The 59,924-nt window shown below is 41.7% G+C and overlaps 2 protein-coding genes across 3 annotated transcripts; one reads left to right on the top strand and one right to left on the bottom strand.

Moving 5' to 3' along the window:
- Nucleotides 1–11,939: 11,939 nt before the first annotated feature.
- MAP3K8 (mitogen-activated protein kinase kinase kinase 8) lies at nucleotides 11,940–32,216 on the bottom strand. Of its 2 annotated transcripts, none has more exons than XM_015619789.2 (9): nucleotides 32,158–32,216; nucleotides 28,948–29,074; nucleotides 27,708–28,068; nucleotides 24,379–24,543; nucleotides 22,665–22,926; nucleotides 19,908–20,014; nucleotides 15,735–15,887; nucleotides 14,860–15,106; nucleotides 11,940–13,355 (listed from the first exon to the last, which is right to left on the bottom strand). In XM_015619789.2, the coding sequence occupies exons 2-9, from the start codon at nucleotides 28,980–28,982 to the stop codon at nucleotides 13,222–13,224; spliced, it is 1,464 nt and encodes a 487-aa protein (XP_015475275.1). In that variant the 5' UTR covers nucleotides 28,983–29,074; nucleotides 32,158–32,216; the 3' UTR covers nucleotides 11,940–13,221. The 2 variants fall into 2 exon arrangements, with proteins under 2 accessions (XP_015475275.1, XP_015475276.1); XM_015619790.3 differs by lacking the exon at nucleotides 32,158–32,216 and adding an exon at nucleotides 29,503–30,122.
- A 6,153-nt stretch (nucleotides 32,217–38,369) lies between these two features.
- On the top strand, nucleotides 38,370–50,282 carry MTPAP (mitochondrial poly(A) polymerase). The gene is made up of 8 exons (XM_033511326.1): nucleotides 38,370–38,539; nucleotides 39,110–39,343; nucleotides 39,666–39,890; nucleotides 42,834–43,045; nucleotides 45,190–45,416; nucleotides 46,592–46,684; nucleotides 46,783–46,856; nucleotides 48,558–50,282. The coding sequence occupies exons 3-8, from the start codon at nucleotides 39,678–39,680 to the stop codon at nucleotides 48,894–48,896; spliced, it is 1,158 nt and encodes a 385-aa protein (XP_033367217.1). The 5' UTR covers nucleotides 38,370–38,539; nucleotides 39,110–39,343; nucleotides 39,666–39,677; the 3' UTR covers nucleotides 48,897–50,282.
- Nucleotides 50,283–59,924: the final 9,642 nt, after the last annotated feature.

Genomic DNA, 59,924 nt, shown 5'->3' with positions numbered 1-59,924 from the left:
AGGAAAGGAAAGGAAAGGAAAGGAAAGGAAAGGAAAGGAAAGGAAAGGAAAGGAAAGGAAAGGAAAGGAAAGGAAAGGAAAGGAAAGGAAAGGTCATGATTGCATAAATGCAGTCAGGTAATAAAACAGAGGAGTATATCAATCTTCCAGTGAAAGGCATGAAATCAGCTCGTACAGAGATAACAGCAGCAGAAATCGGACTTTGAAGTTGTAGGGTCAATATTGAGCAGGGAAGAGAATAGTAGAGGGGAAGGGATGGAAAGATTTCCTCACTTTGGGAATTGGAAAGCAAGTTATTTTGATGGGTATAAAAATCAATTTGTTGCACTGGTCATGAAAAAGTTCTAGCAGGGCAGTGTAAGGAATCTGTAGTAAATTTCTTAAGGTTAAAATTTGCTTTGTGATGGTACTCTCCCAAGAAGGGGCAACAATGACTATTTTGGAGACCAGCAGGTTTTTTTCCCTTGTGTACTGGATGTGCCAAGGTGCAGGGCCAGCGTGTGACATCCATCCCTGCTGTAGAAGCAGACATGGCCCACACATTTCACCCCTTCTTTAGGGGGAAGCTGTTGTATGCCCAAGAGGTGTCTTTTTGGTTTCATGACAGATGCTCACAGATCATGAAGAGAAAAAAACACAGAGGCCTGGGTAGTCAGAGCAGCAGAAAACCAGCTGTGGGCTGTCAGGGCAATTCCCTTTCCAGGTGTAAGTGATGACAAGCTTACAGGCTATATGTAATATATATATACTGTCCAACCTCCAGCAAGCAGAACGTGACAGGCTATATGTAATATATATATACTGTCCAACCTCCAGCAAGCAGAACGTGCAGATGCTGTTCAGAGAAGCCCTTCTTGAGAGAAATAAGAAGGTGTGGAAAGATTCCAACCCTAATGGGATGAGTTGGTAGCTGAGTGAGAGTTTCAGGTGTAAGGGGGAACATACAGGGGCAAGGAAAATGCTCAGAGCAGATGAGTTCATGCCTTGGGCACCTCAAAGAGCAAAAGGAAAGTGAGAGTGGTCATGAGGCATGTAAGATCAAAGGATATTAAAACAAACAGCAAAGTATGGGTTAAATGAAGTGAAGAAAGAACCCCCGAGTGGGAACTCTTCCTCTTTTGTGCAAAGGCTGCTGTGTGATGCAGCAGGGCTGGGGGTGTTGCACAAAACCAGCACTACTGCAGAGACATTTTCCCTGACAGTATTTTTACTACATCCTCTTAGTTTCTCTGTAGTTCTAGATTTCCTCCAGTTTCTAGGGAAGTCTGGGCATAAAGAAAAAATAGACAGCCTTTAGACATGATCAAGGGCTGGCATCAGCTGGTCAGGTGCTGGACATTGGTTCCTATGTCCTTTTTAGGATCTGGCTGCCTTCCTCCTTTGAGCTCTCAGGAAATCCCCAGACCATAAGGGTTGAAAATAAAACTAGCCTAGATTTTCCAGAGTACAGAAAGGCACTTGAAAAATAAAACAGGGAAAAAAACCTTTTCTCTGCATTCAGCTAAGTCTGAAAGGTTTTTTAAAGCAAACTTTCCTCACTGCCACCTCATTTCTGCGTTCATTTCATCTGTAAGAAAACAACCTGAAAGAGAGTTTCCAAGAAAATTGTCAAGAAGGTGCAAAATGTAAGCAGCCCCTTGCTGAGGAGTCACCTCCTTTCTTCCTTCATGTTGGCTCACATTGTCCAAGAAACATTGGTGGTCAGGGTGGGCAAGTCACAAGGAAGGTGGGCAGGGAGCACTAACATTTTGGAGACCATGTGTGCTCATTCCAGCTGCTGCAAGTTCACCAAAACCACTGGGACATCAAGTCTGGGAGAGAAGGCAAAGCCTGGGTCTCATTGCTCCTTACAGGAGAAGGATGAGAGCAGATGGGATCTGGGACTCCAAAAAACCTGGATACATGAGACAGATGAAGCCATAGACAGGGATGTGGCTCCTAGAGTGGCCAGCACCATGCTGGGAGCATGGAGCGGACCTGGAACAGGCCACTCCTGAGTCCTTCCAGCATAACACTCCCCACTGCCCATCAGCAGAGGCAGGAGAGGACCCTGTGCTGCTCCTGCCCCAGCCCAGGGGTGCTCACAGTGCCCACAGTGCCCAGCCCTGCTCAGTGCAGGTCCTCCTGCATTCCTGTGTCTCAGCAGAAATCCACGTAACTCATGTCCATGAGGACAGCTTTTACAGCTGGAGTCCCTCAGCCATGGCATTTGGGTCTTCTTGTATTTCTGAAGTACTTCATCCACTGCTCGCCATCCCTCCTGCTCTGGGGGCAGGGCAGGGTAGATGAGCCGAAGGAGTTTCTGCAAGGAGTCCTTTAGCTTGTCTTATGCAACTGTTAGACAAAATTATAATTATTTCTTTCATCTTTTAGGGTTCTGAACTATTTCTTGTCTCTATCTCACACATGTACTCTCTTCATTTTGCTCCACATTAGACCTTTCTCTTTGTCCAAGCTGCAGCAAGGCCTAATCCCCAACACATCTCCACCAACCCTCAGGGACTCCCCAAAACTTCACTGTGGAAAGCACCTCAGAGGCCAGAGAACCACACTGGGGAGAGGCACAAGACAGGGAATTGCTGAAATACCCAGCCCAGACTGGAGTCCTGAGGGCCAGAACTTTCCTCTCAGTGAGGGATACCTTTTCCCAAGCAGGACAAATGCAGAAAGATCTCCTGCTCCTGGCAGCAGGCCTGTGCAGTCAGCGGTGTGACACAGGGAGTCAGCGATGCACCAGGAGTGAACTCCTGGGAGCTGTGGAGCTTGTGAATAATCCTGCAGGCAGCAGCCGGGGATGAGAAACTGTGTGAAGCTCATCAGTGGCAGCAGCATACCTCCTTCAGTGCATGTGGCTGCCTGTTGACCCAGCAGACATGAAACAGGTGGGCTGTGTTGGGGTTTCTGAGCGCACGCCCGGCACTGTGCTGCTGGCCCCTGGGAGGAGGTCACTGTAGGGATACTGCCACAAAGGAGTGACAGGACACAGCTCAGCTGCCATGGCTGGGCTGGGGCAGGAGCAGGCTCACTGAAAGCAGGCAGCTTGCCTGTTTTGCTACCTAGATAGCTCCATGCAGACTGGTGGGATGTGGGCAGGTGCAAGGCAAGAACATGGAAGAGTCACCCTAGCAAAGGTATGTGTGTTAGGGTATGGAGGGCAGGGTAGCACAAACTGCAGTGTTCCTCTTCTTAGAGAAGATGAGGAATTTCAAGTGAGGAAACACCAGTCTGCTCAGCATGGCACAGAGAGACACCTGCTAGCTAGTGTCCTGAAAAGTGGGAAGTGCTAATTAAAGGCCTGAAAAGGTCTTACTTCAAATAAAAAGAAACTTACGTGGATATTAGGAATAAATGCACCAGGCAAATAGACAGACTACATCCTGTTTCTCTGGTCAGCTTCTTCACCCCCATTTCCTCTTGGTGGATGCATCACCCGATGGCTTTGACTCACATGTTGGCACTGGAACAGCTTTGGATGTACTGTCTCGTGTCCTGAGAGGAAATGAGGTGGAGACACTGACATTGCTTGGAAAGTGGAAATAATCTTTAGTCATTCAACTCTGCATTACAGCCATGTGCTGGTGCCCCTCCAGGAGACATGCTGGGAGCCACACTCAGCACCAGCTGGTGGGTAGCACAGGACCTGATCCTAAAACCATTGGCTTCCCAAAGTATCTGACATCCAAGCCAGCCCAGAGCTGTCAGGGCAGCTGTCTTAGGGCACAGGCCACTTCTCTTCAGAATATTTTGGTACACAGTGCATCTATGCCAAGTATTGTACCTCCACCAAAGGCGTGTATCCTTCCAGGCTTTCTGCCTGCCTCCTCTCCCAGGAAAACCCTGCAGGGGCTGGCAGGAGAGAGGGGACTGGCCTTCATACCACAGAGCTGTGATGTGGGCTTTACTACTCAGAAAGGCACTGAGGTCCTGGCTGTCCCTCTCCCAGTGACTTTAGGGGAGAGGGGACAGAAGGTGACAGTCAAGCAGAGAAAAGCATGGGGGGACAATGCCCCACAGCATGTCAAAAGTTTCCTAAAAGGGGAACACGTCTCCTTCTGTAGCTCCATCCAGGCACAAGGAAAAACCTGGGAGAATTGCAGGGACAGAAAAAACTAGGGAAGGTAAAAATTATAAAATCCTTTCCTGAGATATTGCAAGATTGGATAGGAAGCTGAGGAAATCAAGCACGGAAGAGGATGGATGCCAATGCTCTGAACATCAGACAGCGGCAAGGTTGCAGGAAAATACTGAAGTGAGACAAGGTTTGCCTTTTTTTTTGCCTGCTTTTTTTGTGTGTCAGCCTCTACCCTTGTCTCCAAAACATGGGTCAGTGGGTAACAGGGTGCAGGGTGGACCACCTCTTTTCTGCTTCCCTTCAGGGTTCAGGTCCACGTGGATCAGGAAGTATCTTCAGTCCATCTCTGCTCCACATGGAGAAGACTGCAAGATCACCATGGGGAATAAAGCAGAGAGTACAATGGAACTGATGATCAAGGAGCCTGATATCTTAGGCCTGATGGAGCAGAAACCGTGGGAGAGAGACACAGATAACTGCTGCCTGGGCAATAAGTGTTCAGGAAACATGTTGTGAAACTTTGTGATAAGATAATGCTCACTACCAGGTGAAGTGATGTCATGAAGGATGTGTAACCAATGGAAATTGTTACCAAAAATAGAACCCTATGTAAGTGCCAAATAAGTAAAACCCTAAATAAACACCTTGTATACTCAATAAAATTGGCTTCTGGTCTCAACTCAGATGTCCCCCTCTCTCAGTTGCTGATAGGTCACACTCAGTTATTTGGGCTATTCCATTCAAGCTTTGAAAATATATCCCCATGCCTGTAAAAATAAAGATTTCCAAACTTGAAGTGACCTTATAAATTTGGCTTGAATTTGTGTCTGCAATCTTATGCACCAGGTTGTTTGTTTGTATTTTCAAAACTCTGGTCTGAAACTGTTATGTCACTGTCAGTGAATGACTTTGGCTGAATAATCCCTCAAGGGACTTGGGAGAGGAGCACCCGCCAGGGAATGTGCAAGAGATGAGTCATGCTCAGCAGGCCCACATTCAACATCTTGACATGTTTCCCTGGTGTCTAACCTCTGCCTCATTTCTCAATCTTTCGGGGGCAGAGGTGTTCCTGCTGGGACATTTACATGAGTATCATTTTAGAAAAGATGATCTGTCTTCATGGCTTCTGGTACTAATTACTCCTATGAGAAGCTTGTCTCTGACCTGATGACTTTTCTTATAGCAGCCCTATCCAGTTCAGTAAAAACCTCCTGAATATGAATAAGAGCCTTTCTGATCAAAAAGGCACAATGAAGTCCTGTAACCAGTACTATTGCAAAAGCTAAAATAGTATCTATCTACTGACCTGCAAAGGCTGGGCATGCAAAACTAATGTTTTGTCTAAGGGAAGGTAAAATTCCAGCAAACAACAGCTGGAGTTAGCTGAAGTTTGCAAGGAGCTAAAGTTTGGAAGGAACATTGTATTTCCTTTCATAAATAGAGATTTTTCCTCCTTTCCCCAGGCAGCTAAATGATGAAAGGTCTCTATTACTGCCTATGCCCAGCAGCATTCCTAACATGATGGTGTGGTTACCCTTGTGTCCTAACAAGAGGTCTGGAGAAAAAAACATAGAAGTGGCTCTTGCCACACCTGCCGATGGATGGTTTTACTGGGTGGTCCCTCCTGTCCTCTGGTATGCCAGAACCAGGGGTGTGCAGGCACAGGCACGTGTACTAGTTCTGACTTCAGGGGTCTGAATGTGCAACACTGCCCCAGCAAACACCTGACAAATCAGCTTTGGAAATCATTCCACCTTCACCAGGGAAGAGGGAATGCTTTTAGCCCCATTTACAAGTTTCCTGGGTTCAGAAAGAAATACCACACCTCTTTTTGAGAGATGTGTGCTCAGAGACACACCTTTAGGCCTCCTCCTTTCAGGTAATTTCTGACTTTTTATCAAATCTGCACTTACCCACACGTAATACAGACAAGGCCAAGAGAAGATGCCACAGCTAATACTAAAGTCTTGCTGCAAGGCTGGAAAGTACAACCTAACTGGAGTACTGCTTGCATAAAACAGTGCAGACAGATCTTCCCGAATATTTTTGACGTTATTTGGCTTATTGCCCTTCCTGGAAATGTTGTTCTTTTGGCAAAATGAGTTACTGATATGTTGTAGCCAAAGATGTTTTTATATTTCCAAGGAAGAACCAACTTAACCTCAAAGGATACTTATTGCTTGCTTTAAAATATCCGTTCTTATGCAGAATATGGTCTGATTTTCCCTGAAGACAGCCCAGTGCATGCTTGGAAATGCATGGTGTTTGGCCAGCTCTGCCTGAGATAGTGATATCTGGTCTTCTGTTCTTTCAAAACCACCTACACTCAAACCCACAAGGATGCAGCATACATGTCCCTCCTCAGAGGGTCTGCAGGGTGGGCAGGGAGCCAGTTAGACCAGTCATCCCATGGGGTCTTCAGACTATTCTTCAAACACATCCCCTAGTGGAAGCCTTTGCTGGCTTCCTGCCATCTCTGTATGCCAGCAAATACAGCCATGGTCCTCACAGTACCCAGCTCCAGTGTCCCAGGGCTCCAGATTGTCCTTGGGCCACCAGAATCTAGGGGATGGCAGCACAGTGTCACTGGGGCCGTATCATCCTTGGGGCATGGCCCTGCTTCTGGCTCTGCTCAGGACAGCAGCTGGAACCTCCAGGCAGGAGCTCAGTGGGAGAAGGAGCCAGGGGTCCCTAAACACTTCCACCTGTGCCACTTCTGGGTGGAGGGGAGGTGACCCAGGGGCTGGTGACCCAGTGCAGAGGCAGATCCATGTGCCAGCCTCCCACATGTCCCTCTGCATCTGTGCCAGGCTGGCTGGCACTGCAGGATGTGCAGAGCAGACAGCAACTTGTGGGGACCAGACAGAGCTGCAGAGGGACAGCAAGCACTGTGAGATGGGAGGGAAGCTGCATGGGTGATGGAACACCAGGCCAGGCTTGGAAACTATCATTATGCACAAAACTGAGGAGAAACTGTTAATTTGTTGGAGGGGATCTTAGTCCCCCTGGTGAATAAAGGCTCCTGAAGGAGCATCTGCAGGGATGGTGGGATACAGACACAGGCTCAGCTCCGGGTCAGCACTGCCATGAGCTCACCTGCACCAGGCCCACATGCAGCAGCTCCTTTTCACTTGCAATTTGAACAGGCAAGAGAGGAGTTGACAAAGGGAAAAGACCTATGGAAAACTCAAATGGGTTTTGTAGACTTCCTCTTTGGACAAACTGTGTTTGCTTTTCTCCTTTTTTTCTTTTTTTCTTTTTTTTTTTTTTTGAAGGGGGGTGGTATTCTTGTTTCAGGTGGAATAGAATTATTTTTCTTCTTAAAAGCTGGTACTATTGGGTTCTTCTTAGTGCCACATTTTGGATTTAAAATGAAACTTGTGTTGATAACACACTGATGTTTTGGTTGTTGCTAAGTAGTGCTTACACAAAGTCAAGGACTTTCCAGTGTCTCATGCTCTGCCAGTGAGGAGGAGCACAAAAAGCTGGGAGGGAGCACAGCCAGGAGAGCTGACCCAAACCCCATCCAAATAGGATATTCCACACCACAGAAAATCATGCTTAGTATATAAACAGGGCCAAGGTGGTCAGAAGGTGTCAATTGCTGCTCAGGGATGGGCTGGGCATTGGTCAGTGTGTAGTGAGCAATTGAATTGTGTGTCATTCGTTTTTCTTCATTTTTTAATTTATTTTTTTAAAATTACGATTTTTATTATTATCACACTTTACTTTGTTTCAATTATTAATCTGTTCTTGTCTCAACCCACAAGTTTTGTTCACTTTTCCTTTTTTTTTTTTTCTGAGTCCCTTGTGTTCTTTCTCTCCAGGGATGGGGAGGGGTTGAGCAAGCAGCTGCACAATACTTGGGTGCCAGCTATGGTTAAACACTTAGGCAAGGGGGAGAAAAGTTGGCCTTGGCTTACTGTGAGAGAGAAGAAGGCAACCCTTTGCACTGCCAGCAGCCTTGATAATCCCCCAGGCTGAGCACTGACTGTGGCACTTCAGCCCTGGAGGTTTGATGGACACCTTCCTGCCATCCTGCCAGTGCAAGAAGAATATTCACTCAATAATCCATTTGTTCAATATATCCATTAATATGTAACTACTGTCTATTCACAGCAGTTGCTTTAGTTTTAACTGAATAAAGGGACAAGGGTTTGAAGATTGCATGTAGAAACCAGATGTTGCATAGAACATGAGCCAAGAAAGAAAACACATTCTTGGTCTTGTACATTTGTGGAGTGTAGATAGTTGTTACATTCTTTTAATTTTAATTTAGTTCAAAATTCAAAGATTCAAAGAGGATCCTAGTGTTGCCTTTTGTCACTTTATTATCTGAATTTTTTAGGGATTTTAATCACACACCTCGTGGAGTCCCTCCCTGCCTTCTCTCATTTCCATCTCCCACTCTCCTTTGGCTGCATGCCACATTAGCACGTGACTTGCTATGAGCACCAGGAAGGATTTAAATTCTCCAAACATCACTAATTATTGGCTTTTTCATATTGACAAAGCTATGCTTAATGCCACAGCCTGCAAGTGGGGCATGGTCTCTGCATGGACAGCACGGTAGCATCCCTCCTCTGACAATGGCTCCTGCAGGAACAGGGTTCACACTCCAGACCAGATTTGTGGGTGAGTGTGAGGCTGCCATAGCAAGTAGCTTTGATGAGGATCAGATCTGTATCATTTTCTCTTGCACACCTCACTCTGGGAGCATCCTCCCTCTCACAGCCTCTCTCCGGACCAGCCCACCTGCCCCTGGACACACTCAGGTTGCCCCTGTGGCCATGCTAGCTCCCTGCTCGGGTGCCACGTGCTGCTGCCTTGCCAGGAGGTGTGGGTGCAGGTGAGCAAAGCTGTCACAGCAGCTCACCTCCTTCCTGGTGAGTCACCACGCCCCAGTATCTGTCAGTACGGCTGTGTCTGTGACCAGCCTGAAGCAGCGCGTGTGCATCCATGGGACTGTAATGAGCCACTCCCAAAGTCTGGCTGGATGGGTTTTTTTGGGTGTTGCTGAGTTTGGTTGGCACACAATTTATAAAGACTTGCCCGAATTGTTAGCTTTGGATGGTAACAGTTTTAGAAATGGATCTTTCTGGCCCTTTCCTGTAAGAAAAGAAAAGGCTGCTTGGGCTCCAAACAGTGATTTGGTGCTTTTGTGTTGGGAATTTGTGAAGTCCCTGGCATGGGATGCAAAGCAAAGCATAGGAAGCAAAGAAAGCCTTCATGGTATCTGAGCCTTGGAAGCAGCGAGCACAGCCCCAAGGGAAGCTGTTCCCAGCCATGCAAATGTTCCCAGATATGGCCATGCACAGCACGAGGCATCTCCCTACATCCCAGTCCTTCCCAGACAACCAACCTGGCCTTCCCAGCTGTGGCAGGGTCACACCTCCAGTGACTCTTCCCCAGCTGCTTCTTCGCTCTGCCAATTAGCCAATGTTTTCCCCAAGGTCTCAACAAAGGGACTAATGCTTGGCCAGAGGCCTTCTCCCCCATTCCCATCAGCTCTGCACACAGGGAGAGCTGGCAGACTACTCTGTACTTCTACTGCAGCTCCTCTCAGACTTCCAAAGATCAGGAGGCCTTGCTGAGGAGCGTCATGGTGATCTCAGTCCCAGGGTCACAGGCTGAGATAAGAAACCTGCTAAGCCCAGGAGAATTCAAGGAACATTTGGCTCCCGAATTTCATCAGTGTTGTGATTTACCCTCAGCAGGTAACCAAACCCTGCACAGCCACTCACTCACTCCCTTCTGGTGGGATGAGGGAGAGGATTGGAATGGTACAAGTGAGAAAACTCATGGATTGAGATAAACACAATCTAAGAGAAAAACAAATGCTGTGCACACAAGCAAAGCAAAACAAGGAATTAATTTATCACTTTCCAAAGGTGTTCAGCTATCTCCAGGACAGCAGAGCTCCATTATGTATGTAACAGTGACTTGGGAAGACAAATGCCATCACTCAGATTCTTTCCCCTTCTTCCCCCAGCTTTATACATTGAGCTTGACATTGTATGGCCTGGACTATCCCTTGGGCAGGAGGGGTCAGCTGTCCCAGCTCCTGGAGCACCCTCAGCCTCCTCCCCAGTGAGAGGCTGTGAGAAGCAGAAAAGGCCTTGACACTGCAAGCCCCACTCAGCAATAACAGAAACATTCCTTGTTATCAACACTGTTCTCAGCACAAAGCTGAAACAACAGCCCTGGACTGGTTACTGTGAGGAAATTATCTCTACCCCAAAACCAGCCAAATCAGTTATTGTGAGCAGTGGGTTTCCCTGTGCACTTGTTTTCCTTTGCAGTTTAGCACGAGTCTCAGTATTCCCTCAAGAGAAAATGAAACTACACACCAGAAATCAACACAGAGGCAAACCATTTGCAAAATCCCATGGTTCAGCACTGACCAGCCAAATCCTGGGGTTTGTGCTACTAGCACAGGGTTTTCCCACCATCCATTTTCATTCCCTCCCCCTCACCTCCAGCCTCAGTTGCTTTGAGTACACAGCTGCTCAGGCAACCAGATTAGAGGAGTAATCTTCCCCCTCCCAGGATATTTCTAACCCAGTTCCTTTCCATGACCTCATTCCACAGGTGCTGGCATAAACAAGTGAACCTACACCATACAGGGATCACTACTGTGGGATATGCTTGAGGGATGTGGGATGTTTGGGATGTGTTGTTCTAGAGAGAAATTCCTGCTATGCTGCAGCCTAAGGCTCGTCTGAGTTCTCAGCTATTAGAAAGCTGACAGAGCTAGAAGAAATGCTTGGTGTTCAGCACACCTGAACAGCTGCTTGTTGATTGTGTACCAATCCTCTGAAGTGATATTTATCCTGAAGCACTCATACTGTTGAGACATGTGGATGTGTCTATGAAGAGCTACTGGTTCACTCAGCCAAACCTTTTTACCTATACATAGGCAATACATACACTGCAATTATTTTGGATAACCTGGTCACTTACTACTTTCCTAGTAAGTAGATATATAAAAGCCATAACTAAACCCAAATATGAAATAGTGAACCTATATTGAATAGTGTCTCCATATGCAGATTTCCATGCTAAAACATTTAACTGGGTGGGGGAAAAGAGAATGGCATTACAGAGAAAAATAGAAGGAAAGTCAGTGTAACATTTTTAAAGCAAAGACTAGCAGTCTGCAAGTTTGACATGGATCTCATTGTTGACGTATACAGGCACTCAATAAGCATTCACATAACCTCTAGCCATTGTCTGGTGAGAATAAACACCTTAATTTTATAAAAGGGAAACAAGGTGAGAGATTATAAACCCACCTCCAGTTACCTGAAAAGTTGCTTCCTACCAATTCTATGAATCTCCTTAAAGATCAAAAGCTGTCAGCAAAAGATCATAAAATTGGACACAGGTCTCTGAAACCAAAGGTGACCATCCAGACCATTAGGTCATGTTTTCTTTAAGTCAGCCACACTGAAAATCTGATCCCCGAATATCCTGATCACTAAAGTCAGTATAAATACTAAGAGGGGTCCCTCACACAGCTCTCCTCCAAGCAACTAGTTACCTAGAGATTTTGCACAAAGCACTAGAGCAAGTGGGTTATTCACAACAGCATTTTTTGCAGCAATTAACATCAGGACTGAAGTGTTCTGTGTTGTACACAACTGCTGTGCAACATCCAGGCAGTCCAAAAGGAATGCTGGGGTGTGAGATTTTTCCAGAAATACTTAGCATCTATTACCAGATTCCAATCAACAATCACCTTCACCCTACTTCCCAATAAGCAGAATGATGCCTGTAGGGTACCTGGACCATGGTAGGGGGTGTTGGCCCAAATGCAGCTGCAGCCCCACACTGTTTTTGAAGATGAAGGAAGAATGACCACATCTCAAGGCACTGAGCTGGATTTATTCATTTGACCACATCAGTATCAAACTAGAAATCATCTGTTTAAGATCATGTGTTAGAGAGGAGCAGCATTAAATAACAGACATGAAAAAGAGACTATGCTTTAGAAAAGATTCAATGTACAACATACACAGTATGCCATTTAACACAAATGCTTATAAAGAGTCATCCTAAGCATCAGAAAGAGTTTTATAAAAGTTTACGTTCTCATCCCATGGGATGTACAGAACTATGCAGTTTACATAGTTTTACTATCATCCAAAACATCATGTTTCAAATGTATGAGGCACAGCAAGAACAATATAATTCCATTTCCATAGGAACATAAACACTGCTTGTCACTAATGACACGCTTTCCAAACCGTAGCACTCACAGCAATTATACATGTGTACAATTTTTAAGTATTAAAAAGCAAGAGTTTGGAGCCTGCCCACTATTACCAATAGGGAATAACATTTGATCTACACTTGAAAATGATCATGGATACCCTTGCAGTAGTTGTAACATAGGGAAGAGTTGGAGTCACTGTCATACTTTGTCAGGGCCAACTTGCTGTGCAAATCCCAAAGCTAACTGATACTGCTGGAAAAAGAGTCCCTCAACCCACAGAGAAGGGGACAGCTTCCTGCTCAGCTCCCACTGCCCAGGGAAGATGCAAAGTGAAAACACATCTGTAAACAAGTGATAATCTAACTCCATAGACAGCTGATGGAAATTAGCTCAGCTTATGGGGGCCCTGATTTTCATTAAGAATGACTAGAGACTGTTCAAGTCTTGAAGAAAGAACAAGACTGAACCAGTCTTTGACTGTTTAAATAAAGGATTTCTATTTTTTTATTATTTTTTTTTTGAGAGGGGTAGCAGGAAGGTTTTCTCTAAGGACAGCTCAGAGAGACTGAATCTTACAGCCCACATACTCAGTTATATTTTTTCCTGACATTATGTGCAAGCATATATTATAAGTTTTACAAAAGTGCAAGGCCCAGCACAGGAAGATATCCTGGATTAAGACATTCCCAGCAGTGCTCCTTTTGCCATCTTCTTGTTGGTCAACCAGCAGACACACAAACATCACTGCTTGGGATCAGCTTATCAGAGCCCCTGAGGGTTTAGCTTAATCATCTGTGCAATTAAACACTATTCACATTTGACAGCCTATAATGGCAATAATTTTATGTACAAATTGGAAAATCAAGTCTTAAAATCAAGTTTTAAGAGGTAGAGGTCCATTTCTGACCCATCAACACAAAATGTTACTGAGTCAGTCATATTCTAAGGCTGGTGGTCCCCTAACAATATTGAAGTAACCAGCTAGAGCTCCAAGGTCTATGTAGAGTGATCTTTGTCTCTTTAGCAGGTCTGACTCCTCCATGCTCCCGTTACACAATGAGGAATCTGAAAAGAAAACAGGGAAACCATGTCATTACTGCACAAATAGCTTTCATTTCATTTCATTCCAGTTCATTTTCATGTTTGTAGGTATTAGTGGAATATTTGGCCTATTTTTTAATCTTATTAATTTGTGGCTTAGAAAATTATAAAATACAAGATAAATCAAACCTCAAATAAAATCTAACAAACCAACCCACAACTCTAGGACAAAGAAAGCAAAATACTTTGCAACTGAAAACAGCAAGTGTGCTCAACTACTTTAAAAAAGTCTTCATCAGCAGGGATAGCTAGGCAGAGCTTTCTCATCCTCTGAGCTATAGTGCTGGAGGAGAATTTGGTGCAAGAAAAAAATCTGCTAACTTTCTGCCATCTGAAAATTCTGCTTCCTCATAGGGAAATTTTCATCTAAACACGTGACATCATCTTTGTCTGGGTGTGACAATAGAGAACAAATACAGGACCATCAGTTTCAGATTTTTCATTCCTTTTAAATCAAGGTCTGAAAAGACAGATTGGGTTTGCAGTGGCAGAATTCCCTTGAATACTTGTATAATGAGTGCCTTGGAATCTCAACCACCTATAATAAAGTCCAAGTTTAATGGTCAAATATTCTTTCCATTTTCAAAAGAATTGATTCAGATGGTCTGAGCTGGTCAAAGGATTGTACACCCCAAAGGCAAAATCCAGAAGATACAAGGCCATTCTAAATTTTAAAACTGTGTCTGATATTACCAGTGAATTTGTTGCAACAGTTATGCATTACAGCACCCAAAACTTTGCACAAATATATTTTGAAATATTTATCCCAATTAAATAAACCGCTTGACTGGGAAGAGTCTTTCAATGCCTTTTGTCAGAACCTTCCAAGTGTATTTGGTAAGTAAAAGAAAAGCATTTTGAAGCCTGTTGGCAGGTTGTTGGCACTAAATCTCGCTTAGGCTTGAAAGGGCTGTTTCCTACCTAACTGGTGTATTATCCTTCATTAAGTGCTTACTAATGCACAAGGGCAACAGCATTCTATCCCACACTCATTCTTGGTTTTGAAACAAGGGGCTTGTACTGCTGACACTCAGCAACGTTATAGTTTTGTGTGTGTTTTTCCCTAAAAAGGCAAAGAGTGTTTGATTTGCTGGTGGTTGTTGGACTTTGTCGTTGTTTACAAATCAAGAGTGTCTATAAACATCTCTAGTACAGTGGCAAATTGAGTCCATTTGGGAGAACAATCTATATTTCATGAAGTGCCCACAATGATTGCCACGGCTTTTCCAAGAGCCAGACCTTCCAGAGCCCCGTAGAATTCAGGCTAAATTCCTCCTCATTGAAGTCAAAGGGCGTTTAACAGATCACTTAATGACCTCGGGGTGTGAGCTCATCTGACTGGGATTTTCACCGGTCACTTCTCAGATGTGTTTTGAGTTTCGTTGGCTCCTTACCACTCATTCAAATCAAGATTTGACACAAAGTAAAGCCTACAAAGCCACAAGGCAAGTGAGCCTGATCCCATTACCTGTAATATTTTCTGGCAGCTGCAGATCCTTCCTCGCGAGCAGTCTTTTCCTTTCAAACAACGCCGAGTCCAGGCTCTGGCACCGCGGCTGCTCTTCTGGGGGTGGGTGTAAGGCTTCGTGTTTCAGTAAGTCTGCTGCAGACAGCCTGTGATTAGGATTCCTGTCCAGAGCTGCTTCTAGCAATTCTCTCATGGAAGTGCTGCAGTCCTCAGCAATATCCTCTAAGGGGGGAGCTTGCTTGTGTATCTGTTGGAATGAAAAAGACCATGGAAACCGTTATTCCAAGAACAGTGGAAGAGGAAGTCATGGATAATCACATGAATTGTCTAGGAATTCCCCAATTAGGACTCATCACCTCCCTAAGTAGGGTGGATCAACTAGAACAGAACATGCAACTACACAAAATCGACTTTTTAAAATTCAGATTTTATAATAAATTTAAAAACTCAAAGAAACTTTGAGTAAGCCTAAAACCCAGTGCAATGCAAATTCACCAGATTTCTGTACCACACTGGATGAATCAGAGAATCATATCTGCCAAGGCTCCAGTTTTTATCTGCAACTTCTAAGGAAAACAGACAAGTACAAGACAGATTGTTTCAATCAAGTCTCACACTGATCTAACCCTGTCCTTCTAGTAAACCCAAGGCCTGTAAATTGAAACACAAATCACAGAGACAACTCCAGCTCAGTCTCTGTCTTCCCCTAAATGATCAAAACCCACTTCTTCCCTCCCTCCCTCCCCTGAAGCAAAAAGGATGATATCATCTCTCCGACAAATATTTTGATAGTTTTTGTATGACTGGAGCTTTCCCAACAAGAGCACAGGAAACCCTTCAACTGATAGTGAGCTGTCTCTGCTAAGGACACTTACAATATAGAGGTAGGATGGATATGCAGAACGAGGGTATCTGTTCACCCAGGGTGGGATGCCTGTTTGCATATGAATTATAGTGGCTCCCATGCTGTAGATGTCTGCTTTTGTTGTGTGACCTCTGCAAAGGATAACTTCAGGGCTCATGTAAATCTGTGAAAAATAGTTAAAAAAAGAAAAAGATTACTCAACAGGGGAAAACAAACCAAAGACACTTAATTACCATTTTGTGATCCTGGAAACAACCCCTCAGAAGGGATGCATCCCACTAGTACCTGCAAGCACCATTTGGGAAATAAGATTGTTCTGTTCTGCATGAGTACAGCCAAAGAGACAGTACCTGGACAAACTCATATTCCAGGCTTGCCCTCCTCAGACAGGCCTCAGCTCAGTTGCTGTTGGTCTTAGCTGAGCTGTGAGAGGCTGAGGTTCAAGCCATGGCTCTGCCTTGTTCAGAGTAGCAGAAGCCCCATCCCTCCACAGCAAAAGCAGGTGCCTGAATTGCCAGTTTGTTTAGTGGGGCACTGCTGGGACTACTCCATTCTGCCTGAACAATGGCTGGGCATGAGCTAGAGAGGATGAACTGGACTGACAGCCACCCTGATGGGGGTAGCAGCCCACTCCTCAGACTCTTGTTACACAGAATACTACACAACCCTTCTGAGCAGAAATAACATATATATTCCTTCCTGTCTTCTTTACTCTTCTTGCCTCCTCCTTCTTATTCAGTAACCTCCATGTTGGAGCATTATCCTGAGAAATGTGATGATAAGGAATAAGCCAGGTCTAGGCAATGCATAAGTTAAAAATTAGGTGCCCTTTGCACCAGATTATCCTCAGAGCAGCTATGAAGACAAGAAGCCCTCTTCTAACCTTTTTCCAAACCAAAAATTCTGATCTTTCCTGATGGAAAACGAAAGTTTCCTTCCAAACATTTCATTTGCCAAGAAACATTTGAATTTGCCAAGAGTCTGAAGAAGGATCTTGGAAGCTCCTGCCAGCAACAGGCAGCTCGGAGTACAGCTGGAGGAGATTCAGCCAGGCAGGATGCAGGAGGCACACCCTGCACAGCTCTGCCATCACCACTGGCCCTGGGAGCAGGTTTCAACACCACATGGGCACAGCCCACAGCACAGCAGGCTAGCAAGCTACCATATTTGCTTCAGGTTTCTACTTTTCCCTCACCAATTTCCCTCTAAAGGATTCAAACAAACTTTAATTAGTTCAAGTCATCCTGACACAAAGAATCACATTAAAAGCCATTAACTGACACAAGGGCAGGAAGTTAAGTCATCACCACATGGTTTGATTGCTTATTGCCACAGATTGAGAACGGCTGTAGGGCTCACGCAAATTCCAAGGAATAGTTTCTAGTAAATTACATTCCATATCTGCAAATAGAACTTGTGATTGAAAGTGTGTGCAAAGCCTCAGCAGGTGTCTGCAGCTGCTACTGACTTTATCCATTGCTTTCCTCGGGGCTAAGAGAGAATCAGTGCATCTGCACCCTCCACCTTTAAGTCTCATAAGGAGAAAAGTTCTAATTTTGTAAAAAGAAGTGTTTGGCAAATAAAGTGCAAATTGAGTGAAACCTACATAAGCAAAAAGCAGCTGCTTCAAGAAAGAATGTTGGCACAAGCTCCTGTCTCCAGTTAAGGTGAGAAAATGGTTAAGATGCACCTTGACTGCACAGGGACAAAAATCAAAAATGAGCTCTGAAGCTCTGATTTCAGACTGTTGTCACCAAAGCAGGCAGCTCCAAGCTATGCATAACTCCCATTCTTATTCCTTCTGACTTGTGGGATGGCACTTGCCTGCCAGTCAGACCAGTGTCACAGCCCAGCTGAGAACCAGTCCCCTCTTCATGCTGCACTAGGTTTAGTTTAGCATTCCTGAAAATGAATCATACCTTCCACACTCAATAAACTTTAGCAGACAACTTTTTACCCTCAAATGGTTGTAACTGAAGCTTACATAGTTTAACAAAGTGACAGAAGCATAACAGAAAGAGTAGCAACTGCCTAGAAAAAGTATTTCCTGCAGAGCAGTTTCATAACAACCACAGTTTAATGTTCTGCATGACTTGTACACAAAAGAAGCAGCACCAGTTTTTTTCACACTACACCATCTAAACAAAATTTATCTTTCAATCCTGTCGCCCAGAATCATAACTATTTGTTTTTATAAACACAAAGAAGATTCACTACATCCAGACTTTCTGTGCTAGAGAAGTGAATAAAAATCCTAACTCCCAGAAAACATACACAGGACAAAGGTTACTCCACCTGCTACTTCCCTCAAGGACACAAGTCCCTGCCAACACCAGATGTACGAAAAACCAGGCAGTTCACAGGCACAGTGCGGTCTGGCAGTGACAGAGCCCCAGCCAGGGGTTGCACCATTACATGCAGGAACAACACAACAGCTGCACCACTTCTTAAGGCACCATAATGCAGGGTGAAAAACTCAAAGGGACTTTGGAGAGCTAAGATCTTACTTTGGAAAAAAAAAAAAAAAAAAATCAAGAAAGCCAGACTACAAAGGGCATTTGTGGGTGAAAATTAGGCACTGTGGGGAGGAAGAGGCCTAGAATGAAGACTGTGAGCTGAAAAACCTATAGGAAGCATCAGGAACATTAGCCTGCAAGTCTTTCACTGGTATCTGAAAATTTCCCTTCCCAGTGCCGTCTCTCCAACCTCACTTCTGGCTGTGATGCTGCAGCAGGATTGCTGCTTCCCTGAGACAGCAAACACCAAACATGTCTGTATTTCAGGGTTGGGGGGACTATCAGCTTCCTGAGGACAGAACTGCAGGTGTTAAAGTGTGTGGAAACATTTTCCTCCTATTAAATGAAGAACTAAGTGTTTTTCACTCAGCAAAGTGAAAATACTGAAGTGAAGTGTTTTCACTTTTCACTTGTTCTTACTAACACAACCTTGGCCTGTCCTCCAAGACCCAGAAGTGGATCCTCACCAGTCTACTCCACAATTATGGAAATTTCCTGTTTACACACATCTCCATCATTGGGAAATACCCTACCAACTCATACCTACCACTGTTCTTATTCGCATTAACAGCATGCAAAACCTCCTTGAACAAACAAAAAACCCCAAACCAAAGTAAAAACCCCACAAAGCTCACATATCAAGCATGGCAGAAAGCATGCTGCTTCCAGATCAGCAAGAATTTTAAGCTTTTAACTCCCCTGACTAGAATGACATTGAAAACAAATATTCAAGTGTTTTCTCAATTATCTTGAAAAAATAAACAAATAAATCCGACCTTCTGCAGAATCTTGGTTTATACTACCCTTCTAAAAATGAAATGTTTTTTGACAGTTACACAAAGATCTCCTCTTTATACACGTGGAAGACTATTAAAAGGATATGTGCCAACATTTCAGCTTAAAGTATTTCCTGTAAACAATCTCCTCTAGACACAGGAAACACAAATACCACATCTGCAGCAGCTATCCAAGCTCATTGTTGCTGCTTGGTTGTTTGCTAAAACTCCAGCCCTGGAAACCCCTTGGCAGGAACGCAGCCCTAGTGGTGTGCAGAATCTCAAAGTTACTGAGAACATTTAAAATGACCCCACCTCTATCACTGTAATGTCTGAGCAATTTTACCAGATAACTGTGAACTGTGCCATGACAGTGAAGAACCTGTGAAGAACCAAAGGGTTACATTTAGATGGGGAACAGAGCTTAGAAGGGCTAAGGGATAAAACCCAGACATCTCTAATTTCTGTGGTTATGATGGAGGCATCAAAGTATGGTGTTGAGCATACTATATACATACAGATAAATATATATACAGTCTATAGTGAGTATCTCAGAGGAAATCTTTGCTACAGCAAAGAACAAATTCCTGTTTGAAGTGTCTCTGACCAGCAGCTGAAACACTGCAAACAACCCTCCTCAGAGTACTGTTTGACTTCCTAATTGCTAACAAATGGCACTGCAGAGAAAGTGACACAGATTTCAAAGCATTCCATTCAGCAACTTGAAAATAAAAACATAATTGAGACTCCATTAATGTCTGCAACTTTTTTATAGGTTTTATAGCAACTATTTTACCATGCTTCTAAATCCTCAGCTTCAAATTTGAGCCTAAACACCATAGCCATAGGATTTAATGCAATATAAAGCCCTTTGTCCCTTCAGCTTCTTACCTCTGTTCCTCTAAGGTCTTTGGGATAGTAAATGTCTTCAGTCATTTGAACACTTAGGCCAAAATCGACCAAAACAGCCTTAGTTGACATAAAGACAATGTTGCTTGCTAAAAGAAAAACGAAAATCACATCATTTAAGTGTATGGCACGTTTGGTATTTATTTTACAACACTCCTGTTTCATTCAGATGCTAGCCTGCAAAGGGAGAGAGATTAGCACAACCACTCTCTACAGCCAATATCCTTCTAGACAAAATAGGTCTGGTAATGATTTGGTTCCATTTTAAATAATATATTAAAAATCAAACTGGATCAGTTTACGTAAAAGAATCAATGTTTGGTCATTTTTTTAGCTTAAAATTAAAAGAAAAGATGAGAGAGGAAAAGGCTGAGGGTAGAGGAGGTAGGTAGAAGACTGATAGGCACCACAGCACAGTGCTCTGAAGATGTTTAATGGTCTCCAAGGTGGAGATTGTGCAATGCAGCTCTGTCTATAAACAGCACAATTGCTTATAACACCAGTAAGTTTTTCTTCTAAGTGAAGACAGAAACAAAGGGTAACGAGGGTGCAGCCACACCAGTCACCTGCACCAGTCAGTGAGGGCAGCTCAGCAGGACAATACAGGACAGACAATAGCTGTAAAAATAACAGAAGACTGAGCATTTCAAACTCCCTCTGAACTGCAGTAGCATCTAGGAGCTTAATTTACTTTCCTTCATAGAAATCTGCCTAAGGCACAACTTTGTACTCAGAGGCATTGTTTGCAGCTGTATTTCTGATCAAATATTTAAGAATGTAGTGCCCAGTGTGAGCCTTGAGAAATTGTTTGCTGTTTCAGAAGATGTAGTAAAATGAAGTCTCCAAGTTACACAACAGAAACATATTTCTCTTACAGGAAACTGTGGGCCATTTTCCACCTTGACAATGCCTACCATGACCACCCAGTGGGAGGACTGACTTGATTTCAGCAGTTCTGATTCCTGCAGCAATGCTTCACACAATTGCCTCCTTACCAACAATAAAGACTACATAAATCTGTAATTTTAGGGATAACTTTGAAGATACGGATTTTAAACCCCCCATAACAGATGGTGCAAAGGACCACACTGCCACAGTGCAGCAGGATCTGCTGCCTGCCTGGGATCATACCAGTTCCAGCTGCAGCTGATTTTGGACTGCAGCTCCCCCCACCAAACAGCCTGATGATTTAACTGCTCTCCAACCAAGGGCTAAAATGAGTGGCAACACTGAACACCTCCCAAGAAGCAGAATGTCTTCCTCCTCGCCTTTGCTAAGGGCATTTTCTCCCTCTCAATAAAATCCTCATCTTCTGTATCAGCAGAACAGACTTAACTGCAGCTCAAAAGCAGCAGATAGAGTGAAGAAATAATCAGAGGTTTTGGGAAACATTCTTTTCTATTGATTCTACCTGGGAAGGGAAAACACACACTGCTCCCTGCCTGGAGGTTGCCTTGCCAGGCAGTGGGCATGACTCCCCCTCAGGCCTGGAGTACTCAGCTCATCCCTGGCACCAAACAGGCAGGAGCGTGGTCAGGGCTCACCCCCTGCACCTCTGGACTACCACATCTGCCCCAGGCAACCTCTGCCTCATCATCTGCCCTGCATCCACCAACACAGGAAAAGGCTGGGAAAAGCAGAACACACTCATATCCACCACATTCACAATGGGCTGGTTCTACTATTCACTACCTGGACGTAGTAGGCTTTGGGCTGGCTTGGTTTTTAGATAGTTTAAATAATGTCTTTGTTAGAGCCATTTAAAATAAACCCATAGGAAAGACTCTTACTACAAATAAGAAAGAAAAATTAAGGGAAAAAATAAGCATTTGTGTAGCTGTCAGAATCACAAAGGCTTACATCTAAACTACGGACCCATACCAAATTAAAAAAAAACCCAAAAACTGAAAACGCAAGACTGAAATAAAAATTTAGCAATTTCTAACCATCATCTTCTGTGAACTATTGTAATGCTTCAGTCTGAATATTTCTACGTTCAACCCTCAAGTTCAGCTAAATAAACTCACAGAGATTATCTGTGGGCCGAGGTGGTACTGGGAGAAACAACATTTAATACTAATTTAAATGCAACATGTGAAAACTGAATTTTAAAGCAATTTAATATTAGTATATTTAATTTAGACTTAACATCAATGTTTTATTATTTACACATGTAAATATCCAGTTTTTAAAAAGAAAATTTTAATTAAAATGTATTAAATATGCAAATATATTTTATATATTAAATATATACAATATATAAAAAATACTTTATATATATATATATATAAATTTGCTGTACTTGTTGAAAGAAAAGAACAGCACAAATTATGTATTTACTTCCAAAGTGTCTCAAACTGAGGAACAGAGGTATAAAAATGTAAAACCTAAAAGAAGGTGTGAGTTGAAGGTGAGCATGGAAACATTCAGGATGAATTTATTTTGAAAGCAGGAAACTTTAGCTGAACACAGACTGATAAGTTCAATCTTTAGCTTTTTATTTAAATTGAGTTGCTCATGAATGGCATAGGATCTACGACTTTCTAATTACCCTCTCTGCTGGAGTGAATTAATAAATAGTGTAAGTAGCTATTATCTCCAGAACCTGACCTTGCCATTTGTTAGGCATTATCCATCCCTCCCACTTAGAGATGTAAGGCTACGTGCCCCAGCTCAGTCTCACCAGGGCCCCAGCCCAGCCAGGACCAGAAAGCACCCCAAGGAATCACACAGACGTACGTTTGATATCATGGTGGATAATCCTCTTTGAGTGGAGAAAGTCAAGTCCTTTCAGAATATGCTTTGTCACCCAAATTATTTCAAACTCTCTCATAGGACCACAGCTCTCCAGCTTTTCCATGACAGATCCTCCCTCTCCAGCTTCCATGAAGAGATGGATCGTCTCATCCCACAAAATAGCGCCGTATAATTCAGCAATGTTTTCATGACGGAAACATGCCTGTATTTCAACATCTGATGGTTTGAACTGTTCCACTGGGACCTAGGACATTGAAACAAAGCCACAGTTGTCCATAATAGAAACAAGTTATCCATGTTGACACTAATTATTCTATACATTAACAGAAAATAAGGACGTGTAGCACTTGTATCCAATTCTTAAAATAATGAGATTTACTTTACTCCTGTGACTTGTCTTCCTTTGCAGCTGAGAGACATCCTGTTAAAAGTTGAGAGATATTTTGGAATTGTGCCCAAATAAAAAGTGCAATCTTCCAGAAAAAGCAATGTAGCAAGAGTTATTCCCGTCAAAATCCAGCGATTACGCAAAAGCTTTATGCAAACTTCCTGGTGAAGGAGATAAAATTCCCACTGCTTTTTCCATTAGCTTTGTGCACTCATCTGCACTACCAGAACTACACACCCACCTGACAGGTGGATCGGTGCTTGCAGTGCTCAGGCCCATTAATGACCTCAATTGAGTCCTTATCAGCACTGGTTTATGGCTTACAAGAAATGAAACCTGCTTTGAAAGGAGCACCAGCAGCACGATATTTCTTTAAAAAGTACTGATGGCAGATTGTTGAGACAATAAAAGCAGTCTGCTTACACAAAGAAAAGCTACTACTGCTCTGTTTAGTTTTCTTCCCTTGGACCCATGTCTGTGAACTAGAGAAGAGGCTCATTTATTTCAGTGAGAAATACTATTTGCATTTTCAGAAACATTAGTATACTTAATTCTGCAGTGGGTTATGCAGGAGCAGTTAACAATCTGTCCCCTTGTGGACGCCCTGGCTGCAGGGGAAGGACATACCTTCCCAACTCTTTCACACACAGAGTTAATACAGGTACTTATTCATGATCTGGGGGATATAGAGCAACTGTTGTCATCCCAACTGAGCTTTTACTGGCCCTGAATACTTATTGCTCAATTCAAAATAGTATGTTAAATGGAATAGCTGGAAGAAAACGCTGGCTTGCATAAAAGTAGGGCAGTGCTCAGCTGTTCTTTTGAGGCATCTCACAACCTTAACTCCATCAGTGCATAAAACACAGTTAGAGTTGCACATACTGAATTCTCAGTTCTTAATATCACTGGAGTAAAGAAAACTGAAGTCTAAGCATCTCAGTTAAAGGACAAGAGCCTAAAACTTCTGCAGCAGCAGGGTTTTGCTAGACATTCAGCAGGGACAGGATCTCATACCAATATTTTACCATAGCAGGACAAGTAGAAAATCTACTCTGCACCACACCCCAACATGCCAGTTACACACACTTCTAGGTACTTTCAAAATGATGAAACATTTGCAGCTTTAGAGCCAAAAAATTAAAACAAGCTAACAGTGGTGTGCATTTTCCCCACCTTGTCTAGGCCAGCAAAACCAAGATGATCATCAGCCAACAGTGGAATTTGATGCAGACATATTTGAAAATATACTGTAAGTAGTATGTTATACATTATTTGCTCAGAGATAAAACTACTGAACTAACATACCAGTTTGCATGCCATTCGTTTCTTGGTTTCTCTGTCTTGGGCTAAGTACACTTTCCCAAAAGCTCCCCGAGGAATAAAATCAGAACCAATATTCCTGTAAGTCAACTTCCATGGAAACAGGAGAACATCTGAGTCAATTTGATAGCGCCCATTCTTGGGTGTGATCTGTAGAGTTAAATAAATAATAAAAAACCACAGTGAAGTTAAAACTACTTCAAATCTAACTAATTTTATACATATAGTGGAAAAAAAAATATCACTTATGTGTATGATGCACACGATCTGCTTAGCAGTCTTTATTTAGGAATGCCAAATGAGAACAGCATGTGAGGTGTGGCATTCATTCATAGCCCAGGCATCCACGCTTCTCTTCAGTGACTAACTTATGAAGTGTAAGTTGCAATTAATTGTTTTGAAACAACAACAACAGCAGCTGGGTTAATGAAATTACCTACCTCTTGTTATTAGATTTACCTGCACATGTTTGTCCTTCCTGTAATCTTGTTATGCCACATACCTGTTACTCACAGGTTATCTTATACAATGTGAGCAAGAGTTTCAGCATTTCCTAATATCACATGTACTGCTAGGAGTTTAATTTTCCATTGTGTATTGGAGTTTCTGCTGCTCAGTAGAAGGTCAAAGAAGCCTGCCTTGATTTTACCAGCTACTTTCCTCTAGTTTTATACCACAGTTTAAAAAGAAGAGTGGGAGTAACATTGGCTCTCTAGATGGATAATGTTGGGAGCTTTGGTTCTTCTCTATGACCAGCTAGGCAAGGAGGGGATTCAGGGCACCTAAGTCATATCTTGCTCTAAATCTTTCTCCCAAACAGCTCCCTCCCTCTGCACGTGACAGAGAGAAACCAAACGCCTAACAACAGTCATGTGAGTACTGCTTGATCTCTGATGTTGCTTCTTCAGTCTCCCAGCTACAAAATTTATAATATTTCCTATTAATATGCTTCTAATTATTTCAGCCAGTATCTGGAATATCATTAATCTCCTTACTGCTACTTTTTCAAGATTCTTGAAGAGATGTAAAATCACATCAAGGTTATTTAACATTTCATACCTGTCACAGGGCCTCAAATACTCAGCTCTTCAGATACCCTTTCTAAGATAAAAGTGGACCAGGAAGATTATTTGGCTTACATTTCTATTTAAGATAAAACTATAATCTTTGATTCTCAATCTACCTTTATGCTTTTCAATTAGGAAAGTACCTTCTTGACTGCTAAAACTGTCATTTGTGATTTGTACCTAATGAAATAAATTAATTCTTCTAAGTTCCTAAATCTGAGGAGTATAAATTCTTAACCTTTGGCCAAGGGGATATGGGGGACTGTCCTTTAATAAAAAGTATTCTGCTTAAGATAGAGAAAACAAGTCTCCCTTCTATTTATTGGAGTCAGAGTAAAGCAATCTGTACATATCTAACAATCTGAACATCTTGCTTGCCTACTTCTGCATTTCAAAGTGTTGAGACTAATCCATATGGGTTACACCTTATCCTGGAAAGGAAGAGATGCCAAGCAGAGCTGATTTACAGAGCAAGACAGCGGCGACCACCACGCCATGTTTTCAGGAGGATTTTAGGACTAGCTCCTAGCCTGAGCCTGTGAACATTTGTCTGTGGATGCCATGCATCTTTCAGTTCAGTTTTAACTAAAAGAAATCCAGCTTGTGCACTTCAAGACCCTTTGTGATGCAAGCCACAGTGCAGTCAGGGGAGTCACCAGGCAATCAGAAACACTCCTGACCCTAACCAAAATGCTGTAGATATTTACAGAGAAATATCTGTAATACCTATTGAAATGCATCCAAAAGTAATGCCCTGCCTCCAACCCTCAGTTGCATAATGGGATCACATGCACCTAATAGTACTTGGTTCATACCAATTGTATGCATCTGTAGAACCAATATGCAAGCAAAACAACCATGAGCATGTAGAACAGTGTTGACCCTAAGTATAGAAATATTTAATATCACTAAGTGTCATTTCAATGTTACAGAGTTGGAAAGTGATTGTTTTGCAATACTGCAATGCTCCCTCCAAACCAGAATAAAGCAACACCCCAAGTAACAAGTAAGCCTCAAGCACTCAGTGTTCACATATAAAATACATTTAATATGAAATATATATCATATGCAAGATATTCAAATATATATTGTATATATAATATATAAAAATATATTTCATATTCAAGATATTTAAGATTATAGATATTGAACATCTTAAAAAATACTGCAGCAATACCAACATACATAAACAGAATTCCATTGCAACATTCATTGTTCCCACAGCAAATGATCTTAAACAAAAGTTTAATGACACTAATATCCAGAGATGCTTGTTGAAAACTAACAATTTTAAGGAAAAAATTAACATCTCAAAACAACACATGTATATACTTGAATTCAGCAGTGTGAGATATTACATAATATTTTAACTCTTAAAATCACACTTGATAGTACGTGTTTTTTCTCCTTACATTACTACTGTTGACATTTTGTGCAGATAGAGCAAATTTAGGAACTATATCATTAGATCCTAGATATTTATATTTGGAAGTTTGCATAATGAATGTTCATAATGAATGAATGTATGAACACAAGGTACTAGAATACTCTTACTGTTTCCCAGACCTGTAAATCACCATAATTCATAGAATCATAGATAGGCTTTGGTTGGAAGGAACCTTAAAAGATCGGCTAGTTGCAATTCCCCTACTGTGGGAAGGGATGTCACCCCCTTGACCCCTGAGGTCAGGTTGCTCAGGGCCCCATCCAACCTGGCCTTGAACACTTCTAGGGATGGGACATCCACAGTTTCTCTAGACAGTCTGTTTCAGAGCCTTACCACCCTCAGAGTAAATAAATCTCTGTACTTTCAGTTTAAAATCATTCCTCCTTCCTATCACTACATGACTTTATAAAAAGTCATTCCCCCTCTTTTTTATACAAGTTGTGGATTTTATAAGCCACTTTTAAGTACTGAAAGGACAAAATGAGTTGTAGATTTTACTTTTTGACTGCTAGTCTGAAGTTTGTATTCAATACTGGGAAATGTTTTCTAAGCTCCAGGGATACTAGGAGATAACAGAGTGGATTCTTCTGAACAACAGACCTTTCTCCATAGCTATCTGAGACTGCAGGGGCTAGACTTGATAGGTTTAGAGACCCCTTCCAGCCCCAGGGTTGCACAGAAAACCACAGCCTGTTACTCCTGGAAGCAATCTTTACTTAGAATCATTAAAAACTTCTAATTCCTAAGGTCTATGAAATGACATTCAGTATGAAATGACAAAGTAATTAAAACAGACATACCATATTCAAGAGGATTCCAGATTCCTGTTGTCTGCATCCTTTAAATTGTTTTGCAGTGTTAGACACCTGATTTGCAAAAGCAAGCAGGTCTTCCACAGTCCCATATTTGACAGAGGACATCAAAGAGACTTCCCTTTCACAAAACAGTAACGATTCTGCACGTTCATCATTTTGATTTGCCTCTTCACACATTGTAATTAAGTTGTCTTCGTAGACTGCAATGTCTTCACCTGGATAATGGTTTTCCATGATGGCTATCACCTCAGACATATTTAGATCAGCTAGCAACAAGTCAATCTCCTCTTTGCAATCACTACCTGTGCTCATATACTCCATTACTGTCCACTTTGCAAAATCACTTCTGGAAAAAAAAAAGAAACAAACTTGAAAACACTTTTCACTGAAATTTGTTTTAGCAAAGTAAGAATGAAAAGGAGTTATCAGAGTCATCAGCAGCTCACCATTATACAGTTAGATTTAAAATTAGTAACTTGTATTATGAAGAAAATCAAAATTAGGATCCTGGGTGAAGACAAAATGGAGAAATATTTGCTAGTGAAATTTATTTAGAAGTTACTAATTAACCTCTCCTGTCATTCACTCTTGGAATTTACTATGATAAAGCTTTCCCTATGAGGAACAGGTACAGTAAGAATACACCACTGTGATAGATATGCAAAAATGAAGGTGCACCCTCAATACAAACAAAGGAATTCATTGTTTGGAAAAGAGCAACAAAGAGAGATATGAACATTCTCAGTTTATGTCTAAGTTTGTATTGACAATTTATGTGATGTATTAAGAAAGAAGGAAAGGTCCCAAGCAAGGTCATTCCACGAGTAATAGGCATCTGTTAATATCATTGTACACAGCACAACTGTTGCCACCTGAGATACAAAAGCCATATTTTTTTGCAAATAACTGGTCAGAACTAGACTTGAACTGAAATTTTCACCCTGACTTTCAGAAGAAAGTTAGAAACTGAGCTATCATAAAAGCAATGAGCTTTTGAAGTGGTTTCCAGCAGTTTGTTCTGTTCCGACTAATCCTACCAGTAACTTTTAAGGTTACTATTGCAACTATTTTGCTGGAATGGATTTACACCAAGCTGGGTTCACCTTCCTAAAAAGTCCCTTTCTATTCCAGAGAGTTACATATTCAATTTAAAAACACATGCATGGCCAGTCATTAAAATACTGACACAAATAGCTTCCAACACATAAATGTCTTGAGCACTTACCTTGTATTTAACCTGATTACATCACTCAAGACCATTTAAAAACGTCTCAATAGAATCCCTGAAGTCATCATGTTTTTCTGAACCCGTATTTACCACTGATGATAATTTCACAGTGTTCTGTGGCAGTCTATTAAAAAAAGCAAAACAAATAAAGCCATTGCATACCAGCTCAAGCAGAAGGACAGGTTTGTACTCATATATATCATTTGCTTCATGGAAAGAAGAGCTAGTAATCATAAGGCTGAGATAACAGGGGATTTTTCTGCAGAAAGAGATGACAACTCAAGAAAGAATCAAACCACTGTATCATCCAGATTTCCAAGTAGTAATGAAAAATAGTTTTTCCATGGCTAGGTCCCGAGTTTTATTCTCTCTATCTCATGCTTGCTTAAGCAAAGAATAGGACCTCCATTTCCTTTAGCAGAACTGACTACTGCATGCCCTCTTTAGAGAGCTCTCATTTCCCATTTTTGTAACCCACTGCACCATCTATTTTGGGCAAAAGATAACAACTAGGCAAAAAGACACTTTAAAAAAGAAAGCAGCAAACAAAACCTTATCTCAAGGACAAGCAGCAGACTCGGTCCCCAGAGGCCATGGAGCAGGTACAGTTTCTGGTTATGATCACTATCTTTCTTACCCTCACCACAAGGACGTAAAAGCTTTGTGGCACATATTTCTCATGGGTTAGAGTATTTACGTCAGCTCTAATGTGAAGAAAACCAAGTAAAATGACGTGTCTGAGCTGGCAAAGAAGTCAGACCACATGCTGAAAATTCAAAAGGCAAGACAGGACAGCAGATGCAGCATCAAAAAAGGCAGTGCCTGTTCCTTTTCAAATTCAGACCCAAACCCCATGAGTGATGATGGCAGAGCAGTACTGTGCCCCCACTGTTCCCCAAAGACAGGCACAGCAACTTTCACCAGCACTCTACACCAGTTCATCCAGCCCTAATCAACCCACACCCCCAGCATTAGGGCAGCCAGGTTGGAAACTTTGTGGTCAATAGCACTACTTGATTGGGGAAAGAGATTGTGGGTGTTTTCTAGCCCCTATCACCTCAACTTGCTCCATGACCAAGCTATAGCCTGTTAACAAAGCCTAAAGGTGGTTAGTTTTTAACAGAAATGAGATTTCTATTCTTCCCCAGAGCAGGACTTCTATTCATGGTTTGGGGTTTGCTTTTTTTTTGGGGGGGGGGGGGGGGGGGGGTTTTTTTTTTGTTTTGTTTTTTGAGGGATTTGTTTGTTTGTTTTTGCTTTTTTTTTTCGTGCTGAATTAGTCAGGTTCAAAAGAAAAGAAACAGTGCTGTCATAAAAGGAACCAAGAGACCTCATGTGTAAAATCAGGTACAGTTACAAACTAGTCCTGAGGGACTTTCTGACGAAAAACACAAGACTCTAGATGCTCTGGTCTTTTGTGGATAAAGACAAATACGTACCACAGTTAAACTAATTTACTCTCTGACAGCATTTTCACACACAAAGCATCTGTACAGATTAGACCAAATGTAGCTTTCTGGAAGTGCCAGCTCTGCTCTGTTCCTCAAAATGTTCCCAGACTAGAACACAATACTTACAATACTCTTGGCAGTTTCACTACTGTCCAAAAAGCTCTGAATAACATGAAGAAGTAACTATAACCTGCATATTCTCAGTTCTGTGCTTTTAGTGCCTGAGAAAAGCTGCAAATCCTTCACCTTTACAACTACCTGAAAGGAAGAGGTAGTGAGGTGGGAGCTGGGCTCTTATCTCAAATAATAAGTGATGGGACAAAGGGAAATGGCCTCAAGTTGTGCCAGGTGAGGTTGGATATAAGGGAAAAATTTCTTCTCTGAAAGACTTGTCAAATACAGGATGCCCAGGGAAGTGGTGGAATCACCATCCCAGCTGGGATTTAAATACACGTAGATGTCACACTGTTTAGTGGTGGGCTTGATAGTGCTGGGTTGGACTTTATAATTTTACAATTATAGGTCTTTTCCAACCTAAATGATTTTCTTTTTCTCTACATCTAGCAAAGTCTAAGCACCAAATATTTACACAATAAAAGCAGTTCCTAGACTATAAAAGCTGATTTTTAAAATTATCAGCAATTTAGTATTATATTTCCCCTACAGGCAAAAAAAAAAAAAAAAAGGGCAATTTTCCAATGGAGAACTCACTCTTTCTATTTATCCCTGAAATTCTGTACTAGTATCTGTGGTGGGCACTCTTGTAGTATTCTAAATCATCCTATATAATCTAGGTGCATGAAGAAATGACATCACTAATTATGCTTTAACTAGATTCTCAGCTAAAAAACTGGTTTACCTGCAGTGGAAAAATAAAACTGCATGCAAGCACTTAAGTCAGTTGCTGAAACACAAGACTCTTTCTCCAGTTTTGCCAATATTTCAACATCATCACATGAGTAATTTGTAAGCCAAAGGTTTATTTCTCTATTCTCTGCGTAGCTTTTCAACCACTTTTGCCTAAGAAGTGTGCTGCCAGAGACCAACCTTATATCCATCATATTAAGTAAAAGTAACTGGGTAACAGACTTCTGAGCCCCTGTGGGATTTTTTGTGTGTCAAGGATCAACAATGGAAAAAATTGAACAAAATCTACAGTAAAAATAAAATTTGAAAACCAAAACCACACTAACAAAAACCCTCAACACTCCTCCTTCCCAAAAGAAAGCTAGCCACAAACTGTATAGACTAGCTCAACAAATCATATGCCCATAATAAAGACCTTTTGTGCTACTTTTATAGAATAATTTTCTGGTCTAGGTGACAAGTGACTTCACACTATAAATTTCAAAAAGTCCTTATTTACTTTTAAGAAAACTTATCGACAGGCCTTGAAAAACACAATCCCTCTGGTAAAAAAAACAACTCTACTGTTAAGGAAGAAGTATTAACAATTTCAATTTCGACAACATTTCACATATTCACTTGGAATAAGAAACCCGTGAGCCCAGCCCCAGCCCCTTCCTGCCCTGCAGCCCCCGGGGACAGCGCAGGTGCCGCAGCCCCGGCGGCTCTCCCGGCACACGACGCGGCTCGGGAGGCCGAGGGCAGCCGGGGACCTGCCCGGACAGCGCTGCGGCCGCAGCCGGGCACCCGGGCCGCCTCCTGCCAGCAGCGCAGCCCCGTCCCGCCGCGCTCCATCCCGCCGGAGCTCTGCCGGCGCTCCCCCTGCCCTGCCGGCCCCGGCCCCGCTCACCCTCCGGGAGAGCCCGCGCCGCCCGTCCGCCCGCAGCCCGCGCCGCTCCGCCGGGTCCCGCGGGGAACTCCCGGGGGCGGGGAAGGCCGCAGGTAGCACCGCCCGCCCCTGGCCGAGGGCGGGGGACCGGGACGGCCCCGGTGCCGGTTTCTATTTCGGTTTCCCGGCAACAGCAAGCGCCGCGCTGCCCTAACCCGGCCTCAAGCCCGGCCAGCGATCGCCTCCTGCATCAGCGGTGGCATCGCCCGGCGTCAATGGCTTGTCCCGGCTGTGGCACCGGTAAGCCCTTTTCCTACCACCTCACGTTTCCGTGCACACCTAGAGGGCGTCCACCAGCGTCCGAGTTTAAACATTATCTGAATCAAAGTTCAGCTGACACGCGGGTGGAATTTAGGACAACGATGTGAAGAATTTGTTGGCGGCGGTAGAATTAGAATACTCCGGGACACAGTAGTGTGAGTTGGGTTATTGCTAAATTTGGGCAAGACTACCTTTTATTTCTTTTTTCCATAAAGAAGTAATTCTTGCAAAACTGCCCAATAGCTCCTCTTCAGTCAGTTAGTTTGTAAGGAGGCAATTAGTACCTTTAAGAAAATCAGCTGCCAGAGCACTAGGAGCTGAAAACTTTAATCTCTTCCAAGGTGTCAAGAAACACAAGACGGATTTTTTGGTTCATTATCTGCAGTGTAATGACTATTTGCTTACTGAAGTCAATGGCAAAACCATCATTATAAAGTTTCAAGACAAACATTCACCTTAGGCTTCACTGTTTATTAGTAGTTCATACAAGTCCTTTTCTGTTTATATTCTCAAGATATCCTGACTCCCTTGTTTAAAAGCTTTATGTTTGCTGCCTCTCCTAGGGCATTCAAAATTATTCAAAGTATGTCACAAATGACATTCTGAAATGTGCAAGGGTTTAGACTCACTATAGCATTCTCATTTCCTTAGGATTGTAACTATGTATATGGAACTCTGCTAGCAGGGTTAACCTTTATACACAGTTTCTTTTCCAAACTATACAGATGTTAAACACATTGGCAAACTTCTATAAGGATATAGGTGTCTTTTTTGTTGAGTTTGACCTTGTTCAATTGCACCACCCAGTGCATTTGCTAAAACAACAACAACACAACCAAAAAAACTGTGAAAAAAGGCAAGAAAGCTGAAGATGATTATAGAAAGAAAAAAGAGAGGAAGGAATGAAGAATAAATTAGGCTATAGGAGAGCCCAGACCAAGGAGAGGGCGGAATTGGCAGCACCTTGAAGGTGGGAGGTTAAGGAGGCTGAGTAACACATCCTTAACGTGCAGCAGCTCTCACGCTAGGATACTTTGGGTATCCTCTTTCAGGAACTTGCTTGTGCTATTAGTTTTTCCAAACCCACAATTAATTTTAATGAAACCCTTTTCTATTTTTAGACCAGCTTCAAAGAGGGAAAGAGGAGGAGTTCCTCTCTCCACATCAATGAATTTAGGCAGGATAAGTCTTAGGATTCCAGAGGAAACTCACCATGAAGAGCCGAAGGAAACACAAGTTTGTACTCCATGGCATGTATAAGTAGGATATAAATTGAAATGCTCTATTTTAAAAGCAGTCTAATTCTCTGTCTTAATGATCATCCTAGAATACAAAACCCAAATAATTAGGTCATAGCAATTACTAACAGACCCTGACTTACTGACAGGCTGACAAAAGTACATAAAGCACTGCACTGAAGACCTACTAACACACAAAGTGGCATAACATACACTACAGATGTGCCCACAAGTTTTACATAAATGACTGTTTTTCAAAACCAAAGAAAATTACATTTTCTTCAGTACATGCCTAGGGAACCATGCTGCAGACCAATAACTGCTTGCTGGGTGCCCTGCAGCTCTCTGCCCCAACCATCTTATTTCTGATGCCACATGCTGCCTTCACTACAGTAACTTTGCCCTCACAGCCCTGGCCCAGGATCAGACAAACAGAATCACAAAGAAATCAGTTAGGTTGGAAAAGACCTCTGAGATCATCAAGTCCAACCTATAACAAAACACTACCATGTCGACTAGACCATAGCACTGAGAGCCATGTCCAGTGTTTCATCAAGTACCTCCAGAGAGAGTGACTCAACCATCTCCCCGGGCAGCCCATTACAATGTCTAATCACCCCTTCTGTGAAGAAATTCTTCCTAATGTCCAATCTAAAACTACCCTGGCCCATCTTAAGACTATGTCCTCTTGTCCCATCACTGGTAGCCTGAGAGAAGAGGCTGACCCCCACCTGGCTACAACCTCCTTTTCTTCAAGCTAAACAACCCCCAGCTCCCTCACCCATTTCTCATATGGCTTATTCTCCAGACCCTTCTCAGCTTTGTTGCCCTTCTCTGGACTCACTCCAAACACCTACCTGAATTGAGGGGCCCAGAACTGGACACCGCACTTAAGATGCGATCTCACCAGTGCCAGATACACTTCTCTAGTCCCACTGGACAACATCGCTGATACATGCCAAAGATTTTACCTCCCTTTTTTAAGTGGTCAGTCTGCCTAAACATACATTAGACCCACATCACCTTGGTGTTGAGGGTTGGGTGTCCTTCCTTTTGTTCCTTCTCAGCTCTGGAATTTTTTGCCCATTAGTTGCGGGGGAAACCTGATGGCTGGTACTTGCTGGGTGCTTGAGAAACACAAAGCTTTTGGCTGGGCCCAGGGGGGGAAGAGGGGCAGGGGAGGGCGGGGGCAGCTGGGGACTGGCTGGTTTCTTGGGCTGGAGAGCGGGACACGCTCGCTCGGAGCTATTGCGGCTTGGAGAAGGGAATTCGACACCATCCAGACGGAGCTACTGCTGCTTCTTCTTCCTTCTTCGTTGGTGGGCCTCGCACCCCCTGTCCTGCCGGGACGTGTGGCAGTGCCAGCCACCGCTGCGGAGCTGGTGATACACCTCAGCTGCTGATACACCTGAGCCCGGGATCCCTGCTCATCCTTGCTGTTCCAGTTGAGTGTTCCTCAGAGCCCTGCAGGAGCACCGGGACTGCCCGCCCGAGGGGGTTTGTGAAGCAAAGCCTCTCCTCCATCCCTTCCCGTCTCGGCCGAGAAGGCTGTCACGGGGTCCCTGGTTCTGTTTTGTTGTTAATGCTGTAGGTGTTGTTTGTGTGCCTTGTTATACATACTAGTAAAGAACTGTTATTGCTATCCCCAGATCTCTGCCCGAGAGCCCCTTGATTTCAAAATTACAGTAATTCAGAGGGAGGGGGCCTCCTGCCCTCCTTAGCAGACACCTGTCTTCCAAACCAAGACACTTGGGGCATCTGACCCTTTACGTTCACCCCCATGCCCACCCTCACCCTCCTGCCCTTGGCTGGCAGGGCTAGCACAGGGGCTGACAGCCAGCCCTGCCCTGTGGCTGTGTCCTCGCACAAGGCAGCCAGCTGCTCACACCCACGCCTCAGGCCTCGCCTGGAGCTCACAGAATTACTGAATATGCTGAGTTGAAAGGGTGCCACAAGGATCACTGAAGTCTAACTCTTGGTCCTCTGCACAGGACAGTGCCAAGAATCATACCATGAACCCGAGAGCACTGTCCAAGTTTTTTGAACTCTCAGACTTCCTGCTGTGACCACTTCCCTGGGGGGTCTGTTCCAGTGCCCAGCCACCCTCTGGGTGAAGAATTTTTTCCTAATATTCAACCTAAACCTCCCCTGACAGAACTTCAGGCCATTCCCTCGGCTTCTGTCACTGGTCACCACAGAGAAAAGCTCAGTGCCCGCCTCTCCTCACGAGGAAGCTGTTGACTTCTATGAGGTCTTCCTTCCATCTCCTCCAGGTTGAATAGTCCAAGGGACCTCAACTGCTCCTTTTAAGTCCTCTGAAGGCACGTCATTATCTTCGTTGCCCTCCTTTGGATGCTTACTAAAAGCTTTATATCCTTCTTACGCTGTGGTGCCCAGAACTGCACACAGGCCTCAAGGTGAGGCCGCGCCAGTGCAGCGCAGAGCGGGACAATCCCCTCCCTTGCCCGGCAGGCGATGCTGTGCCTGATGCACCCCAGGACACGGCCAGTCCTCCTGGCTGCCAGGGCAACCTGCTGGCACTTGTTTGTTCCGTGTGCCCGGAGGAGGCAGCTGCCCGCACCCTGGGCTGCCCGGTTAGGTTTGCTCCCTCCCAGCAGAGCTCGCAAACGCCCCGGGCACCACCAGCCAGCCCTTCCTGGCGCCCGGGGCCGCTCCGAGCGCACGGAGCCGGTTGAGCCCCGCCGGCCACCGTGGAACGCGGCGCCTGCGCAGAGACGGCGCGGCCCTGCCGGCCATGGCGCTCCGCGCGGGAGGGCCGGCGCTGGAGCTGCTGCGGGGCCGCCTGCGCCTCCCCGGCCCCGGCGCCCGCGGGCACGCCCGGCTCGGCCGCTCCGGCGCCGTCGCGCAGCCGGCTGCCGAGGAGCCGGGGGAAGGTAGGGACGGGTCGCCGGGCCGTGCTGCATTCGCCGCGGGCCTCGGTGCCGCACAGCCGGCTCTGCCGGAGGGTGTGGGAAGGGGAGCGGCCGCCTGTCCCGCTCGGCCCCACCGGAGGCGCCGGGGCAGTGCCCTTGTCCTGGGCGTGAGTGAGGAGCCCCGCAGGGCCCGGGCAGCGCGGCCGCGCGGTGAGGTCGGCCTGTGTCCTCTCGGGCTGCAGCGCAGGAGGCTAGAGTCCGCTGTCAGTGCCCGGGACTCGATTTGTTAAACGTAGACACCAGCTAGAGGTGAATCTAGTGACGGGGTTTATCCCGAGAAACCTCCTCAAAAAGGCATGGGAAACGTGTGACTGACGCCGTGTCTTTAGTACAAACCGAGAACTAGCGAGGGGTGTCTTGCTGCTGTGCATCAGTGCCATGCTCAGACTGTGCCAAGGACAGCAGAGCCGGGAGTTATGAGATCACACAATCTCCGTAGTGGCTAAGCATGTACAGGTAGTAAATTAGACAAAAGTCACAGCCATTCTGGCCTAGTGCAGAGACCTCCTGGTCATGTCATCCATCCATAGGACTTGTCTTTTCTGCATCTTGGTCACTTCATCCTTCTGTGTTTCTGTGGAAACTGTGATATTTGTCATCCTCATGAAGTGCTTCCTTAGTTTCCTAATGAAAAATGCTGTATAAAACTAGGCTGTTGAAAGAACTCCTGTGGTTATTATTTACAAGTCTCTGTGAGAGCTCAGTAAACTTATAAAATGAAAGACTTTTATAAAAGAAATACTATCAAGTAATACTAACAACTGCCATGTAATGACTCTTAAAAGTTTTCTGGAGGCTGCAATATTCTGTGGGTTCTTTAAAACCAAAAACATGAAGTAAAGAGCTGTATACTAAATATTCCTGTGGCAGATGGTAGCTGCTGGGAAGTGCTCCCCAGCTTCCAAACCCAAATGACAGAAGGGAAGTATTAAGAGGCAAAAGCTTCACAGGCTCTGCTGATGTGATGTGGTCAGTGGATTAGTTTGAAAGCTATGCAGGGAAGTGATCATGATTTCAGATTTGGGAGATGGCCTCTTTGCCTGTATGCAAAGAGGAGAAAAGTTCCATGTTTCTGGATGTTCGGCACATCTCAATTCCATGTGAATTCTGGAAGCTGTGAGCAGCAGTACAGACTGCCAGTAGTGTGATGAGATATGACTGGACTGCGGGTTTATTGTACTGGAGTAGATGAAAGTGTATTATTAAGTGAAAGTCTTGAGTAGGAATGTACTGTAAAGGAAGGTGCTGAGTTGTAAAAACAGCAAGTGTTGAATTGTTCCAAAGTACTGGTTTTGTGGTAGTGAAGAGAGATTATTTCAGTGAAGCTTGCCAGAGGTCTAGACGTGCCTCACATCCTAGCTGGCATTTCCAGACTCTTACTTGTGTGCTTTTTTGATGGTGAACAGCAAATTAAAGAACAAGCATTCCTTGTATTATGAAGCTTTCTGTGCACTGAGGGATGTCAGTATTGTTTTCTTCTTACCTTACTTACTCCTTGTTATTACAAATGTATGCATTTGTGAGGGAAATACACTTTTATTTCTTGCTTTCATTCATTCTTAATTGTCCTTCATTCGTTCTTCATTCTTTTCAGTTTTGCTGTCATGATCTTGGAGAGCCAGGACAAACTTTTGTTCAGTGGTTCAATCCAGAGGAAGAGATTAAGTGAACTAAAACCATCCATGCATCTTTCTGTTTACGTAGAAAAGCCTTGACACTTGGTTATTTCTTCTCACAGATGCTGAAGGCAGTACCAGAAAGAAGACATTTGCTGAAGTCCAAACAGAACGATTGGATCAAGCTGAACGGACTGTTTTAATTAAGTGCCCATCAAAACTTAATGAAAAAAAATTATTGCAGTACTTATCCAGTCATGGGAATGTTAAGAGCCATTTCTTTTTTGAAAATCGTGTAAGTAGTAACTGTTTGTCCTGGTTTAGGACAAACAAAACAATGTAAACTAAAATCTAGACTTAGATGAAAATAAATGCCAGGAAGAAAATTTGATTAAGGCTGCATACATAAATTAAGCAAATTATATATACTTAGTGCATTAAATCAGTTTTTATCTGAGCAGTTGATTTTTATTTGCAAGTCAGCTAAGCAAGACCTCTAAGGAATAGCCAGCAACCTGCTTTGCACTAAATCTTTGAAACTTTCACATAGCACCGTTCATTGTTCTAACAATAGAGATACCTCTTTTTTTTATATGTTTCTTGAGTATTTCAGTTGTGAAGTTGAATGTAGTTCAGAACTTTTATGTTTAGTCCTTGCTGCCAAGAATAGCATGTCTTAAATACTTTTAACCTCTTATGAAAAAGCATCTGAAATGTTTTGAGGTATGGAACCTAGCATTTGGCTTCAGGGCTATCATATTAATCTGTCTCAGAAGCCCCAGGAACATCTGAGTAATATCAGTACAATGAGTTCAAGCATTGTGTGCATTTATCTCACCCTGTGTTTCCATTCTTAATGTTTTAGGGCATCAATGCTTTAATAGAGTTTTCAGAAAAGAGCAGTATAGCCTCATTGCAGGATGCTGTTGGGATCCCAAGTGCTTCAGAGCATCATGTTGTCCCATTTAAATCAAGACTTTTTACTTTCACCTTGAAAAACCCAGTGAGTCAACACGTTGAAGACACACCACTTCACCTCTCTCCTCAGTGTCACATTCCAGTGAAAGACCTTATTGAAAAGCTTTGTCTTGCAGACAGCGTAAGTAGAGGTTTCTAGATCTCTTTCTTAATTAAAAATGAGACATGTTTATTTCAGATTTGCAAGTGGTCATGTGAAACTTGTAAAGGTATTTATTTTTATTAAAAAAAGGTAACATATTAGCATTTTATGTGAATGGTTGTCCTACATTAAAATAAATAAATAAAATTATTCATTTTAATTATGAAAATAATTTGTGTGAAAGAAATCTTTTTGAAATTTTGAAAAATAATCTTCTAATTGCATTGATATTAAATAGATGAAAATATATGTAGATAGAAGATGGTCATTGTATTTTTACAGTGTTTATTTTCTGAACTAGATAAGCAGTCAGATGTGCATTCTACTGAATGAGTATCAGCTTACAGAAGAAAACATCAAGCTGCGATTTCTGGCCTGTTCTTTGGTTCGGGATTTTGCACGTGCATATTTCCCAGACAGCACGGTAAAGCCGTTTGGCTCTTCAGTCAACACGTTTGGCAAATTGGGATCTGATGTGGACATGTTTTTGGACTTTGGTGATACAGGAAAGCATGCTACAAAAATGGTAAGGTCATGCTGTGCGTCTTCAGTTTGCTGGATTTCTTCAACAGAGCAGCTCATTTGATGTTTCACACACTGGAATCAATTTATTTTTATTTAGGTTTTAAATGGGTTCATATTATAGAGTGTGAACAAGTTTATTTGAATGTTTGGATCTGAAGGCTTAAAAAACCTGAATGTGACATGGACGAGATCTCCTTTGCAATAGAAAGAAAATTATTTGGTGTATACATGAATTTTGTACTATTAGGGTGAATTTCACTATGAAGAACACTCCAAAATTGTTTCAGCAGAAACAATTGTTCCCATTCTACTGTTGTGTTTTCTTCACTGTGGCTTCTGTGCTTCAGCCATGCTCTGTTAAAGCTTGGCTGTGATTTTTAGAGTCTTCCATGTTGTAAAGCAAAGTAAGTTTGTGCATGTGTGCACATTTGTGTTTTTGCAGGATTGTCAGGTTATTTTCCTTACTTTAAGAGATGACTTCATGCTCCAGGAAAGGTACTGGATTAGGTACTGGAGTACATATATATGTATTTATAGGCACATATTTAGTGTGTGGAGGTGTAAAAGCTCAGGATGTGGGATAGTCATGGTGAATGCTTACAGGTCACAGATTATGAATGAATTATCAAGTAAGTGATTTTCATGTTGTGAAAACTTTTCATTTGTGTGGTGACAGATAGTTTGGGAAAAACTAGCTCTGTTTTCCTTAAAAGACAGTGGGCTTAAGCTTTTGAAGATTGAAAATTCTTTCAGCTTTTCTGTACAATTTGTATATTGCTGTGTAAGTAGCTTTCAAAGACATAATCCCTTGAATGTGTATAGCTTTTAGTATTACTGCAGTGCTAAATCACAATGAAAGCAAACGTGTCTGCTGAAGTGAAGGATCATCGTGTGTGTGAAGTCTTAAAATCTTTATGTTTAAACAGTGAAGTTGCCTCTTAAATTTTGAAGGAATAATTTTCAAAATTAAATGTTTATTTTCAAAGCGTGTTTGGTGACTAGCTGTTTTCTTTAATATGTATACTTTGTGAAGATAGCAGTTCTGTTGTGAAATGTAGAGTATTTGATGAGTGAGTTTACTAGCAGCTGTGATTACCTGTGAATGGCTGAGAGACTTAGTACTCAGGGGAGACAAAGGGGAGGTAGGTTTAGTTACAAGGTGGTTTAGCAGCAGTGGAAATGGTATGTTCTGATTTCTTCATTTCTGTAGCCTTCCAGGAGGTGCCAGCAATGAGAAGGATCAGGCATTTCAGCACTATTTACGTGAAATACCTGTTTTTGAGCCTTATGACAAACTGATTACTAATTGCAGTTTAAGAAAAGGGGCCAAAGTGGGAACATTATTTACCAAGACCGAAGATAGGGCATTTTTAACCTTGAGACAGTTGGGAGATCAGTGAATGACTTTAAACAGGACTCTGTGATGTTTCAGAGTAGCAGTTTAAGTTAAAACGGTTGTGGTCCTTGCTTAGGTTACTGTATCAGTTTACCCAAAGGTAATAGTTTATTTTTAATAACAGTAATAGTTTAGTATTTAGTATGACAAAATAAGGGAAGAACCATAGGGTTGGCACAAGTGTATCAGTATTTCATAACCCCTAGCCAGCATCAAAGCAATTAAAAGGTTCTTTTAATTGCTCAGAGTATCTATCATTATAAAACAGTCTTCATTCAGTTTTTGAGAGATAGGGAGGTGCTGTCTGGAAAGGCCCATTGTGGTTTTTATTACAAATATAAATATCAACACCAGCCCACCTGCAGGTCAGCTGAGTCCCCATCTTTATCTTTCCTGTTAACTGTCTCGATGTTGATAGTTACAGGCTCCTTTCACTTAGAGCCAGCCCTGCTCTAGTATGGAGCTACACAGCCAGATGGGATCAGGGACTGCTGTCCTGGCATGATCCACCACACCTTGGTGCTGACTGGAGGGGAGTGGGATCAGTCAGCTCGGTGATTGCCAGAGAGACTCAGAAATTCAGCCCCTGAAGTTACCTTATGGGAAAGGTTGCAAGGTCTGTAACTTCTGAATTGTTTCACCTGTCTGTGAGCTTAGTAATTTGTGGACAAAAAAATGACGTGCTCTGTATCTCAGTTACTGTTGGATGACTGTGATTTTATTTGTATAGTATGCATTCACCCATGACATGTTCCAAGGGGGAGGATAAATCAGTGTCAAGTATTGGATTAGCAATCAAAATTAGCTTATGTCTTAAAAACACAAGACTATAAAGAAAACAGAGATTTCATAAGTATTTTATTGAGGTAAAAACTACTAATATAGCAAAACAAAATATGAAGACCTACAGAGAAGTTAATTTCTGATATTAGAATATATCTTCACAATATTTTTGTCTTCCAGGGGAAGTACATATGATCTGAAGTGATTATTTTAAGTTTTACAGAGTCATATCTTAATTTTGAAGGATTAAGTAATTTGCATGCTAATTTCTTTTACTTTTTTTAAATGAAAAAGACTTTTTCCTTACACTGCTACTTGATTTACTAATAATGCATTGTTTTTTGAGGCTTTGACATGGAATTACCAATAGTTTGAAGTTCTTGGTAGTTCGGTTGTGTTGCCCCTCTGTAATTGTATTGTCCTCTTTGCAGTCAGAGCATATATGCTCTGTTGGTAATTCCAGAATTACATTTTTTTAGCCAGTAATGGGATACTAATGGGATACTAATACTTCTGTTAGAACATTTAGCTTTATAATAAGTTCATCACTATTAACCTAGAAAAATTGAATCACCAGATAAGAATGTAAAAGAGAGAGCAATATGTTTTTACCTATTTTAAATTCAGTGGACTGCTTTGAATAATTCTTGTCTTTCAGTTCTAGTTGTACAAACTCCTTTGCAAATTGTGGTGGTCTTTCAAAAGTATTTTTAAATGTCTTTTTTGTTTGAGAGCTAACAGCTTGCTTTTAAAATTCTGTGTTAGAAAAAAGGTCCCTTTGAAATGGAGTATCAGATGAAAAGATTACCATCGGAAAGATTAGCAACTCAGAGGATTCTTTCTGTGATTGGAGACTGCCTTGATAATTTTGGTCCTGGGTGTGCGAATGTACAGAAGATCCTCAATGCCCGCTGCCCTCTAGTGAAATTTTCCCATCAGCCGACAGGATTCCAGTGTGATCTGTCAGTGAGCAACAGGTGAGACCTGGTTTTAAAAAGTTTGCAGAGAATTCTTAAAGTGTGCTGAAAACCTGTAATATCAACTGTTCAGTCTTCTCTTTACCGTGTACTTAACAAATGTGAATATTGGCTCTGAAAGTAAAAAGATATTTTTTGACTTCTAGAGGTTAGAGTTTGATATCCTTAAGTTGTCGTTGTCCAGCACAGGAAACACTTGCTAGCTGAAGCTGAAGACTGAAAAACCAGTCTATGGAATAAGGTTGTCTTATAAAACTGGAAAGAAGGCAGTCAGTGTTTATTAGTCATTACTTTTCTTTGCCGTATATACAGCATTTCTTGATTGCTTTTCAGATTAAGCAGCTCCAGGATGTTGATTTTTAGGCATTTGGCTTCTAGCTATCTTGGTGTCCTGTCCTTGTTAAGGGCCTGCATACACCTGTTTGCTGGGAATTTCCCTTGGACGCCAGGTGAATTCCGGCCTCGGGACCCTAGCGGGGAGCGTGCGGTGTTCCCGCCGCGCGCGGCCGCTCGCAGCACTGCCCGCTAGGGGGCGCCGGCTGCCCAGGAGTGCCCGCGGGGACCGCCCAGTGCAGACACGGCAGCGCCGTCCCTGGCGTGCTCGTGCCGTCCGTGTTTTAACCAGAAATAAACCACTCTCTCCAGTAAACAGCGCTGGCATAAGTGTTCACATAACCAAAATGAGTTACTGACCCTTTTCATTGTTGCTGGGGAATATAAAAATATGAGTGATAATTCTTCAGGATACCAGTGACGGGAGCCAAGGGAATGGCCTGAAGTTGTGTCTGGGGAGATCTAGGTTGGATATCAGGAAAAGGTTTTTCAGAGGGTGGCTGAGCCCTGTAAGAGGCTCTCCAGGGAAGTGGTCACAGCACCAAACCTGACAGAGTTCAAGAAGCTTTTTGACAATGCTCTCACACAAGGTGTGACTCTTGGGACTGTCCTGTACAGGGCCAGGAGTTGGACTTTGATGATCCTTATGAGTCCCTTCCAACAATTTTGTGATTCTGTGATATGAATTTTAGTGCAGTTTTGTGATTTGTCTGCATCAGGTGCAATCATATCAGATATACTCAGTTTTCTGAGTCACCCAAAGATCTGTTTCAGAATATGCAGGAGTTAAGGCAATATTGAAAAAGTTTCTTACAATTAATTTACTTTGCTATATGCAGCCACAGTGAAATTCAGCATGTAGTTCTGTACAAGCTTCCTTGTAACTCACTGCTGATAGTTTTTCTGGTTGGGACTGCATGTCTGGTCTTGTTATCATTTTTACTAGAAACAAATCTCTCTGGACACATTAAGCACCTCACAGCTGAAATTTCAGGAGCCCAGGTGTTACAGAATCTTGACCTAGTGTCCACAAAAGGCTATGCTGAATTTTTAGAACACTTTAGTCTAAAACTGATCCAAAGCAAGTTTTGCTATCATATTGTACTTCAATTTTTTTCAATGTTTTCTTGCCCTCACATTTGTACAATACATGAATGGTTGTATAACAGCGTGATGGAGATCAAGAACTGATCCAACTGAAAGCCTTTATCCTTCCAAATTAGTTGTTTTTTTCAGCTCGACTAAGCAGTAATCATACAAAAATTACCAAACTGACTTGTTTTGTGGATTTCATTGTGTGTCTGCACTTAGATTATTTTTCAGTGCAGTGTTTTATTACTTTTTAAATAAAACAGTAAAAGAAGTTCTAGTTGTATTTTATTATATGTTAGGATAGAGATATTATCTAATGTACCTCAAAGGCAATTGTGGCTAAATTATGTTTTTTCATCTCAGTTCTGCATAGTTTGACTCCACAGTACTTGATGGTGTTTTTTCTATTTGGTGTTTTTTTTCCTCCCACTGTGATGTGGAACAAAGAAACAGGAAACAATGCAAATGCACATTATTTACCCAGAACCATGATGTATCATTCTTGCTATGGAAAACTACCAGATATTTAATCTTGGACAATTCCAGGCACACCAACCCAAACCATTCTACTATTCTATGATTCTCTTCTATTTTTCAAAATGTATAAAAGTTTGTTTTTTTTTTATTGAGGCCCCATTCTCTTACAATGAACAAAGAACACTGCATCTGATGCTTCATAATTCTGTCATCATTTACATGTCTTCCCATTTCTTCTTTAGCATTGCAATAAGAAGTTCAGAACTCTTGTATATCTATGGCTGTCTTGATTCCCGTGTACGAGCATTAGTGTTCACTATACGATGTTGGGCTCGTGTCCATGGACTTACAAATAGTGCTCCTGGTACCTGGATCACAAACTTCTCTCTGACCATGATGGTCATGTTTTTTCTGCAGAGGAGATCGCCACCTATCATTCCAACACTAGACCAACTTAAAGCACTTGCAGGTAAGCACAGCAGTTTCTGTGTTTATTGCACATATGTTTTATCTAAAGTGATAAATAAACCCAAGCAATTTATTTATGCTCTCAAGTACTAATGAATATTATGCGTGTTTTAAGTTTGAGGGAATACACAAGTTTTACATGTATTTTTTAGTGAAAATAATGCATCTTTAAAGGCAAAATAAATCCCTTTTCAGTACAATACTAATTCTATTTAGAGGGTTTAGACTCGTTCTGTCCCTTAGATAATTAAATGGAATTTACTTGTTCAGTGCTCCTATGTTGAATTTTTTTAAATTTTGTTTCTTAGAAGACTTCTAGGATCTTGAACATTTCTGGAATTAAGGATTTTGTGCAGACTGATGTGTATTGTTTTATGGCTACCAAATACTTAAAAGAAAGACTGTGTTTTCTTCTCCCAATTTGTAATATCCTTGATACTGTTCAGGCCTTTTGCAAATCGTTCTTGTATCTGCACAAACAAACTGTTCTGACAGTTTCTTACATGGCATTCAGGGTGTGTTATCTCCAGTGAATTGTATGAAAGCATAGAGAATCACACCTCAGGTTCTTGATTCCTTACTCGTGTCTTCTGCTTATTGATGTGATTCCTTGGAAGCTTTGAGTGCTTGGTACTGGAGAAAAAAGTCTGTGTTCAGTTGCTTTAAAATAATTTTAAACATTTCCATCAGAACTGGTTAGAAATGTTTATACATAAAACATGTGTTTTGATAGTTACAAGAGTGTTCTTAATTCTTTAAAATTTTTCAGGAAAAGACAGTGAACACTCTGGGTCTGACTTGGAGTAACCTCAGTGGGAGTAACCTCAGTGGGTTGTGCTGTTAAGTGTGTAATACAGCCCTCTATGCAGAGATACCCTGTTTGATACATATTAGAAATATTTTCAGAAATATGAAGATATCATTTATCTTAGTCCTTTAGGATTTTAAAAATGTGCCATTTGCTCATGATGCTTTTCCTTTGCCCATCTATAGACTTTTTCCTGTCAAATCTTTTACCACTTAAGTTGAATCTTAACCTGAAAGTTTACTTGTGAATTCCTAATTTGATTTGTGTAATATGGTAGCATTGATTTCAGTTTTTTATCTGAATTTTATTAAATACAATGGCATTTTAATGTTTGTTACTTCAAAATATGCCCACAATTTTTCTTTCAGATGAAAAAGACAAGCATATAATTGGAAGATATGATTGCTCATTTGTTAGCGATTTAAGGAAGATTAAACCTACAAAAAATACAGAAACACTTGGTAGGTAGATCCTCTTTTTTTTTTTTTTTTTCAATAAGCTTATTGAAAACAAACCTTTCCTTAATGTTACTGATGGCTCTTGTTCTTCTTTCCCTTAGATGTATTGTTGGGCGAGTTTTTTGAATATTTTGGAAACTTTGATTTCAGAAAGAACTCCTTAAATCTTCGAAAGGTGAATGGATTTTAATTGCTCATCATTATCAATCAAATCTCTCTGCCATTTGACAAACTACATATGCTAAACAGCAATTTCTGTCATCTGAATTATATATAAAAAATATATTTGTAGGGAAGAAACTGAGTCCATTCTGTGAAGGAGGAGTGTTTTCCTCTTGGAGCCCAGTAACTTACAGTACTATTAAAGAACATTTACAGTGTCGTTACTTGGATATGCTGGAAAGCAGAAACTGATGCAAAGCTAGTGTGATTTTACTGAAAAGACCTCTAATAAAAGTGACAGTTCTAAAAAGTTGAAGCTATATTGCTTCTGTGGGAGGAAAACTTTTAAAGTGTCATGATGTCTGGCATAGCAAAAGTCTGTGACAAACCCTGTGAGCTGACAGGATTTGCATTTAAAGTTGGGAGTCCAGACCCAAACAGAGCCTACATTCAAACTTACAGCTGAGTTCTGGGTGTGCTCTTGGCGCTGCAGTTTTCTACTGGAGTTTGTATCAGCCTACAGTAACTGTATTGCAGCTCAGTAAGCAATGCCATAGCACGGTAATTCTGTGCTAGCACTTTGGTTTGCTTTGTATGCTTATGGCATCCTATCAATCTGTGTGTGCATGCAGGTGTAATAGAAATACATGAAAATGTAACCTCCATAACTCACACCTGTTCCTGCTGGGCTGCTTCCAGAATGGGGTTTCAGTGCCACATTACTGTGTGGCCACTCATTTGTTCTGTTTCCTGTTTGGGCATTGTGCATCACTGGCTGAAGAGCTCCCTTTCAGATTGATCCTAAAAACTGATTTATATAGGTGGAGAACTTCTGTTTGCTATTAAACCTGAATAAAGCAAACAAAAACACATTTGGAGCCTGAGCTAGTCAGGGGAGTGACCTGTGCTGCTGGTGTTTTTCTGACAGTGCTCTTGGCCCTGGGGCAAGAGTATGTAAGGTGTATATAGACACTTCCTGGACCAGCAGGAGCTGGTGGGTTCCTGCTAGAGCTTGCAGCGGAAAGGCTTGAAGAGGTGTTCTGCTATACAGAACCAGTCAGCTAAGAAACACTGATAAGCATTGAGATGGAAGTGCATTTCAATAACAAATTACATAGTTGTCAGCTATTTGTGTTGTACTATACCAGGTGCCTAACAGTGGACCATGACCTGCATAGCTCTGTGCCTAAAAGACAGACCAAACTGGAAGGAATTTCAGCCAAGGAAGCAATCTTACTCACTTACACCTGCACTGTGAGCTCTCTGAACAGTGTGGGAGGAATGGTTTGAACAGTTTAAGTGCATGCAATATTTTATCAAACTGTGCTATGCAGGTTAATATGACACACTCATGCTGCCCATAGGCAAGTGAAGATTAGGAGTAGGAGGATGCAGTAGGTGAGTTCTGAGGTTTGGTGGACAGCAAATGGGAGATTGGCCAAAAAGATAGGTTAAGCTGTAGTTGTGTGTTCTTTACCTTAAAGGAATTCTAAGTTGAATGTTGCAAAGAAAACCGCCACTGAGGGTTCAGAGAGCAGGAATCATACAGTCAGGTTGACAGGAAAATTAACTTGATTAATGATTTACTGTTCTGTAAAATGTTCTCTAATAGGTCAAAACACTTCATTTTAATGTAATAACTCAAGTGATTTGTTATTTGCTCAGCCTGTAATGTACATATGCAACTTTGGCTTTTTCTTTATGCTGTCTGCAGGGAAAGGAAGTAAATAAGCCTGAGTCGTCTCCTCTTTATATCTGGAATCCCTTTGAACAAGACCTTAATATCAGCAAGAATGTTAATCAGCCACAGCTGGAGAAATTTATAGCTATGGTCAGAGAAAGTGCCTGGATTTTACAGAAGGAAGATAAAACTCAGCAAATGATCAATAAAGAACCTTGGGGACTGGCAGCTCTACTGATACCATTTGGAAAAAGTAATTCCAGCAAGATGAGGAATAGGATGAAAGGAATAGGAAGTGAAACAATCAGAAGCCTCTTGGACTCTTTAAAGTTAAATAATGCAAACAGTCAACAAAAAGCAGTGGGAAAATGACTTTAAGCACAGAAACATAGTAGCTGATATTCTGTTTAAGGAATTATATGTGACACACAGTCCAAAGAACATTACTTTTAATATTTCTATTATGGGGAATGGAGAATCAAGCAATCTCTGGTTTCCATCGTGATAATTTTTGTACAGGTCTGCTTTCTGTACATTTTTCTTCTCCTTACTCCTCAGTTTCCTTCTGTTTTATGAATGAAAAATACTCAAATATAAGTTTTACAGATGCATTTTGGAAGTAGCCTTCAGTTGGGCACTCTACTGTAAAAAAGGCTGACAGGAGCAGTATGGGGAAAAAGCCTTTGGGAATTCTCTTGGCTAGCATACAAATGATATGCTAATTAAAAGCTCAAGAAACAACCACCTTTCCATGAAACCACAGTCTGGAAGAAGATAAGTGTGTTGGACCCATTGTTTCCAATCCAGTCGTGTTTTGGAAGCCAGTAAAACCGAAGTGTGTGTATCTATTTTTGCAGTTGTTTTCCATTCATGTAGATAGTGTCAAGACAAATAAAGAGGATGGAATTAGATAGTCGGGTTTGCAGTTTCGTAAAGCATTGCACCACCACAGCTCTCCAAGGATAGTGCCACTGTTTTCTGTTGGAAAGGTGGGTTTGCTCTTGTGTTTACCACCTGATTTCAGGTGTCTTTAGTTAACTCTCCTTTGTTTTCTCTACCCAGGACTGGTCTCCACCCACACTTGTTTCTTATTTTGCCTTCAGCTTCACTTTAAACCTGTATTTCAGGTTCAGGCAGGGGTTCTTGAATGCTCTTCTTGCTTCATCACTCTCCCCAAAGTTGCTGCTTACTAGGTGACATCAAAGCATTCCTGCGGAGGGATCTGTCCTGTGCAGAGATCCAGAGAATCATGTATTATGCTGGAGTCCTGTTCCCAGGTTCCAAAACCTTGCCTTGGTTTTCAGATATTCAGTAGAACAGTGGCTGTTGCCATTTCCAGATCAGTTGGATCAGCAGAGTCAGTGCTTTTTGTTGACTTAAAACATTGAGTGCTCTTTGCATCTACCACAAAAAGAAGTCTTTTCACAGGAAGGGGGGTGGAGGAGAAGGAATAAAATGGGAAATGGAGAGCAGGCAGATATCAAAATTTAAAAGTACATTTGGGAGTATTTCACCTGTCCAGTTTGAGAGCCACTCATGCATTAGACTAAATGGTAGCACTGTTAGCAATTCCACAGAATGTTTTCTTCATTCTTAACAGAAATTCTGTAAAGGAAATTACTGTATTCAGAGATAATAATATAGATGAAACATCAATTTTATGATAACTTTCATTTTCAGTATTTTCACATTATTTAATGTTGCACTGGTATACAACCTTGTGTAGACATTTTTCTAATGGTTTGATCTGAACAATTTATAGGTGTGTTTTCTCTTTTCTCTGATATATTTATTATTTATTGGAAATACTGGGGGCAATAATGCATACTTCCTTGTATGCACTTGTAAAAACTGGACAAGGAAATGTATCTTCTAGCAGTTGGCAAACTAAAGGGTTAGACCTTCAGGTCAATTCCATAACAGTTTATTTGGAGTTTAAAATAATAATCTTTTCTGATTCATAAATGTTTTCTTAAACAATGACTCACATTGTCATTATCTTGGTTGTTGAAATTAATTCTCATATTAACTTCTTCAAGACTGAGCCTTGAATTTGAAACTTAATTTTCTACCTAAATCCTGGTATTAGAACTTCTTTCTGGAGGATGGTATGAAGTCTACTGCACTTGCTATTGGTCCAAGCACAAGGCTTTGATAGCAAACTTGACACAGATTCTGTAAGGAGCCTGCTGCTACCTTGATCTTTACAGAACCTAGAGGTACATTGTCTACAGTTTAAACAGGAATATACTGTCTAGCTTTTTGAAGATTAGGGCAGTACTCTTTTGAATTTTCTTTCTTTTAGATTAACCAAATGTGTAATAGTGTAGTAATAAGAATATGGGTTACCAGGGACAGAAGCATGCAGCAGAACTGTGGCAGTTGGTACTTAACTCCATTATATTCACAGTGATCCACTGACATAGGCAGGAAAGATTTTAGATTAATTTTGACACATAGATACAGGACAGTTGTAGACAAATAACAGTGAATTTTGTATTTTGTTATATGGTTGAGCCGTGCTGAAGCCCAAGCTTCATTTTTAAATGGTTATAGATGTTCAAGCTGCTTAATATCCCTTAAAAGGCAGGGCAGAACATGGTTACTGTACATGCAGCGCCTTTCAGCGTCACTTTTCTGTTTAGACTGCCTGTCCCTTTTGGGAATAGTTCTGAGCTGTTGTCATGACTGCAGGCCAATTTCTGAAAAGAGCAGAAAGAAGCCAAAAGCAGTGTTGTAGCAGTGGAATGCACAGGTTATTTTTTCAGATATCTACAAGTCAAGGGAGCTGGTGACCAGGCGCTGAAGCCTAGAGGCTGCAAGGATCAGCTCTCATTGGTGATGTAAATAAACTCAGCAGGCAGCTTCCCTAAAAGAGGCTGTAGCTGGAGGAGGTGGAGGGCTGACCATGAGCTTCCCTAAAGTATTAGTTATGTCTGGGGAAGAACTGAATGAAACTGAAGCCACCTGTGGGAAGAGAACCAAGACTTAAGGGGATGTATTTATGAAATCAAGAGATGATATGATTATAATTTCCTGAGGGTAGCAGTCTTACATTGGAAATATTTAGAAACCATCAATATGGTTCTGTCACTGAAAACAAGAGCTGGATGTATGTCAGGAAAGGGCTGTGATTATGATCTAGATTTAAGAGCTCGTTCATGTGCTCCAGAAACATGTAAACAATGTCTCTGCAAAAGCAAGGCAGTAACTTTCAGTTACTTCTCAAACTTGGTCATGATCTGCTGTATTGTATGGTGGGGTTGTTTGGGAGGTCAGATAAGGAACTCCAGTGAGTTAAACACAGTTTTGCCCCTCTTCCCCTTTCCCTTGCTGGAAATACTTTTTAGTGCAAGTCTCATATTTCCCAGCTCTTAAATGGTTAGGGACACTGAAACATTCGGAAGTTCCTTGTCCTGAGAAAATACGCTTGAGATATTAACTTCAAAGTTAATATTTGTTGCCAGGGATTTTTATTTTTATTTCCCTAGATGTTTGGTGCTCACAAGTGTTGCAGGAATAGGTTCTGCTGCAACTGCCACTGTTCCTCGTTCCTCTAAAACTTCTTGGGAATCTGCAGCCTTGGCCTACAGTTAATTCCTGGGTGAGCATCCTAGTGCCATGCTTGTGAAGACACAGTCACAAAACAGACTTCTTGCTACAGAAGTAGCAATCCTGTCTTGGTTTCTGTTCTTGAGACTTGGAATCACAGCATATTTCAGGTTGGGAGAGAACTCTGAACCTAGTCCAATTGCCTTCTTAAGTGGTATCAGCTGTGAGATTAGACCAGGACTTTTTATCTAGTAAGGCCTTGAAGATCTCCAAGGATATTTGGAGACTGTGCAGCCTGTTCTAGTGCTTGACTGTCCCCATCACCATGGGCAGCTAGGCTGAAATGTGCTGCCCCATCATTGTCACTCTTAGTGGCTTTTTTTCTGATCCTGAAACATGCTCTCAATCAAAATGCTGTCTACAACAAGTGTTCAAGCTGCTCCTTCATACAAAAAGCCCCAAGTCTTCCCTTCTTTCCCTGTATTTCCAGAGGAACTCATATCCATCCATCACAATGCTCCCATCACATGCAAGCCCTCCTACCAGAGCTATTATTCCCACAGTGTGTTGTAATAACAGCACAAGGAGCTCTAGCTTCTCCTGCTTGTTTCCCAGGCTGCCCCACATTTGTATCTGTAGATTTTAGGTGGGTACCTGTTCATAACGTTTTATTATTGAGGTCCCTTATTATTGTTCCTGTCACACTGTGTCCTTTTCTCTCAATCCATGTCCACAAGCCGCCTGGCATAACTGGGGGTTATGGTTGTCCTCTTCATTGTTCTAGCTTATTGCTTTGACATGGCCACTGTGCATATCCAGCTTACAAAGTCCTCATGACACTCAAATCCTGACTAAAAATTAAGTTCTAAAAGGTTCTGCAGGAAAATAAGAGGCCATGAGGAGCAGACTGGTGAATTGCACTGGTAGAAAAGCCCCAGAAAATACAGTGCCATATGGAGATAGTGATGCAGGTGCAGAATCACCTTAGGACACAGTGCTGTGTCTCTGGGACAATTGCTGTTGCTTCCACAAGTGCAGTAGTGTGGTACAGGATGCTGCTGCCCAGCAGAGCTTGTCCCACTTGGATCTGACACATTTGTGGTGCTGTGTCACTTCTAGGTCTAGGGCAGTCAGGATCTCAGCCACAACCCTGCTGTGCTCCATGCTTGTGCTGGGTCTCTGGTAATTGAGGAATTGTGTTCTTTGAACAGCAAGACTTCCATCATAGAAACAAATTTGCAAGTTCTGTTTTTTTTAATGCTCTCCAGAGGTACAGGGTGTGTTTTTGCTTAACAAAATTTTGTACCTTTGGAAAAGAAAAAGGTAGACAAAGAACCTCTTTAAATAATTTTGCAGACAAACTAGTTAAAAGGTCCGTGCCATGTTCAGCTGAAGAAAGTTTAATATTTCCAGCCTGGGCTGCTTTGGAGATACAATAAATCAACAAGTAGTAGGTTTTTCAAAGTAAAGTCATGCTGTTCACTGGAAAATTCTAAATGCTTTCTTTTGCTTATTACCACCAAGGTTCTCTTCTAGTACTAAATTCTTCTAAACATCATGGGTAACTTGGGGTCAGTTTGTTTAAAACAAGGGTTAGGATTTATTTGAGGCTAACCTGTGCCTGGAGATAAAATCTCCTTCTCCATAAATCCTCTTAGTTGAAAGTCTTGATCCACTGCTTTTGCAGACCTGTTTCTCATACTTTCTTTAGCAGAGGATTGGTTTTGCTTTCTCTTGCAGGACCTCCCTGCTTCTTTTCACCCTTGCTATTGTACTTTCATTGTATCTGACCTGTAAAGAAATAGTATTTCACTTCCCCTAGTATTTTGTGAAGCAATAATGAATACAGCTGTATTCAAGAAACAGGTAGTTTTCAAAAGGTGCTTCTCACATTGCAATGTAATTTCTTTTTTACTACTTCATTTATTGTGTAGACTGAATCTCCATACTGCATTTCCCATGGCTCATAGAGGGATCAATAATCTGAACTTGATGGCTCTCACCTTTATTGAACATGTAGTTTTGGGAAGTCTCCTCAGTAAAGAGACTTGTTTAACACAGTCTGTTATATTAGAAAGAAGAAGTTCCCTGCAAATTTTTGAGAGGCACTCTACCCTTCAGGATTCATTCTGTTTTCTCTTGTTGTTACGGGGAAAACCATGGTCAATTTGTTTCCCTGAAGGTCTCCAGAGATAGGTTTTTGTTCCCATGCTGAGCTTTCTTGTGGATACAGATTTGTAGTCAATGTAAACAGTGCAGCCCTGTACAGGAATTTTGCATGGAACAGCTCCCAGAATATGTCTTGTAGGTATTATGCTCACAGCCCAACAGGGGAGGTAAAAACCCCAGAAATCACTGAAGTATTGTCTCCATTTGTGTTGCTGACTCCTCAAGATGGAACAATTTCTGTAATTCTGTATTGCTTTTTCTCATGTTGGTCATTGGAAAGACATTGCTTTCCTGCAGAGAAAAGGTAAATGTGTTAGAAGTTGAATTGCTGGAGTAAAGAGCTGTAGTACTTACATTCTTTCTGAATATTTCTATCTGAAGTTTGATTTTCTAAAGCCCTTCTCTAGAGATGATTTCTAGAGATTTTCAGGGCGAGATAAAGAACTGGGAAAATACATAGAGGCTTTGTAGTTCAGGTAGTGAAATAAGTAGAACTTACTTTTAGATTAATTATCAAAAATAATTACATAGGGCAAGATAACACAATCCAGCAATATCAAGTATCACTGCCTTGTCTCTTTGAATCAGTTTTCCTGCCTTATTTTTCTGTAGTCCAGTGGTGCACTACTTTTATAGAGGGATGGGTTTTCAGAGAGCATACTGAATGGAAACTACAGCATCCAATATGTGGGAGGATGAGTACTTAGCCATTGCAGTAGATAAAAGGAGCATTGCCAACTCCATAATGAAATAAGATTCAGAGATGTTTTTACACCAAAATTAAAATGTATAGAATTGTTCTGTGAATCTTTAGGTGATTCATATTTCTTCCTTTTGAAAATTATCTTTGGACACCAGTCAAAAGAACGTTTGCTGTAATTGCTTGATGTCTGAGCTTGCAAAGTAAGGTCTCATTTGAAATGACCATGACCTGTTTTGTTGAGACATTAATGACCTTAGTGATTACAGTTCTGCTCTAAACTCCATGTTTAAGAGGGTTAATATTGCAGCTGGTTATGAATCTGGAATATTATAATTTTCAGTTATCCTAAGAATGCAAATACTTACAGTTAGCAACAGACTTTAACACTTTCTGCCACTTAGGCTATTACAATTTTAGTCTTCCTTTTTATTGTAAACAGTATTTTCAATCTTTGAACTGTGTTGCAGCAATTAATTTTATATTTCTTCTATGAGATAAATAATAAAGTAAAACATGTCCTCTGTATTTGTTCAGTAAGTTACTCTTCCATTGTGCTGTTGAAGTCTTTGATAAGATAAAGAATAACATATCTGGTGCTTTTCTTCCTCAGGTGCAGGCAGAGATTACTGAAATGAGGGTGCATTTCAAAGAGCAATGGTTTTGAAGGGTTGGTCCCTAAATGCCCCAGTCAACAGAGCTCAGCAAAGAAGAAAACAAACCCCTGAAAAAGTCAATCTCATTGTCAGCCAGCTTCAACTCACCCAACAAACATTTTTAACTTCGGGGATTTTCCAAACAGAACAAAGGTCAAACCAAATGCTGTCAAGTCATGGTTGGAGATGGAGTGCTTCTTGCCTTCCAGAATCACGTTATGATTAATAATTTGTTTAAGTGAATGGTGGTCTGTGAAGAGCATATCTCTGTAGCTTACAAAACACAGTTTCTAATGAAGAGAGCAGAAATAACTCTTTGGATGTCTGACAAACTCTATGAGATATCTCTTAATGGGAAGAGAAGAATTTTTTTCTAGCTAGATATCTAAAGTTCCTGAACCCTGCCCTGGCAAAAAAACTTGTTTTTATCCTTATAAATTATAAAGGGGGAATACAGGCATTTCTGTTTGTCTTGATTTAATTTTATCCCACATGTATAGGGTTACAAGTATGTGGCAGTTAGGCATAAGTGATAGAATTTTATGCTCCAAATGCTGGTAAGAGAGAAGCTTCAGATCACATAGGTTAATGCAGGCTTGATTCAAAGACACCTAGTCCAAATCTCCTACACTTTTTCAGATCCTACTCACCATTGCAGCAGAAGACCATAAATATTAACAACTGCCAGCTGCTCACTCCTGGTAGGGATGACTTCCCCTGGGGTTAATCTTTCTAAGTCAATAGCAACCATTAATTGCCAAGCTGACCTAGGGAGTTCTGAAGCCTGAGAATGCAAAGAATGGTTTGCCATCTTCATACCCCATTCGAGCAGGACTTTTTCCTTCTGGGTCAAGTAACAGCAGGACATATCCCTAAATTTTTTCTCAGATGCAGAACTAGTGAACAATGATGCTGCAGCATGGCCATTTCTATTCCTCAGATTTGTGCAATGTATGGGTTTGTGTGTGTGTGTATGAACATTTTTATCTAGCATCTTTATTCTGTTTTTCAAAAAAGATTAATGCAAATTTTTTGGTTGTTTTCGTTGTCCTTAGAGTTTAATAAGCTTGAGCTTTCAGAGCTGTGCTTCACTTGTTCCCATGTTTTTCCTGGCAAAGAGTAAAATTCAAAGCTTAGCCTTTTTCTGCTGGATGTTTTTCTTTTCTGCGATAAACACAAAGTATGCAGTTGGTGTCATGAGAGCAGTAGGTGCAGGATTCAGCTGACACTTCCCAGCAGAAAAGTCTCCATCTTGCTAGGCCTTTGAGGAGACATGACAATGATTCATTTTGGTGATAACACAGTAGGAACACAAGTCCAATTGTTTGCTATGTAGGTCAGAATGGGATATGTTGGCATCTCTGTTCCCAGACTTTACAAAGATGTCTGGGAATGGGAAGCATGACAGCAAAAAACCTATTCTGATATAACTTAAATTGTTCTGATGATGGAAGTAGGCTATGAACAGTTTGCTGTCAAATACCTGCTGTCTAGCTGGCAGAGCTGGACATTGTCTATATATGAGGTTTAATTTTTCAGATTAAACAGCTCATTTACTCTTTACCCACGATCTGCAATTAAAGTTTGTCTCTGTGCCAAGGAGAAGGCCCTTAGAAATACTCAGTCTTGCTGTTCCAGTATGAGTTCCTCACAGTAGCTGTTCTACATGTACATGATGTACTTAAAAATCAGAGGAAATTGACAGTTAACTTGGTTAGCTCAGAACCTTCCTTGCAGCCTTGAACCTTTTAATGTCTGTCCTTCAGAAGCTTGTTCAGCAGTCAGTTTGGGTTTTCCTTGTTCAGTCAAAACTGGCTTTGGGAGTGTAATCTTTTGTAACACATTAAAACATTTTGCTGCCCAGCCCATTGCACATCATTCCTGAAAACGACATGTCTTTTTATGGGAGTCTACCAGCTTTCCCCTGATGTCTGTTCCTTCCAGGAAGACTCTTCCTGTTATTGAAGATAAAGAACAAAGCTTTTTCTCTCTTTCCCTATGTGAGTGCTCCAGTGGAAGGCCCTGGGACTGCTTTTGTTTGGTATGTTTGGATGGTGCATCTCCTTTAAATTAACTGTGAGCTTCTTCTCATACCAGTGGAGAATACCTTACAGCATTGCTCAAATACGTGTTGTGACAAACATTACAGCCAAAATTATACTTTTTTTTTTAGGTTCCACGCTACACACACTCAAGGAAAAATATTCTCTCTTTGTCACACGTCTTGAGAGCTGAATAGATTTTTGAAGCAGTTGAAGGCAGTGTTCCAAGATCAGAGATCAAGCCATGTAACTTTTTTTTTCTTCCTGAAAGAAGGAAATAAATCCTGTTGGCTGGACATAATGTTGTCTGTGATCATACTTTGTCTTGGCATGTTTATTAGCACAATGTGGACTTTTATGAAACTGTTCTCCTCCCTCTATCAGTCCTAAGCATTTATAAGAATTACTTTCTCTGGGGTTCTGTTGGTTATCTTACGAAAATCTTTCTCATACGGGAAGGATACCCAGCCAGGTGATAATAAATTTGAAATAACAATATGAGCAATGATTTGAGGTTACAACACAGTTCAGAATGGAAGTGGGTGGTAACTGATATTTTTATTTCAGTCTCATCATAAGAATTCAATTGAATCTATTTTTTTTATTGCTGGTGATGCTTATTTTAAAATAAAAAACAACCCCAAAAACAACCTAACAGGGAAGTTTTGCATACCTGCCCAAAGATGAGATTTCTCTTTGAGGAGGGCTAAAGCCCTAGACAGTGTTTGTGGAAGTATCTGTAGCTTAACATCTTTCCACAGCAGTCCCTAGCTGAGGATCTTGATTGTTTTGATTATGAAGAAAGACATAAGGAATAATTATGGGAGGGGATCTTGATTTCTGCTGCTGCAGTCTTATGTGAAATGCATGCCAACACAGAGCAGAGCACCACATTCTGATACAGAGGAGCATCTGTATGTAAATGAACTTGAGTTTTCAAAGGGCTCCAGTGTTGAGTCCCAAATCTTTTCAGCAACTTTGAAAATTCACTCAAAAAATCAATTGCAGACTAGTTTATGCTGGGAAGAGGAAACGGAGCATGTCCTCTGCTGAAGCATCACACTGTGATGAATGGCCAGTAGGTCTGGTGAGCCAGTTGTCTGTTCCAGTTTGGTCTTTGTTCCTGTAAATGAGCCAGTGTATATCTGGAAGAACGGGAAGTTGTCTGGAAACTTGATCCAACTGATCCAACAAATAGCTCACTTGTTGCTGAGCTAAAAGCATAGGATGACTTTTTCAAATGTTTAAATAATGGTGATATTTTTAATTAAATAAGTTATTACAGCCTTCTTTAACATTGCCATTACTGTTTGTTGCTGAAGTAAGTAGAAAAAAAAGGAGTATAAATCATGTGCTACACACTAATCTTTCCATTTAAATAGCTCTAAAACCAGAATAAGAAGTAGTATAATAGGATGAAAAAACAAACTTTGCTAAGTCTTTCTCACACACACTTTGCCTGCCGGGCTTAAAGATTGTATTTAGATTTGGATGGTGTAATAATTTCTGGTGTATTAGGCCATTTTTATATGCATTTATTTTATAATGCACGAATAATTTAACATAAATATTAATGTCAAATATTGAAATATTTAATATGTAATAATAAATGTAATTATTTAACAATGCACTAATCTAAATAAAGCTACTTTTAAGAAGTGCTAGGTTTGGTCTGCTTCCTATAAAATTAAGACAAATGGAGTGCCTCTTGATTTTCTCCTTTGCCGGGAAAGGTGCTGCTGAGAAGATGCTCAAAACCCTGACATTGTTCAAAGCTGGATTTCTCAGTTGCTCATGAAAGTTTTCTTGTTCCTCTCTCACAGTTCTGAGGCATTTTGTACACATCTACATAATATTTTTTTTTTTTTTGCATAGTTAATCAGTGGAGGTAGAGTAGGGGAATTTTCCCATAATCAATACAAAACAAAAATATTAAATTCTCCTGCAGTCTAACACCATGAAATTCTAGCACTACCAGAGTGCTGTACCACTTCATCCTCGAGTGAAACCTGTCAACAGCAAAATTGCTTATGTTCTCTGGTGGCTCAGCACAGGCTAAGACAAAAAAGACTAAGACAAGAGACTTTTCCCCACTTTTCCCTGCAGAGGAACTTGTGCTGCAGCTTCACCAGCGACTTCCCGAGCCGCTCCAAGGCAGCAGCTCGGAGCGTCCCTTCAGCTGAGGATCGCGGCGCTCCAGCTGAGCTTCGCACGCCTTTGTGCTGGGCTTGGCACCCTTTCAGCCGCGGCTGCTGCCGAGGGAGCTGCACTGCTGCTGTCC

This window comes from Parus major, chromosome 2 (genome assembly GCF_001522545.3).
Source record: "Parus major isolate Abel chromosome 2, Parus_major1.1, whole genome shotgun sequence".
In the NCBI taxonomy this organism is placed as follows: domain Eukaryota; kingdom Metazoa; phylum Chordata; class Aves; order Passeriformes; family Paridae; genus Parus; species Parus major.
This window is presented reverse-complemented; position numbering and strand designations above follow the sequence as displayed.

Bases quoted from the DNA above. Each gene is read 5' to 3' on its own strand.
- MAP3K8 (XM_015619789.2), bottom strand. From the start codon at position 28,982: ATGGTCTTGAGTGATGTAATCAGGTTAAATACAAG. The intron at 28,069-28,947 runs GTAAGTGCTCAA...TTTTTTTTCCAG, and splicing joins GTAATCAGGTTAAATACAAG to AAGTGATTTTGCAAAGTGGA. The intron at 24,544-27,707 runs GTATGTCTGTTT...TTAACTCTACAG, and splicing joins CTGGAATCCTCTTGAATATG to ATCACACCCAAGAATGGGCG.
- MTPAP (XM_033511326.1), top strand. From the start codon at position 39,678: ATGTGCATTCTACTGAATGAGTATCAGCTTACAGAAGAAAACATCAAG. The intron at 46,685-46,782 runs GTAGGTAGATCC...TCTTTCCCTTAG, and splicing joins AAAAAATACAGAAACACTTG to ATGTATTGTTGGGCGAGTTT. The intron at 46,857-48,557 runs GTGAATGGATTT...TGCTGTCTGCAG, and splicing joins ACTCCTTAAATCTTCGAAAG to GGAAAGGAAGTAAATAAGCC.